We start from the raw sequence: 65932 nt of genomic DNA on the forward strand, positions 1-65932 counted from the left end.
GGGCAGGCATGTCAGTAATGGGGGGTCTGCCTCCACCGATAACAGCTGGGTTTGGGTACAAATGCCCGCTACCCGCAGATTTGCTGGTGATCATAAAAGATAATTTAGGAACAAGTCTGTTCGCGATACGTGTGTAACAACCCAGACATGATTCAGGACGCAGTTACACATCAGTTTCCCAACAAATCACCTGGGAGACAGATGGCGCCAAGCTCCTGCTCCTTTTCCTCCATGCCCGGCCTTGGTGTGTCTCGAAGCCGGCACCCACGGCGCACACTGTCGTAGAGAAAATCTCTGGCTTCAGTCCAAGCCTGGGAGGAGCAGAGAGGCTCACTGAGCCACAGTCCCCAGGCTTAGTGCGTGGCCCTGGAGCCTCCCTGAGCCACCCAGTGGCCCTTGTGTGGCCCCCAATACACACCCACCCATGCGGGAGCCTGGGGCTACGCGCACGTAGATTCGGGATAGCTGTCCCATTTTCTAGATAAGAAAACAGGCTCAGGAAGGTTGAGGGACTTGCCTAAGTTCACATGCTCAGGTGGCAGGGTGAGGCCTGTGTCTGCCCAATGCCAGTCCCACCCCCGTTCAGATGACCCTGCCTTCATGCAGGGCTCGAAGTGGGGGCAGGACGAGGCAGACACGAGGCCACAGGCCCGGAGGCCTGGCAGGGAGCTCAGGACACAGCCACCACTTTGGATACCTTCGGGAGTTAGGGACAACTGCTCTGAATGGAAGGTGGCAGCCAGCTATTGGCCTTATGGCCAGAGAGTGGTACCAGTGGCCTGGGCTCACTGGTGACCTTGGGCATGACCTCCCGAAGGGCTTCTCCAAATCCTTAGAAACAGAGAGGGCAACAGAGAGGTGGGCTGTGGGATCTACCCTCTCAAATGCAGCCTCAACTGACTACGCAGGAATCCACAGAGTTGGTGCCCTGGGGGGGGCAGCAGTGCCCATCCAAGCACCTCCCCTGTAGTACAGATCGGCCAGAGTCTGGCCCTAGCTCCACTGAGATCCAAGTGGCGTGAACAATTTAAAGTCTGCACAGACCCTGCAAAAACATTCACCATATATGCTTCTCCTGCAAGCTGAGGGATCTCCAAGAGCAGGGACCATGTCTACCTCATATCTGTGCCCCATCCCAGCCCCGAGTCCAGCATCAAGTAGCCCTAATTACTGATTACTGTTGGATGAGTGGGTAAGTGGATGGACAGATGGATGGCTGGATGAGTGGATGGGTGGCTGGGTTGGTGGATGGATGGATGGATGGATGGATGGATGAGTGGATGGACAGGTGGATGGATGGATGGATGGATGGATGAGTGGATGGACAGGTGGATGGATGGATGGATGGATGGATGAGTGGATGGACAGGTGGATGGATGGATGGATGGATGGATGAGTGGATGGACAGGTGGATGGATGGATGGATGGATGGGTGAGTGGATGGATGGATAAATATAGATAGATAGATAGATAGATAGATAGATAGATAGATAGATAGATAGATGATAGATGATAGATAGATAGATAGATAGATGATAGATGAGTGGATGAATGGCTGAGTGAATGGTCAGATGGATGGATGAGTGGATGGACAGGTGGATGGATGGATGGATGAGTGGATGGATGGATAAATATAGATAGATAGATAGATGATAGATGATAGATGAGTAGATGAATGGCTGAGTGAATGGTCAGATGGATGGATGAGTGGATGGACAGGTGGATGGATGGATGGATGGATGAGTGGATGGACAGGTGGATGGATGGATGGATGGGTGAGTGGATGGACAGGTGGATGGATGGATGGATGGATGAGTGAATGGGTAGATGGATGGACGAGCAGATGGACGAGTGGAGAGCTAAATAGATAGGTGGGGATATGACAAATAGACAGTAGATAGCTGGACACATAGCCAGGTGTTAAGGACCTAAGAGAAAGGGGTGCCTGGGTGGCTCAGATGGTTAAGCATCTGCCTTCGGCTCAGCTCATGATCCCGGGGTCCTGAGATCAAGTCCTGCATCAGGCTCCCTGCTCCTTGGGGAGCTTGCTTCTCCCTCTGCCTCTCTCTGTCTCTTTCTCTCTCTTTCTCTCTCTCTGTCTCTAATGAATAAATAAAGAGAATCTTAAAAAAAAAGGACCTAAGAGACAGTAGAGACAAATTGGGATAACAGTGGTGAAGAGAATGAGAGAAAGGCAGGACAGCTGGGCAGATGGGCAGGTGCGCATATGGGCAGCAGGTGGCCCCAGGAGGGTAAGGACCATACGTGGGCCAGTTCCTGGTATTCAGTAGATATTTTGAACGGATGAATGAGTGGACACGTGACAGTAGGTCATTGGAATAGCAATTTCACTCTCTCTCTCCATATTGAAAGGACACAAGGGGGCTGAGGCTCTGAGCTTGATGTTTCTCCCAGCATCATGGACAGCAAATCTGGAACAGACCTCAGGGCCAGCTCCCCAGGTCCCACTTCATCCAGTGGGACGATGGGTCCAAACACACACCTTGCACTTGCTTCACACTGAGGTCCTGCCTCTCTATCTGCCAGTGCTCCTGTGGCCCGGGTCTCCACAGGGGCAACAAAGCTCCTGGGGCCAGCTGGGGGCAGTGACTCCCGGTCCCTCTCCTCATCCCGTGGGTGCCCTGCTCCGGGCAAACAAGGCCCGTCCGATCCCCGGAGCCATCAGTGGGCTGCCCCATGGAGAGTGCCGCCGACTTCCCCCACCCTGACTGGCAAGCACACTGATGTTCCATCACGGCTGCACGCTCCCATCAGACGTCCCACTCACATCAGGGTGCTCCACGGGGGCACCTGTCAGCACGGGGACAGGCAAGGCGGGCTGAGGGAGGGCAGGCAGCCTGTCTGGGGGCGGGCGCTAATAAAGGGGGCACTGGCCACTGCCCCCTGTCACAAATCGGCTGGAACATGCCTTGGGAGTGAGCCGCCCTCCGCTCCACAAAGGAAATGCAAGCCGCTAGGTCAGAGCGCCACCACTGCTGACCCCTTCTAACCAGAGCTGGGGCGGGGAGGGGATGCGGCTGCCTCCTCACCCTCCCTTCCCCACCCAGCCATAACGAAGGCCACCTCTGCCCCTCCATGCCTTGGCCCCTCTACCTGACAACCACCGGCCATCCCGTCATCATCTCCTTCCCTACCTGGACGCCTCCAAATACGCTCTCTGGGGCGCTGAGAAGCACCGTGCTCCGGCCTGCCCCGTGGTGTGCCGCTCCATGGCCAACAAGGGGCCCCGAGAAACCATGACATATATGCAGGTGCCGCGTGTATTATAAATGCTACAGAGAACGTGTTCGCACAGTTCACAGAGAACAAGGAATTGCGCGGTACCCCACGGCGACTTCCAGCCAGCCTCGGTTCCCACGCGGCAGCGTCTTGGGAGCCAACAAAGGAAGCCTCGCGTCCCACACCACCGACGGCCTCTCCCTGGTCTCTGCCGCCCTCGTGCAAACGGTATTCATTCAACGGGAACCTCTCTGGGCTCGGGGCTAGGACTGCGCTGGGCGGGCCCCCGGCTAGTGTTTCACGCCGTCACAAGGGCTGGAGCATGATTTCGTTCTACGTTACTTACCGACAACTCTGCTGAACACCCGGCTCACGAGGTCCCCGCAAGCGTAGCCGTTTGCTCCAGCTCCCGGCACGGTCCCCACTTCCGGCCCGCTCTCCCACAGGAATGAAGGAAGAAGGAACCGGCCCCAGCCAAGGAACAGAGTCCGTGCGCTGCCAGTCCCGCAGTCCCGGGCCTCACCAGGCTCCTAAGCCGGAATGGCTGTGGGCGAGGCCGTGCCCCCGGGGTGCAGCAAACCGAACACGAGCTCTGTGCTGGCCCCTGGCCCCCGCGGACGGAGAGACCCGGAGCCACAGGGCAAGCCCGCCCCGATGAGGCAATGGGGTCCTGGTGCTTGCTAAGGGCATGCTCTCCATCCCCAGCCACGAAGGAGGGAGACGGGCAGCATGCCCCCCCTTGGCCCCCCTCGGCGGCACACCTGCCGGGCCAGCCCCGCTTGGGCCTCCCCCCTCCCCCCACAGCCAAGGCAGCAGAGCCGCTAAACGGCCCGCCTCACCCCGCAAATCCCCTGCAATGACCTCTGCATCCTTCAGTTCTGGGCTGTCCCTCCCGCCTGTCTGCGCCTCTCTGCCTTCCAGGGTCCCACTGAGGGCCCTCTCTTCCAGGAAGCCTTCCCTCCGCACCCCTGCCCCCGGGGGGAAGGCCCTCCCTTCCTCGGAGCCCCACACACACTTTCTTGCCATCTCTCCTGGCCTCCGTCACCGGCCAGACGGTAGGTCACCAGCTGGATCGTAGGTCCTGCTGCGGGGACCCAGCAGTGAGACGGCCGCGGGCCCCGGGACAGCACCGTCTCATTCCCAAGCTCATGGGGTTTGTGGGACAGAGGCTGGGTCTCTGACATCTGCCTCCGCTGCCCCACACCTCCACTTGTCCTTCAGTGCTCTGGGCCTGAGCTGAGCAACAGAGAATCCGACGCAATCCCATGTTTCTTTAAAAGAGCAGAGGTCACTCAGGTACATCCATGAGGAAGGCGAACGACAGGCCACGAAATGCACCCCAGGATCGTGCAGCTGGTCCTTGTCGGGAAGCAACTCGGCAAACAGACAGCAATGACCAAAAACAGACTAAAAGGAGCGGACCAGATTTCACAGGAAATAAATGTTCTTTGTCTTGCTTTTGTTTGTTTGTTTTTTAAGATTTTATTCATTTATTTGAGAGAGAAAGGGAACACAAGCAGGGGGAGCGACAGAGGGAGAGGGAGAAGCAGGCTCCCCGCTGAGCAGGGACCCTGACGTGGGACTGGATCCCAGGACCCCGGGATCATGACCTGAGCGGAAGGCAGACACTCCACCGACTGAGCCACCCCAGGCGCCCCTGTCCATTGTCTTGTTCAGTGAAATGCCGAGTCGTGAGCAGGGAGGACCTTCTGGCCTGAGTGCGGGTGAGACACCCCTTCCGTTCCTCCCTCTGCCGGGACAGGGCGCCTGAGTGTGGTGGTGGGGATGGGCTCGGAGGCCTCAGGAGCCCCGGTCACACCCAGTGGGGGAAGGGGGAGGAATCTGGGGGGCACATATTTGGGGGAGTGCAGACTTGAATGCTGCAGGTGTGAGGGAGTCAGAAGGGCACAGGGCAGATGCAGGGATGGGGGGGCAGCAGAATCACAGATCTGAGGTTTGGGGACCCCAGTGTCTAGAGGAGGAGAGAAGCCACACCTTACAGGGGTGAGGTGGTCCCAGGGAAGAGTGCAGCCCGCCAGAGGAGGCCCGCCAAAGGGACAGAGCAGGGACACCCCCTGGAGCTGGGGAGCATCCAGGGAGGAGGGAGGCGAGGGATGGGGGGTCCCAGATGGCAGGGGGAGCAGCCCCTTCCCCTGCAGCTGAGACCAGGCCTGTCAGTGACCTTGGTGGGGGGTGCTGGTGGGACTGTGCAAGGTGCCCCCACCCAGCCCTGGGGCCGCAGCCTGCACTGGGAGGCCAGCCCTGTGAGCAGGGCTCGGGTCTCACCCTGGGCCCCCGCTCCGGGGCGGTGGGTCCATCTGCAAGTCTAATCACCCTGCTCCAGCAGCCGCGTTCACAGCCCATATATTGGCGCCCACAGCTGTGACGCCGCCTGCCTGAGCGGCTGTCTCTAAGCTCGCGAGCCTGGGGGGCCCTCCTCGCCTGACTGAGAGCGCGGGGCCTGGATGGCGAGCCGCATCCCAGGCCCCGTCCCTGCCCTCGCCCCTGCCCCTGGCTCTGGATGAGACCCTTGGGGGCAGGACGAGGGCAGCCCCAAGGCTCAGGCAGGAAGGCAGGGGGAGAGGGCCTAGGCCAGGCCCAGAGGGCTTCCTGGAGGAGGGGGCTGGGGACATCCAGGGGCAGGGCTGTGTCCCCACCTCCACTTCCCTACGTCTCACCCATCACTGTGGGCCCGCCCTACACACTCCCATGGGGTGACCCCACCCCCCAAGTCCCAGCTCCTTCCCTCTCCCCCTCAGCCTCCCCGACCCACCACTGGTGGCCAGCCCCAGCTTGCCGCCCCGCTCCCCTACCCCTGCTTGCTGCCCCCCACCCACGCCCCTTCCTGCAGCCGCGTGCCCCCGGCCACGGTCCCCTGGCTGGCCCAGCTCCAGATGCCGAGCTGCTCTGGGGACACAGGGCCCCAAGGATCACGGAGGAGGCAGGAAACCAGCCTCCTGGGCTAATACCCTCGGACTGACAGGTGAGCAGGACAGAGCCCGAGCCAAGCGGGAGGGGGCAGCCCTGCCATCCCCCCAGGGGCCTGCATCTCTCCACCTTGTACACCCCAGGGGCAGAAGCCTGATTCCCGGGGCCTTACCATCACCCACAGTCACTCCAGAGGGGGTACCGCAGGGGGACCCCAGCCCAGATTCCGAGCTGCTTGCACACTGGGGCCAACACCCGCTGCCCATGTGTGCGCATGCAGACACACGGACGCACAGACCCACACCCTTCACCAGGTTAAGTTCTTTCCGGAGCCCTGTGGGGTGGTGAGACTGTGTGTCCCCGTTCTCCAGAGTAGCAAAGAGAGGCCCAGAGAAGTTCAGCAACATTCCTGAGGTCACACAGCCGGTAGGATTTTATACCCTGACAGTCTGGCTGGGCTAGGCACTGGGACCAGTCACTGACCGCGAATCCCCCGAACCCTGGACGAGTCTCAGAGCCCCCGTGCGTGGAGACAGGGCCCAGAGGGCCCTAGGCAGAGGGGTCAGGCAGGCAGTCCCCGGACAGAGGCCCCTCCTGCCGCTCCGGCTCGGTGACAGGCATGTCCGGCCCAGGTCAGCACTAACAGCCGTCTCACTCCGTGTCAGTGGCTAAGTTGGCAGCCATGCAGATTTGCGAGCAGCTCTTGGCCTTCCTTTGGTGGCCCCGCTGGGGACCAACCCTCGGAATCCCACAGGGACTCCGCCAGAAGGAGGTGTGGGGAAGCTCTGGCCCAGGGCCCCTCCTCCAGGGTCGAGAGTCTCACCTGCATCTCCCCATCTCGGCCCTTCACCTGCGGGGACTCTTCCACCCACAGCCCCCTCTTCTGCTCTCTCAATATGGGGTCCCCCACTGTCTAGGGGCCCCCAGGCCCCTGAGGGGGACACTGAGGCCTGGAGGGCTAAGGTCACAGATCTGAGCCAGCTCCAAAGCAGAAACATCAAGGGTCAGTGTTCTTATCTTACCGCAGAGAACAGTGATGACCAGAGACATCTAGGAGCTTGCTTAGGTCACACAGCAGGTTTTGATGACGCCACCGCAACCAGAGCCCGTCCCCTCACCCCCGCCAGAAGTCCCCAGCATCTGATCTGTGACCTCTGGATCTGGCTCAATGGTGGTGGACGGGGAGAAGAGGCAGAAGGGAGGGACTGGGGTTCACTGCCCAACTCCCAGGGCAGCCAGCTCCCGGAAGAGAGCAGGTGGGGCCCGGGGGCCCGACTCCCCCAGGGCCAGGAATCAAGAATTGCAAGGTGACCGCAGCTGAGCACGAACACAAGTGGGCACCCAGGATGGTGCCTGTCTCAGCCCTTCCCCCTCCCTTCCATCCTGCATCCCACCCCTAGAAGCTTCCCTGCCCCTCCCTCACCTCCCCCTTCCCTGAGGCTCACTCCTGCTGCCTCCACGGGGTGTCTGGCCCACCGCCTTTGGGGCGGCTGTCGAGGGTCTGGGCCAGGCTGCCCAGGTCTCTAGATGGGGCCACGGGCCACTCGAGGCCCACCTGCCCCTTTGCGTGGCCTGGCTGGTGCCAGCTCTTGGACAATCGTGGCCTGTGGAAGCTTCTAAAAGAAAATACTTGTACTGAACTCCAGGTTCCCAAGGCCCTGAGCTAGACCCTCAGAACCCCAGACTCTCAGCTCCCTAAACCCTCCTGCCTCGGATCACAGACCCTGAGACACGTACATCCTCCTCGTCTCAGGCCCCCAGACCTCCCCAGGCACAGACCCCCACACACAGAATGCAAGTCAGAGCCAGGCCCCCAGGGCCCCCGGGGGAATAGCTGAACAGGAGCTGAAGGCTTGAACAGAGCTTGGGGTGAAGGCCTAGAGCAGGTGAAAAGCTTCTAGAAGCTTCCACCACCACCCAAAGGAACAGCCCCCTCAGGCCTCACTTGGACCTCACCTACCGCCCTCTTCCTGCTGAGCAGCCGGTCCTGACCCCAGCACTCAGGTGGGGGACACAGGCGGACACCCCACCTCCTGCTAGTCTGAGGGCAGGAGACCCTGCCCTGCTGCCCGAGCCCCAGTTCAGGAGGGGCTCTGATGAGCGTCCAGAGGCAGACAGCTATGGCAGAAGGAGGCTGGTTCTGAGACAGGTGGGGAGACCGGCAACCGAGTCAGAGCTGCCCCCCGCTGCCCCCCGCTGCCCCACTCTGGGGAGAGGCCACCTTGTGATCGAAATGCCGGGACCAGGTCTGGAAACCAGACTCATGGGTGTCCCTAGTCCTCGCCCACGGCCAGGCACTGGGGCAGGTGACCAAGGCCGGTGAGGTGTTCCAAACGGCAGCGGACAGTGCCGGTCAGGGAGGGACAGAGGCACTGAGGAAGCAGACACAGATAAGGGGACCAGACAGGAAAAGATGGTGTTGGAGACCTGGGGACGCTGGGTCCAGTCCTGACCCCTCTGACTACCCAGGAGGCCTCAGGAGTGCCCCGTCATCCTGTGCCTCAGTTTCCCCCTCCTTGCCGAAGGAGGCTATACAGACGCTGTGGTTCGGAGCTGACCTTGGCACCCCACCCCTGCGGCCCCCACGAAAAGAGCAGGAATGGCAGGAAGGGGGGGGACAGACGCCACACAGCGTCACTTCAGGCCCCTGACCAGGAGGCTCCCGGGAAGGGCCTCCTCCCAGGCTGGCTGCTCCCAGAGCATCTCGGGCGCTCCTGGTTGGGCACCTGCACAGCTCCTGTCCGAGCAAAGCCATGTGTCCGCTCAGCTCCTGTCCTGCCCCCGCCCCGCCGTCGGCTACCCTGCTGTGGCTCCCAGGGCCCGGCACACAGTAGGCCTGCAGGATGAAGGAGGGAGCTGAGGGCCTCAGCCGAGAAGGGCTTTGGCTTCTCCAAAGCAAGCTCAGGCCTGAAAGAAGGCAGATACAGCATGGCCCAGCTGAGGCCTGACCCGGGGCGAGGGGCAGGGGTGCTGTCAGCCAGAGCGCTGGGACGGGCCGACCCCCCCAGACCAGCAACACCCGGCCCTCTCCAGAGCCAGGCACCTCTCTGCCTGGAGAGCCACGGGGGCTCTGGAGAGGATCATTTCTGGAGAAACAAACCAGGAGAAAGAATGTGGAAAGAATCGTGTTTTAAAAGGCAAGTGCCCCCAAACCAGCATCCACCCAGCCCGCCAGCCAACTGCTCTCACCCTGGCCGGTCCTGGCGCCCGCGTGCTGCCTCCCACGCCCACCTCCTGCCGCCGCCCTACCCCCGCTCGCACCCCCAGGCCCGGGACCCCGCCCCCGGCTCCTGGGGGCCTCTCGGAAAGGAGGGCTTACCTCACTCTGGCTGCCAGGAGCCTAGAACCCCCTCCTGCCAAGGGACTGTGCCCACCCCCACCATAGAGGGAAGGCAGGCTCTTCGGGCTGGTGGTAGGACCGGCTCGGATGCCATCAGCCTGAGCGGCCAATCGGCGGACTCTTCAGTGACACTTGAGGATCCCCCCCACACCCAGCAACACAGCAGGGAGGCTGGTGAAGGGGCCTCCCTAGCACAAAAGTGCTTCCCCTGAAGCATCAGCCAAGGGCACCGGGCCCTGCCCCCCACCTCCCTCCTGCTGCCTGCAGCTCAGCGGCCTCCTGCTGCCCGGTGGGTCAGGAATCTGGACTTTCCTTGCGGACGGCCCTGGGTGTCCAGAGGTGCCGAGTTTGGGACGCCCACCCACCCATCCTCTGCTCACCTGTGACCTGCTCCCTGCTCAGAAACTCACCGCGTCTGTCACCGGGCCCGGGGTTGGCTGTCCCACCAGGACCATAGGAGAGGTGGCAAAGGAGGCCAGGACCAGGGCTCTGGGCTCCACGTGCCCTCTGGGCAGCAGGGAGCCGTCCCACCAGGGTACCCCCACGGCTCCGGGAGCAGGTTTGTGCTGGGGGCCCAAATTTGTGGGAACCAACACCAGGGTCCTCCCCACAGACTTGCCAGAAAGAACTGGGGGTGGAGGGCTGGGGAAAGGGACCCCCCCGCCCCGTGCCAGGAGTCCAAGAACTTCGACATGACAAGCACGGAGCATGGGGGCCGCAAGTCCCGAACACGTGTGTGCACATGTCTCTGCTTGTGCGTGTGCATGAATGCACACCAATTCGTAAATCTGGCCTTCTGGGGGAGGCGTGCTTCCCGCCGAGATCTATTTTCCTCTTCGGCTTATTAACAAATTGCATGGCCTGACACACATTCCCCCACCCCACCCCGGGACTCAATCTCCCCACAGATCAGCAGGAAATGAGTAAACACAAGCCCCCCACTTAGCCAGCCAGCCCCCTCCTCGCCCTGACCCCATGCCCCTGCCTGGTCCCCTGGGTCCTGCCACCCTCTCTGCCACCCTCCCCCAACCCTGGAGGGCTCAAAGCATGCCAGGCTCCCAGCCCAAGCTGTCTGTCCCGGGACCATCCCCAGGAAGCCCTGTGTGTCCCCCACCCAGGCTCTCAGCCACTCCCCGGGGGTAGGGCTAACTGGGGGTCTTCAGGGGTGGCCCCCAGGGGGCCATTATTCCCTTAGAATAATGAACTCAGGCCGCCCAGCTCAGAACCTTCTGTACTGCTGCTCTGAGGCCCCCCCAGAGCCTGGGGACCAGATGTGCAGTTTGGGGGCCTCCCTCAGGCTGGGGGTTCCAGGCCCAAAGGGCCCAAGGAGGGGAGACCCTGGCTGGAGCCTCCCAGGCATCCTCAGCATCCCCCAGCACCCCCAGCACATCACAGAGCCCAGAACATTCATCCTTGGGAAATCCGGGGGCTTTGGCTGCCGGGTGTGCCCCTCTGAGTGGACTCGTGGGGTTGCCAGAGGGGCTTGAGGGCACTGGCTTAAGACATATGAAATGTGGGCACCATGTCTCTGAAAAAGCCAGTCCTGCTCAGCCTCCAGAAAGCCCTGGAAACCCCCAGAAGGCTCCAGAAACCTGAGGTCAGAAGCCATTGTGGGAGGCAAGGGCGCTAGCTCCCAGGGGACACGGGTGTGCACGGAGGCCAGAAGGCCGGGGCAGCTTAGGCAGCAGACGCCCCCCCCCGGCCCCCCGTCCTGGGTTCTCAGCCGAGGCTCATCCTGTCTCATAAAGATGCCGGCGCGCCCTGCACCAGCACAGACAGGCCCACAAATCAGGGTTGGGCGCTGGATTTAGAACATCACCACTCTGCCAGGCAGATGAGCGTCCCCGGACTGCCACCGAGGGCGGCAAGAAATACGGCCCGATGTCTCTGCTGCTGGAGAAACAGGAGAGATTTATTCCAAACCGTGGAGACCTGCATTCGATGTCTGGGGCTGACTCAGACACGGTCGGGCAGCACCTCCTTCTACAGGAGGGGAAATCAAGGCACGGGAGGGGAGGAGCTGCCCAAGACCCACAGTGCAGTGGCAGTTCTGGGCCCCGTCCCCAGGGGTCCAGCCTGTAACAAACTTACCCCAGAGACCCTGGCCCCCGCCGCCCAGCTAGGTAGGGCTCCCTTCTAAGGCCCCCAACTTGGGAGCTTTCTCTCTGTGGGGCCCATGTGTCTTCTTCAGGGGACAGGCGAAGCCATTTATTCATCTAAACCTTGGTGCCCAGAACAGCCGTGCCTGGAGACTGTGGGAGGGCAGAGGGCAGGCAGACCCGCTGATGAAACAGGAGGCCTGGCTGCCCTGGGGCAGGGGGCATGTCCCAGCTGACCTCATACTTCCCAAGTGATGACAGTGTGAAGGCAGGTATGGGGTGACCTCACCTGGAGCCTCCCTGCAGGTTCTCAGAGACGTCACTGCCTGCTCTCCAGCCCCAGGACCCACCTGAGCTGGCAGGTACGCTGGGCACTGTGGCTACAGCCCCGCACCTATGCAACCCTGCACCAACCAGCCAGCAGGCCGCCTCCCACACACCCCTTCGTCCCGGGCAGACCCTGGTTCGCTGTGAGGCCGGAGCCTGGCCACCCAGCCGTGACCATGGAAGGGCCCTACCTGGCCTCGGGCAGCCCCCCAGGGCCACATCGCCCCTCCGGACTCCCAGGTCTCCAGGGCTGCTCAGAGGCGAGGAGGGGCTTCCAGCTCACAGCCCCGGGGCTGCCTCCCTGCCAGCAGTCAGGGAGCCCCGGGGAAGGGCCCAGGCCGGCTGTGCTCCCCTCCACTTGGACGCACAGAGACCACAGCCCCCACCACCCAGGGCCGCACAGCGGTCACGTCAGAGGACCAGGGCCTACAGGCTCCGATGTCAGGTGGCAACCCAGTGAGGGGTCTGCAGGGAGCCCAGGCCGGGCAGGGACCCTGTGCGCCGCAGGCCAGGTGGTAGGACCCCCACTCCACACTGCGCCACACTGGAAGGCACAGGTCCTCCTTGCAAAATCCTCAAGGACCTTAAATACGGCGCCGGGCAGCGGCAAGGGCTCCCGGCAGCCCGAGCCGCCACAGCTCTGTAACAGCATTAAGTAGTATTGGATTTTAACCCAAAGTATGCAATCAGCATCCTCACTCGTGGACGGCAGCGAGGGGGGAATGAAGAGAGAAGAGTCGGCCTCTTGTGGGGGGTTCCAAATAACCTAGGGAGGTGTCCCCGCAGCGCGCTGTTCGGGGGACCTTGGACCGGAGGCGCAGGAGGCGAAACCTGCCTACACATTGGCTTTAGCTGCTGCACACTCTGCAAGGTGTCAGCGCCAGGGAGACTGAGTGTGGGTGCAGAGCTCGGAGCTGCCCTCCGAGTTCTTCTGTGAATCCAGGACCACATAGATTGTAAAAGGTGATTCCAAAACGAATACAAGCAAGAGGCTGAGGTTTGACGGGGCTGGCTGGTGGGTGCATATGCAGTTCTGTACTTGTCTCTGGAGGCCTATTTCACAAGGTGGAGAAGGAGAGAGCAGGGAGGGGAGAGGAGGGGGAGGAGAGAGGGGAGGGAGAGGGAAGCGGAGAGAAGGGGAAGGGAGTGGGAGAGGGGGAGGGGAGGGGGGCAGGGCACAGCCATGAAAGGCTCCCAGGACCCAGCTAGGAAGGTCATTCATTTACAAAGCTGAGGGGCATGTGTGGTTTTTAATCTGGGATGGGGTGACCGGGTCACAAGGGCATTGGTGCCCCAGACTACAGCTGGGCCCGGAGCTGGCGACCTCAGGACCGTGGGCCGGGAGGGAGGGCCCACAGAGCCTGCTCCAGGTGCAGACCCACGGTGGGGCCATACCCTCCACTCCCACCCCTCCCAGAAGGCCTTCCCCTGAGACCTCAAATGTCGCTGCGCTCCCACCAGCCCCCTGGCCATGCTAGACTCAGGAGGGGAAGGCGCCATACCCCTCGGCCCTGTCCTGGGTCTCATGGGGCCTCAGTGTCCCCAGCCCTGAGTTGTGGATGGGGAGGCTTCTCGCAGGGTTCTCGGCGGCCCCCCACGCACACACATGCATGCACGCTCACACACACACACACACACACACACACACACACATGTGCACGCACTGCAGATCTAGTCCACAGGAAGCCAGCTTCTTGGCTGGCCCAGGGAATTCCTTCCCGGCCCCCTCCCAGCCTCCCAGGCTTCCTGTGTGGAAATGGGGCCTGGATCCCGCCTCGGTAAACACACTATCAGGAGGGAGAAGTCACCCTCCGTGCTTCCTGTTTGCTGCAGACTCCAGGGCCAAGCCCCAGCCCCCCAGGACCCTCGGGCACCCTGTTGGGAGGGGCAGGGGCTGCTGGGTCCCCCCAGCTCCTGTCCCCAGAGTGGAGCAGGCAGGGGGTCTCCAGCCCTGAAACCAGGTCTTCCCCCACCCAGGGCCACAGGCATGCCCCATGTGGGGCAGGGGGGGGAAATGCTCAGACTCCCCTGGGACGGTGCACCCCCCAGACAGCCCCTGCAGCTGGGGGTGGGCAGGGGGTAGGGGGAGACCCGGGGTGGAGAGATGCCCCGCCATGAACACACTCTCCAAGTCTGAGGACACTGAGGCACCCCTGACCTCGGCGGCCTCTCTGCCCCAGACCTCAGCAAAGTGCCCAGTGCCCTGACGGGCAGCGGCACAGGCCAGTCACTGGGTGGTGACCCTATTGATTTAGGACCCCTCACCTCAGGCCACCCCCGCCGGGCTGCAGGGCTGGGGCCCTGTGGGAGCCCCTGGAGGCTGCTGGTGTGACCTCACCCCCATTTCCCCAGGGGTCATAGGTCAGGAGGGGATGGGGCACCACAGCCGGCCTCACAGGGGCCATGGGCCAGGAGACAGATGGCCCCACAGACAGAGAAGGGCCCAAGGCAGACAGAAAGCGTGCTACTCGGAGCTCCAAAAGGTACCAGGCTCACCCATCCCTACCACCCAGGATCCCTGCTGCCATGGTGATGGCCCCACCCTGCCACCATCCCTCCCGCTCTCCAGCCAACCTCACCCTCCCCACGGCCATTGTGTGCTGGGCATCAGGAGAGGAGGCGCCAAGCTGACACTCACTCTTGAAGGTCCAGGCTGGTCCCCTGGCTCCTGAAACCCTCGGGTGGGAGGTCATCGTGCCCCTTTGCCCAGAGTAAGGCCCAGGAAGAAGGGGGCAGGCTCTGGACCCTGGGAGAGGCACTGCCTGGGGGCTGCAGGCCAGGTGCACAACTCCTGCCCCAGCCGCCTGCCCCCCACTTAGCTCTGGCCTGCGCCCAGCCACCCCTGGTCCCTGAGCCCCCTGCCCCCGTCATCCAGCCCCGCCTTCCTAGGTGGCCTCCCGGTGCCCAGGGCTGGGGTGGGCAGGGCGGGCAGAGCAGGCCTGGACTCGCAGAGTGAGTCAGGCAGGCACCTCACCCAGGGGAGCAGGCTGGCCGGGCGCCAGGCCGGCCTTGGGAGGCCGTGAGAGATGCCTCCTGGGCCGCTCCTTGTCTGCAGACGGCCCCGGTGGGTGCCTTGGCCTCCCCTGGCCAGCATGCTCATCTCCAGGGTTGACTGACCCTGGCCCCACAGAAAACCGTCTCTCCCCGACCCTGAGAATTCTGCACCACCCCCAAGAAGAAAGAACACAGAGTGGGAGCTATAGAGGCCACGCTGGGGTCCCGCTGCTCCAGAAGCACAATGCCCACAGAGCCCTGACTGGGGCCCCGACACGGGGCTGACTCGGCTTTGGTCAAAGACCTGGGTCCCAGGCAACGGCGGCTTTCCCATCCATAAAACGGGCACTCCCCAGCGGGGTTCCCAGCCTGTAATGACAGGGCTGAGGGCTTTGAAGTCCCAGATGAAAGGCGCCCCCGGCTCCCAGACCGCCCCCAGGACAGAAGAGCAGGCAACGCCCTCCCAGAGCTTCCCCTGGACTGTGGGAAGTAGGCTGGACCCCAAGGTCAGCCATCCCCAGCCTGGGCCTGCTCCGCAGAGACCCCCAGCCAGAACAGGGGCTGGGGTGGGGAGTCAGAAAAGGTCAAGCGCAGAAAGGGCCCCTCCAGGGATTGAGGGGTGGGAGAAGGAGCAAGGGGTGTTCTCTGCAGGAGCAAGGGACCCAATCAGCATCCCCAAGGGCCACCCAGCCCCCACAACAGCTCTGGCAAGATGGTCCAGGCACCATGACCTTGACTCACAGGCAGGCCTCCCCCAGCTTCCTGGGTGACCTCCCCAGACCCCAGCACCACCCTGGTCCCTCAGGATGGAGGGGGTCCCCAGGCCGGGCCAGCACCTCTGCAAAGCAAGGTCAGACCATGGGTCGCAGCCCCCTGGACCAGGCCCGTGGGAGCCTCGGGCCAGGTGGGCTTCCCAGCCCCTGTCCTCGGATATCAGGTCCCAAAAGGCTCTATTCTCCCCATCCCATGCAGAGTCCTACCACACCCGCCTGGACCCCTCAGAGCCTCCCAAATTCAGTGGCGGAGAAGCAGGCTCCGTGACGGCGGTATAGGGCTGGGCTCCTTCTGGGGACCAAACCTGGCCTCAAAAGAGAAAGGGAGAGCCTGGGGTGGTCTGGGCCCCTGATGCCCCCGCTGACATGGGACCCCGATCCCAGGGGCAGGGCCCAGGTGTCAGGGGCAGCAGGGAGCAGGAAGGCAGTCTGGGGCAGGGGGCTTGGTACGGAGGATGACAGACCAGAGGATCCAAGGGGGCACTTGGCAAACTGTCAGAGGCTGTGGGGTCTCGGACCTGCCTCTGCCCCAAGCTAGACCTCCCCCTTGAAGAGAAACTTCACTTACTTGCTCATTCATTCATTCTTTCCTCCAGCAAATATCCCCCGAGGCCCCATGGAGGCCCAGCCCTGTGCCCGACGTGGGGGTGCAGCAATGACTCAGATCGCACCCTACCCTACCCTTTCGAGGCCCCATTGAGGCCGGGCGTATAAGCAGAGACCACACAAGGTGTGATATGCAGGATGGAGCAGCCCCCATGCTGGAGGGGGCATCCTGGACCTCACTAGGAAGGACCCCGCCGGCTGGGAGGGGCCATGCCTGCACCAGAGTGGCGGGGGGCACAGAGATGGGGTGGGGGCAGCAGCCGGGGTTGCTCAGGACCACAGTTTGAGCTTCGGGTGGAGCAGCCTGAGGCCCGCAGAAAGGTGTGGGGTGGGGAGGGTGCCCAGTGGGGGCTCCTGCCAACTCCAGGGGTCCTGAGCCTGAGGCGTCCAGTGTATCTACTCACCTGTCTCCTGGAAAGACCGGCGGGGCCGAAGGAAGGAGATGAGGCTCTCCCGGGGGCCACTCCAGCTCCTGCCTCAATTTCCCCAGCTAACACAACCCCTGGGAAGGGCGCTGGAGCCCATCAGAGAATGCTGTTTCCCCGCCAGCCTGGCCCGGGGCCCAGGATCCCTGCCTCAGCCCAGGGACCCCAAGAGCTCAGGAAGGGAGTCAGAGAGGGAATGGGGTTTGAATCCCGGCCCTGCAGGACTCACCTCCCACCATCTGTCCACCTCGCTCTGCCCCTGCTCGCCTGCAAGGCTGCCCCCCCACAGGGGCTGCTGGAGGACCAATGGGCAGAAGGCAAGTCCCCTGCTGTCCTGAAGACGTGTCCCTCCAATGCCCTGAGGCCCCCTCGCCCCAGGACCCTCGGAGGGCAGCGCGCCCAGTGAGCTCCGGAGCCATTTTAACAACTGATGTGTTTTTTATTCACAAATAAAAGCTGTAGCAAGATGTTACCTACACATTTGTACAAAGGTCTGCACACCCCTAGAAAATGCACAAGGGCCAGAAAGCAGAGCCCATTGTGACGGGAACACACATGCGTCGGCAGGCTCACCCCCGGTCTGCATTTGGCAAGAAGTGCCGCCCGAGGACCCCCGCCCTGCCCAGGGCGCCCCCCGGAAAGAACCCGGCCTGAGGGATACCTTCCATAGAAAACCATAAAAACATAGATCATTTGTCTCCAAATTCCCACTGCAAATACTGCATTTATAGGCAAAATGATATAAAAATATGAACCTAACAGAACCTTTACAAAACCCTTACCCCCGCCCCACTTTGTGTGTGTTGGTTTTGTTTTTTGCTTGTGGTTTTGGTAAGAATTCCTGCCGTAGAAGAAGGCGCCTTGTGGGCAACGCCCTCCCTGTGTCCTCAGGACAGAGCAGGTCCCGGGGGTGGGGGGGCGGGGAGGGAAGGCTGGCCCTCCCTGCCTGGAGGACCCCCTGCAACCCCGCCCCAGTGCGGTCTGCCGTGAGGATGACGCGCAGACCGGGGTCTGGGGACCACCGGACCGGCTCTGCCAAGAGGAAACAGCTGTAAAGGAAAAATAATCCTGCTTCCTGACCCACGGGCCGCCTGGGCCCAGAGCGGTCCTGCTACATGGAACTGCTTGGCTGGGAAGAGGCCCAGGCCTAGCACCTGGCACCTGGACAGCCCCTGCCGCCCCCCAGGCCACGGCCCGAGCACACCGTCTGCTGGTGTCTTGAGTCTTTAGCACCAAACGCGAAAAGTGAGAAGTCCGATTCAAGGTATAAAGGCACTTGCGTTGCTGTCTGTGTGGTGACCGTCTCCTCTCCGGCACACTCCCTCGCCCCCGCCGTCCACTCCGCCTGGTCGGCCCCTCCCTCACCCTCACCGCCTCGGAGCCCCCCCCACGCCGGTCCCGCACCGGACCCTCCGCAGCCTCATGCCCCCAGCCCCCGCCACATCCTCACTCCATCCCACGTCCCCTCCCCGTGCCCCGGTGCCCAGCCTCAAACGTCCACCTCCTGGGGCGCCGACGCAGCGGCAGGGACGGCGACACTGATGTCAAAGCAGGTGACCATCATGACGTGGGCCTTGCACAGGTTCACGCACTGCTCCAAGGCGGCCGTGGCACGCTCCAGAGCCGCTAAGTACTCAGGCGACTCGGGCTCCAGCTCCGGGTCCACCTCGACTGTGGAGGGACAGTGGGCGGCGGGTCAGGGGCCGAGGAGACACTTCTGCCCCCTCCCAGCGTCTGGGTCCCTGTCTGGCCAAGGTGCAGGAGGGCGGCCGGCGCTCTCGAGGGAAGTGGCCGGCTTGGGGGTGCAGAGCAGGCGAGGCGAGCCAGGGCAGAGGGCACAGGGCAGAGGCTAGGGTCCCGCAAGCCTTGCCTCCCCTGGACGGGGAGCCTCACTGCGCCTCCCAGCGGCTCCAGTCAGCGGGGCGGGGGACTCACACTGCTCCAGCCAGCGGCCAGGCTCCACCATCAGCCGGCCCTGGGTCTCCGCCAACTCCCCGCAGAGGTGCTTGTGCTTGGCCTGCACCTCCCGAAGCCGTTGCTGCCTGCGCTCGGTCAGCCGCAGCTTGGCACTGGCGCACACCAGGCCCTGGGGGGCAAGGGGCAGGCAGGGGTGCTCAGACATGGAGGACGACCTACCCCCGGGCTCTGCCAGCAACCCAGGTCTTGGCCGTGGCCCCAGCCTCCAGCCTCCAGGCCCGGGCAAATGTACAGTGGGGCCTCAAAGGTGGGCAGGGGTCAGACCCAGGCCCCCACATGGGAGAGGCTCACACCAGGTGCTCTCAAAGCAGCCTGCCGGTGCCTGCCTGGAACCCAGACCCAGGACGAAGGGGCACAGCGGTGGGAAACCCTCCATCAGGTGCAGCTCCACGGGACAACGGTGGTGACCTCAGGACCCCTCCGACTGCCCGCTCTGCCCAAAGTGGGCATTGGAGGCCACCCCGGGTTCAGGGCCGGGGAGGGCTGGTTCCTACCTTCTCCACATCCTGGGATGGCTGAGGGCAAGAGGGGAAGGGAAGCTCAGCTGGCTGCTGGGCCACACGCCCAGGGGCCCACCCTGCCTTCCCAGGACCTCTGACCCCCAGCCCCCCCCAGGCCCCCAGAACCCGCTGGCTCCGACCTCAGCTGGGTCCTCCCTCAGGGGGGGACGGTGCCGCTGCAGGCGCTCCACGTCATCAATCTCATACACCTTGATCTCGAAGGGCTCCTTCAAGGAGCCAGCCAGGGGCGGGGGCAGGTCCACCCACTGCCCAGGGAGGCTGGGCTTGCGGCCCAGGGCAGCAGTGTCGGGCATGGGGGCCGGGATCAGCCGTCTCCGCTGCAGACCTGGAGCAGAGCGGGGGCACTGGGTGAGCGGAGGCTGGGGCCCAGTCCCAGGCCCCGGCGCCTGGCCAGGAGCTGAGAGGGGAGAGAGCACAGGGGCCCCTCCAGAAACCCCCAGCCCCTAAGGGCCACCTCTGCCCTGAGAAGCTGCTCCCGCCACCCCACACAGCCCCAGCCTCTTGGCCGGCCTCTCCCCGAGGCAGTCCTCGACACCCAACACCTCAACACCCCAGGCACACTGAGCCCCTGCTCAAGGCTCCCACCCCCCGCTCCCCCCCCGCAGGGGCCGAGTCCCAAGCGCAAGCGGTGCCCCACCCTCATCTCCCAGGACACGCTTCCCCACTCCCCACCCCAGCTGCCGCCCACTCTGTCCGCCACACTCAGAGCAAGGAGCCGGCCCAGCCCACCGGCTCCTCTCCACACTGGCTGGGGGGCTCCCAGGCAGCTGGGCCCGAGCCCAGGGCAGCACTGGGCTGGAAGCCCCAGACCCAAGGCCTGCCCCGGCCCCCTGGGCCCCATCAGAGCGGCCTGCGCATGCCGGCCGCCACCAGCCTGCTGCGACGGGGACGGCCCCAGTCTCGGGACCCACCTGTGGCCCTCTTCTTGGGGGACCTGAGGCTGCGGGAGCGGGCACCCGGGGAGGCGGCCCCGCTGTCGCTCATGGAGTCGGGGGCTGAGGAGGCGCTGCCGGTGGCCTCGCTGTCGCGCAGAACGCTCTCGTAGCCGCTGCTGCCGCCGCTGTGGTAGAACAGGGCCGTGCGGCCCATGGCGGGCGGCAGCTCGCCGCTCAGCACGCTGCTGTTGTCGCTGCCGTGGCCGCTGCTGCAGCGCTGGGGCCGCCGCGGGGCCGTCACCTTGCTGTAGGGCGAGGGCAGCGGGGGCGCCGGCGGCCGTTCCTCCCCCACATTCACGCCACTGTCACTGCCACTGTCCGAGTCTGCAGAGACCCGGGAGGGGCCGCCCCTGCCGGGCGCGCCGCCCCCTGCCAGCTCATTGACACGGCTGTGGGCGGCCCGGAGCGCCTGCTTGGTGCCCATGATGGTGCCCCGGCTGGCCTTGGCCCCGACGCCGGGCACGGCCCGCAGGGCCGCCCTGGGAGCCGTCACGGGGCCGCTGGGGGTCCTGCCCACCGCTGCGGCCAGTGGCTTCCCCGGAGCACCCAGGGCCCTCGACCCACCAGCTGCTAGGCTGCGGCCCTTGCCCCCGCCAGCCGGGGGCTTCGGGGCCCCCACACCTTTGGCCGGGCTGCCCCTCCAGGCAGGAGCGGGCCCAGGGATGGGGCTGGTGGACGGCACACCCAACCTGGGCACGGCCCGGGCCGGCCTCCCAGTAGCCTCCCTGGCCTTGCCACTGCCATGCACCAGGGCTTCACATCGCTCCAGGGAGCCGTGGGCGCCGGGACGGTATGCGGCCTCTGCCCTGCCAGCACGGGCCTTCAGGCTGGACGTGGCCCTGGGGACGGGGTGGTCAGCCCGGCCACCGGGCCTGGCCTCCTCCTCCCCTCGGGGGAGGGCAGCAGCCGCAGCCCGGGTCAGGGCCCCGGCCTGGGGAGCGGCCAGGGCCGGGCTGCTCTTGTGTTCCAGGCTGGACTTGCGCACGGGAGGGGCCGGGGGGGGCGCACCACTGGACCTCGGGAAGAGGCCTCCCTTGGGAGCCACACTCTTCTTGTTGCTGGGGCCAGGCTTTGGGTTGCCCAGGCAGGAGGCCGCGGCGGCCAGGGCGTCCCTGCAGGATGCGGTGGGCGTGGTCACACCCAGAGTGGTGGCCCCCCTCCGCAGCGGCGGGATCTGCGCCACGGCCTCTGGCCTGTGGGCCGCCCTGGCTGCCCCCTCACAGCCGTCCACTACCCTCCGGGCACAAGCCAGCCCTGAGACTGGGCTGGCAGCCCTGCTGGCAGGGGCCACCGGGAGTGGGCCACATTCATCTGCCCGGAGCAGCCAGGGGTCCTCGAACAGGCCTCCAGGACCAGGCGGGCTCGCGGCCAGGCGACCACCGCCTGCACCACCGGCCGCTGAGGAAGTCCTCGGTTTCCGGGGGAGGCTGGAGTGGATGGTCTGCGCTGGGGCTGCCCGCCACGGGGATGCGGCCGGGGACTCCCTTCCAGGTCGGGTGGCGGGGGCTGCGGCAGCCACGTCCCCAAGACGAGGACTCCGGGCCAAGCCGGGACTGTCCGGTCCGCCGTGCTCCAGGGACCGATGGCCGCCCTCATCCGGGGAGCCTCCCAGGACCGGGGGGCCCAGGGGGTCGGGCCCTGCTGGCAAGTCAGGGCTGGCCCGGAAGGGAAGCTGTGGTGTGGGGCTGAGGCGGTCGTCCGTGCAGACGCTGACCTCACTGAGCCAGGAGCTGATGGAGGAGCCGTGGCTGCTACCAGCCCAGGTGGCTCCCTCTGAGGGCCCGCCAGGGGCCTGCGTGGTGTACGCATCGAACTCATCGTTGATGCTGCTGATGATGCTCACCGGCCTCGACCCCGAGGCTAGGGCCTGCAGAGAGCAGTTGCTGCCGAAGCTGGCCAGGCTGGTGGGGCGGCTGGAGCCGGCCAGCCCGCCCAGGGACAGCTCCTCCACCACCGTGAACACCAGCTCATCCTCACCGTTGAGCTCCACAGGCTGCTGCAGCATCACCGTGGTGGTCAGCAGGCCCCGCTCCAGACGCCGGCCTTGTGCAGAGGGGCGGGGGCCACCCGTTTGCCCACTCCTGCCCACGGGGGGCATCCGTACCACGCCATCAGCGCGCCCTCCCCCGGGGTCCTCCGGCGCTCTGCTGGCTTCCAGCTGCCGAGGAGGCGGGGGGGCCGGGCTGGGCAGCGGCCGCCTGCCTCCTCCCAGTGCAGGCTTGTCTGGCCCGAGCAGCTCAGGCCGCATGCTGCCACCCTCCCTCTGGTCGGCACCGGCCTTGGAGGGCTCCAGGGCACCCCGGCAGGTGTCTGGGGCGGGGCTGCCCCGAGGTGTGCTGGCAGCCAGTGGGGAGCCCACAGCCTTCCTGGGGGCGGCGGCCTCGGGCGGCGAGGGCTTCCTGCCCCCACAGGCCGGGCCAGCCTGGGCTCCGCTGGGGACGCCCAGGGCTCCTGAGGGGCCCTCGCTGCCATCGATGCCCTCCAGCCGCTCCTGCAGCTCGGCGAAGGTGCTGCAACGGAAGTGGTCGGCGTCTCTCGGGCCCGTGGAGGGCCGGCGGCGGCTGAGCGCGGGGATGATGGGCACGAAGTCGGGTGGGCCCTCGTTGTCGGTGAGCTCGCGGTCCGACAGCGCCGCCCCGCCAGGCCCCACGTAGATGACTGTGTCACAGGACTGCTCGCTGCTGGAGGAGTAGTCGGGGTCTCCGGGCGAGCTGGGGGCCAGGCGGCCAGGCTCTGGGGCCACAGAGCGGGGGTGGAAGGGTCGCAGGTGTGGGGGGCGGCGGGCGCGGCCTTCCTCACAGGAGCTGTCTCCGCCTGAGGAGCTGGACGCGTACTGCGGGGCGGAGCAGGCCCCCATGAGTGGCCGCCTCATCCACCGCCTCATCCCCCACGTCCCAGCAACACACGCCCATGCCACAGCCAGGGAGAAGGACACGATGGTGGCATCCACCCACCACACCCCACCAAGGCGGCAGCAGCACCAAAGGGCTCAGGCGCCAAGCATAACCGAATCTTCTCCGCAGAGTCCAAGGAAACAGCATTAAGCCGGATCACAGGGAGGCAAGAACACGCCCCCACAGCCACACCGCACATAACTGCAAATCCAGGATTCAGACCCAGGTCCGTCTGGCCCCAGGGCCCCCCCCAGTTCCACCCTCCTGCCCCCGCTGAGGGCTGCCCAGGAAGCGCCCTGCTGGCTGGCACCAGGGGGCCAGGCTCAGGAGGGGCACGGGCCATGGGGACCACAGGCCAACCCCCGACCAGGCACATGGCAACCACAAGCCCCATTGGGAGCAGTTCCAGTCCTGCCTGAGGTGCCAGGTGATCTTGGGGCGCAGCTCCCTGCCTTGTCCAGGCAGAGCCACAAGGGTGCAGCCCCGTGACCCCAGGGCACACGGTGAGTCCAGCCCGGGATGGGCAGCAGGCCCCTCACCATGCCAGGCAGGGGCGCTTGGAAGGTCCTCGGGGTGGGAAGGGCGGGCGGGAGACAGAGCCAACCTTGACCTTCTTCCTGCGCAGGCGGTGGACACGGGCAGCTAGCTGCACGGTGCTGAGCGTTTCGGCATGGCGAGCGGGTGCATCCGAGACGTGGGCAATCATGGTGGTCCGGCAGCTGGGGGCGGCCAGGGACTCACTCAGCAGCATGGTGAGCCTGTGCTCCCTGGGGGCGAGGGTTGCTCAGAGGCTGAGGGCCTGGGGAGGGGATGTCAGGGTGGGAGGGAGGGAAGAAGGCAGGTCTCTCCCCAGGACAGGGCCATCCCCAGGTTCAGCTCTGGCATCTGGCCCTCGGGGCCAGGACCCCCCACAAGCCCTCCAGCAGCGAGGCCCGGTGGATGAGAGGGACAGAGACCCAGTAGCTCAGGGCTCCAGGCCCAATGGACGTGCCCGCCATGCCCTTGGCTGGCTCCCCAGGGGCCAGCCCCGCCCCTGCCTGCCAAGGAGCCCACCACTCACCTGTAGGGCACGTGCTTGGCTCCGCTGACCAGGGCCAAGATGACACTGCCCAAGGCCGACAGAGGCAGACACGAGGGTCCCCCAGGGGCCTCCCCGCCCCGGCTGGGTGCCCCCTCACAGCCGCCCAGGTCGATGAGATGCAGGCGGCTGCGGCCTCCAGACACTGAAAGCACAGGGCAGGAAGGTGGCGGCGTGGCCCCCGGGACACCCGGACCCCCCGAGCCCCCGGGGCGCCGCGGGCAGGGTGGGCGGAGGCGCACGAGCCGACACCTACTTCCGCCCCGGCCGTACTTCTCCACGCGGTACTGGTAGACGTGCAGCGTGAAGAGCAGGTGTGAGCTGCAGCTGGGCCAGCGGGCGCTGCGGGCCGCCAGCGCCGCATCCAGGAACAAGGCTGCCTTCTCTGCCGTGGGCGCCCGAAGCTCACTGTGGTTCGGCAGCTGGGGACGGGCGGAGGGGAGGGCGGCGCACAAGCTGTGGTCCGGGCCTGCCTCCTGGAGGCCACCCTCGCCGTCCCCCCGAGCCCCGTGGCCGCGGGGCCGGTGGCGTACCTGCGCCCCACACACAGGGTCCTCGCGCAGGTACATGCCCGGGGACTGGGCGTCCTGGAGGCTGCCGGAGGCCACCTCGGCCAGCAGGTCCCTCAGGCTCTCGTCAGGGCCACACACCTCCAGAGCAGACACGCGCACCGAGAAGCGGGTGCCAGTCCTCTCTTTGCGCTCCTCAATGAGCCTGAAGAGCCAGGAAATGGCACAGGGCACAATGCCCAGGCTCTGAGGCGAGCTGTCCTTCCCAATCATGGTGTAGGACTTGCCTGGGGGGCACGTGGGCGTGTCAGGGTCCCACACTCAGCCTGACACGCCCTCAGAGCCCAGCCACACCCGGCTGCCCCCCCCCCCCGCCCCAGGGCCTGCCTGGGACCCTCAGGGCCAATGTGGGGCCGCTGAGATGGAGGGGCCCCGTGCCTCCCAGGACTGCAGGGGACTTCCTCTCCACGTGACCCCCTCCCCGGCCCTTGGGCCCACCCACTGCCCATATGGGATAACCCATATCCCCCTTCCCGCCTGCAAGATGAGGCCCAGAGCCTGTGGAGACGGGGTGATGAGGGATGCTTACCAAGGCTCATGTGGCCGAAGGAAAAAATGCAGCCATCAGCCCCACTGACCACCGACTGGAGCACATCAGCCACTGTCCCCGAGCAGACCTCAGCCTGGGAGAGGGGCACAGAGCACCAGGCAGGCGCGAGGGTCAAGGGGACGACACCCAGCCTCCCACCACACCTGCCTGTTCCCATCCCATGCAGCCTGGCAACTCACAAGGTGGGCAGCCTGGCACACGCAGGCCCCAGGACATGGAGCTCTCCACGTGCACACCCAACACAAGCGGCATGAGCCAGCCAGGCACACGGCTCACACTGCCCTCGTGGAGGCAACTTGGGACACAGACCAAACCGCACCCCAGATGCTTGCATACACCCAGCAAACAGCAAACCCTGCTCACAAAGCTTCCACGGAGCCCACTGAAAATCCAGAGCACTTCCCCGCAAGCGGCCTGACAGCTAGGTCGGGAGGAGGGTGGGAGACCCCCAGGGCCAGGCCGAGGAGGGTAATGCGCCACAGGCTGGGCCTGGGCCACAGGACCTCGCTCTTGCCTCCCTCCTTTCTCCCCCTGGGCACCAGAAACAAGCGCAGGCCTGGCCCCGGCCCCTGGGGGTGCCCGCCACCCTCACCTGCTCCGAGTCCTGGGGGAAGACCGCATCGAAGGCAAACATCTTGGGAGCCGTAGCAGAGGCTCGTCGGGGGCCTGAGCTGCCCGGGGGCCCGGTGGCCGGGTCGTACAGGGTCACCTGCTTCTTGCGTGGGTCCACCTTCAGGAAGGACGTGGACTCGGCTGAGGGCTGCACCCCCTGCGCCGGCCAGATCCGCAGCATGACCTTCACCTGGAGGAGGCGGGCAGGAGAGGGCATCTGAGCAGCCGCCCGCCCGCCCAGCGGCCGCTAATTACAGGGCAGGAGGAACTCGCGCGAGTTGAGACAGCGGGCCAGGCCTCGGCACGGGGATCCCCACCGCAGGAATGTGGATGCCGGCACCCCAGGTCCCGTGTGAGGTCAGCCAGGCAGGCAGAAAGCAAGGCTCACTGAGGGGACGCTAGCCTGGTGCGGGGCAAGGAGCAGAGGAGTGGGGGCCAGAAGAGGGGGGCATGAGGGTGCAGGAGGAGGGGGAGCGTGTAGGAGCACCAGCTGGGGGAGGGCAGGATGGTGGGGGCCCACAGAGCACGCGGTGGGGGAGGGCAGGACACTGGTGGGGATGGATGGCGGGGAACAGAAGGGGGAAAAGGCAAGAGAGGGGAGCAGGCTCCAGGCACCCCAGTGAACAGAGGGAGAGGATTGTGGGATGGCACCCAAAAGCACCCCACCCGCCCTTGATTTGGGGTTCCTCCACACCCTCCGCTGCCTCTGAGGCAGAGCTGGGAGCTAAGTGAGCTTGACCCAGAGGCACAGAACCCTTGGGACCCGAATCAACCCCACGCACGTGGTGCAGCTCTGCCGGCCACCCCCCTCCCAGACCCACTTCGGTTAAGGAGGGAGGAAACATGCAGACAGGTCGACTGTGGCACCAGGTCATACAGCCTGGGAGTGGGTCTCCTCCAATCCCAAATCCCAAGCTGAGGGCAGAGGGAGAAGGGAAGCCAGAGAGGCAAGCAGAAGAGGCCCCAAGACACAGTCCCCCAGGAAGGAAGGCGCGCAGCCCCCACACTCTGCCAACAGGGCCCCTCCTCAGAGTGCTCCCCTGGGGGTGCATTCTCCACCCCCAGTGGGAAGGGACGGGCTGCACCCCCATCTCCCGACCTCAGCCGGCCGGGCTCAGGAAGCTGCAAAGTGCAGCCCCAAGGAACGTGGGCTCGGGGTGGGGGCTGGGGCGACTGTGGCAAGGATTTGCCCCCAGCTGCCAAAGGGCAGCCCCAGCCCCCAGGTCAGTCTAGCCTCCGCCTCCTCTAAGAAGCCCCTCCCTACCAGCTCCCCAAGCCGGTCAGGAGCCCTGAGTGCATCTGGCCGCACTGGGACCGGAGGGACAAAGGCGCAACAGTGGTACGGCCTAGGGAAGAAGCTGAGGGACCGGGGCTCCGACCCCAGAGCCAGCTGGGAAGCCCAACTCCAACCCCAGGCACTGGCAGGATTCCGGGCCAGTGGAAGGACACACTGGCAGGAAGAAGACATGGTAATCCTCCCCGAGGGAAAGGTGCCGCCCCGAGGTGCAGGAGACACTGAGGCCTGGACAGGGGGCACAGGTGGGGGAACGCAGGAGACAGAACAGGGCCTTAGCCTGGGGGCCCTGGCCAGGGACCAAGCGGCCTCTGCTCCTATGTGACCCTAAAACACAAAGACCGACACAAAAGTGTGCCCCCCATCCTCCGCCCTCCACCCCCGTGCTGGGCTCCACAGAAGACAGGCATCCCTGCGGCCAGACCACCGGCCCCAACGCCCTCGAGGGAACAGAGGCTCAGTGGGGAGGGGGGCCGGGACCTAGACCCAAGAGCCCAGAGCAAGCTGCACTGCAGACACCCCAAAACCTGCGTGGAGAAGAAACACCCCAAACCCCATCTTCTGCATGGCCCCAGGGGCGCCTTCTGACCTGGAGGAGCCCTGGTGAACTAGGGTCCCTCCTGGGAGGGGCACCAGACTCCACTTTCTGCTGAAGGACACCACCTTCCGCTCCCCATTGAAATCTTCGATTTCTCCACTACAGCATAAATCAAATTACCAGACTCGTTTCAGAGCCAATATTTTTCACGGATTTAATTGTAAGTGACAGATACATAACGCCGGCAAAATTGGTTTACTGTGGGTAGCTCGCGCGGGAGGCTCATCTTCTCCCCTTCAGCATGCGGCAAATTGACATGCAAAATCGCTCCAGGAAGGAGGGTACATCCTCCGGGGAGAAGCCTATAGAAACACTTCTCCGCTGCACTCCCCGAACCTGGGCTCCGTCAGGCCAGAATCAATTCTTTTATTCCCCGACGACGCGAACAAAACTATTTCATTTCCAAGTGCCGCTGCCAAGCAGATGAAAATGTGCACTTCCCGGTAATTTCTGGCAATTTTTTTTTTCAGCGCGAACTCCCGGCCACTTCAGGAGCCAAATGGGTTGTGCAGATTGGAGGGGATTCCTGGGAGGTGCTGAGGCTCGGCTCTTGCAGGGCAGGAAATGCCCCAGGGGTGCCCCGGGGAGCCAGTCACAACAGTCCCCACGCGGGGATCCCCAGCCTGCTGGGAGGGGGCAGTGCGGGCCCGGCAGGCCATCATCCCATCCTAGCGGAACGCACAGGCCATTGTCTGCAAGGATCCTGCCCTTCCCGCCAGGAAATGACAGGGTCTTTGCAGGAGGCAAGAGTGGCTGAGTCTCTCCCCGAAATGTTCAGATATTACAAAGCCCCGCTGAATAGCTGCTAGGTAGGGAAAAAACACGTTTTGCATAAAAAAAGGGCTTCCACTCCTAAGAGGTGGCCCAGGCGGCGAGGGGGGAGGGGCACTGCTCAGCACCCACAGAAAGGATGTCTTTTTTAATACTGCCAGATGATGAATTATCTTAAGTAGCACATTAATGTCAGGAATTGAGCATAATCTAACTTCTTTTCTGTGACAATATGAAATGCCTTTCAGGAGGCATTTCTGACTGTGACATTCGTGCCAATAACGTCCAGGGAGCCAGGGAGGGGGCTCCGGGCAGCGAGTGGACTGGTGACCAGGGGCTCCCTGTGTTGAGGGACTGGGGTGGGGGGAGGGGAGGGGGCCCGTCTACCTCACAGAAAAGGGAGCCGCGGCCTGCCCCAGAATACTTGGGTGGAGACCAGGCCCCAGGAGGCGGTGGAGGCTTGCCGGCGCCCTGGTGCCCCGGTGCCCGGGGAACGCAGTGGTTACTGGGCCGGAGACACATGGCCCAGCCCCACCCCGCCCCTGCTTTCAGACAGAGAAGCCCAAGCGGTCCAGACAGTCCGAGTGAGCAGGCCAAGGTGAGAGCCAGGCCCAGAGCTGTTGGAGACCCTCCCCTGCTGCCACTCTGCCCCGTCCAGCTGAGCGTGCCCACCACAGCCCTGCATTTCCACAGCTAAGGCGGGAGGGGCTGAGACACCCCCCCCCCCACTCTAGCGAGCTCCCAGGGACTCCGATGCAATGAGGCTTGGCCGGGGCTGCAGGCTCTCGGCCTTGTGAGGGCATGGGGGTGACAGAGTGAGAGAAGGCTTCCAGAAGGAGCAGCCTGGCAGAGTCACCATGGGACTGGGGGTGCATGGCTCAGGCCTGGGGCAGGGTACCCTCAGCAGACCCCGGCACCAGGAGCTCAAGCCCCGTGAGGCATGTCCCAGGCGGGGTGGGGCGGGCTGAGCCCGGGAGAGCCTGGAACCCAGCCAACCCCCTCTGCAGGGGGTGAGCCTCTGGGTGCTGGAGTGTGGGGGGTCCACCCCAATCCCAGCCACCCTCAGGGAGGTACCTGGGAGTGGCCACCGGGAACAGTGTAGGCAGAAAATCAGGAAAATGCTCAGGGTACACCCTCAGGGTCAGGCCCAATCCTCACCCCAGAGCTGTGTGCCTGTGCCTCAGTCTCCCCGCCCTCAACGGGCACAAAGAGCCCACCTCACTAACGTGCTCACACAGATCCCACACAAGCAGGACCTCAAGTAAGGCCAGGGTGCAAATACGAGCCAACCAGATGGGGCCAGGACAGAAGCCCCGTCTCGGCAAAAGGCCACGAAAGCCAGGGATCAGAGCCAGGGGCCAGCCGCCTGTTCCACGGCAAGGCCCTTCCCCCTTTTGGCCTCAGTCTCCCCATCTGAACCGGTTGATCCCACGTGGGCCTAGAGGGGTCCCATCCCTGCCCTGGAGCCCCACCTCACGGCAGCATGCCAACAGACACAAGGTATGGGGGCGTTCCTGGGGGTCAGACCCCAACCCCTAGCCCCAGGAAGCCCTGGCTGTCCCACCCCACTGAGACCAGCATCCCTGGGACCCCCACCCATTTCCTGAAGCCCCACCACAGTCTCCAAGGCTCCTGTTGCCACCCTGAGCTGCCAAGGTGGGCCTGGGCCTCAGTCTCCCTGTCCGCACCCCACCCTGCCCCACCTGGGAGAAGGACGCTGGATCCTTCCATCTCCTGTGCCCCCTCCCCGCACCTCCTCAGACATCCCTGGCTCCATCCCACCCACCAGCCCCCGGGGTCACCCCCACATCAGGGGTGGGCCTACCTTTCCGACACTGCCAGGGTTGTCCTTAACCTTGGAGGCGGCCCTGAGCAGGCAGGGGGGCGTGGGGGGCGGCCACAGCTGCAGGACCCCGCTGAAGTCTGTGGGGTAGGGGGAGGCGCTGCGGGCAGCAGGGGCCGGCGGCGGATGAGGCTTCTTGCGCTTGGAGGCCAGGCTGAGCTTCTGGGCGGCCCTGGGGAGGGGAGGAGAGGGGGCAGGTGGGGCACTCGGTGGTGTCCTGGTCATCTGCCCCGCCCCAAGTCGGCCCCACAGCCCAGTAGGGGCCCCAGGGCTGGGGCTGTCCTGTCCTGTCCCGGCCAGGCGACAGACGCCCCTCCCCTCACCCTGCACTGAGCGCGCCCTCTTCCCACCAAGCTCCGTCTGCCCTGGGTCCGCAGCCCAGCAGCTGCTGCAGGGTGGGGGGCAGGCTGGAGCGTGTGGGGTCAGCCACTCATAAGCTGTGTGAGCCGGCCATGGTGGCTTAGTCTCTGTGCCTCAGTCTCCCCATCGCTAACGTGGGCTGACACGACCAGCACAGGCCCTCGTGTGCAGCCCCGAGGAGCTAAAGCGTCCAAGGCACCCAGGGCAGTGCCAGCGGACAGGAGAAGCTCAATGAAGCCTGGTGTTCCCGTGATCGCCGTGGCCCCCAGCCCCACCCCACCGCCCTAGCTGGGCCTCCGGATCCTACCGGAAATGCTGCCCCTGCTGCCTCAGCCTCCAAGGCCACTCAGCCCAGGGAGGCGCCTCCAGCAAGGCCCCAACAGTCCCTCCCCGCTTCGCCACCATCCTCAGCCCGGCACTGGAGCCCTGTGTGATGTGGCCCCGCCAGACCCCCACGGCGTCCCCAGGGAACCCACAGTCTGCCCCAGGCCCCGGGGTCTTCACCCACCCTGGAGAGGCTTCTGGCACACATGTGAGAGCCACTGTTCCAGACTCCCAGAGCACCCTCCTACACACGCACACACACGCGTGCTCATGCACACGCACACGCGTGCACGCACACATGCACGCGCGTGCACACGCACACACATGCACACCACAAGCCCGCCACGCTCCTGGGTCTTGGTTCCCACTGACCCTCCCGCCAGGGTCTCCCCACAGCGGCTCCAGCACATCTTCCCCACGGCACCAAGTGAGAGTTCGCCCAGCATCAGAGCCCCCACCCTCCAGCACAGGTGACACCAGGTGACACAGATGGGCCTGGGTCCATGTTCACACTCCACCCCCACTGCCCGGATGGCCTGGCCTCAGTCACCCCGTTCACGTGGACGGGGGCCCCCAGAGAGAGGGGGTATGCTGGGATGTGAGCTGAGCCCGGGGCTGAAGCACCAACACCCACCTGCATCTCTCTTCTGCACCCTACGGGACCCAACCCCTCCTCCCAGAGCCCCACCTCCGAAGGACACCCACAGAAGGACCTGCCCACACAGGGCAGCCCAGCCGTCAGCCAGCCTCCCACCCTGCGATCTACCGCCGGCATTTTGGTTAACCCCACTCATCTTTAATAGGAGTTGTCTTTTAAGAGACCCCAGGGACGGCTTTCCTCCTAGTGAGGTGTCATGGCGGGAAATAAAAGTAATCTACGATGCGTGGCGGATCCTTAATAGAGCGGTGGCCGGTGGCGCCCCGGCGGGGCGGGGGCAGAGCGGGGGCTGTGGAGAGTGGAGCCCACACGCTGCCCAGGAGGAGCCCAAGCACCTGGGGGCACAGGGAGCCCTGAGCCAGGGCACTTGGTTTCTCGGGCCACAACCCCACATGAGCCCGATTCCTGCCTGAGCCCCATATTTGTAAACCTCAAAACTCCCTGAGAATCACACTGCAGACCAGGGGCAGAATAGAGGCTGAGAGCATCGTCTGGGTGCAGGAGGAGGAGTGGGGGCGAGGGGGGGGGCACAAGCAACTCCAAGAAGGCACAGGGCACGGCCACTAACCCAAACTGCAATGTGACCGACCCTGGGGGCAGTCAGGGCTGGGCAGGGTGAGGACCAGGGAGACCCGGGCAGGGGGCCGTGGGAGTCTGGGGTTCCTCCACCCTGGCCACCCCCCAGCCTCGGACACGGTCCTGGACCCCAACTACCCTAGGGTACGCCACAGCTTCCTGCCAGCCGCCCCGTGGGAAGGAGCTACAACCTGACCCGGAGAACGAGCCCCCAGCAGGCAGCCCCAGGGGATGTAGAGGCTGAGAAGGACCCGTGGTGATGGGTAAGGCACTGGGGGAGCCCAGAGCAACTTCAGTAGGAACGTCCAGTCTGCAGAGACCATGACCGGAGGGCAGTGCTTTGCCTGGTAGATCACACAGGAGGCCATAGATGGCTCTGCACCCTTCGTGACCCTCTCAAGAGCCAGGGGTCCACAGCACAGCCCTCGGCGCACTCAGGTCACCCTCAGGGCCCTAGCAGAGCAGCATGGGAGGTGTCCTTCCCCACTGGACCCCTTCTGGTCACACTTGGACAGAGGTTGGGCCTGGCACTTTCTGAGGTCCTGCCAGCCTGGGAGTCTGGAATATCATTGGCCAGGCGTCTCCACCCTGTGGTCTGACATAACTCGGGGCACCCCCTCCTCCCTCCCCATGTCAGACCATAACTCAGGGCACCCCCTCCTCCCTCCCCAGCCCTGTGGTCAGCCCCCGAGGGACTGGGAGCCGAGGACCTGTGCCCTGGCCCGCCCAGCCCTCCAGGTTCTGCTCTTACAGGCTCACCCCACCAGGCATGACTCAAAGGCATGTCACTGCATTAACAAGGGCCCAGGACGGGCACTCTCTCCTTTGATGAAATCCAGGCCCCTGTTAACTACCAGTACAAACCCACAGCTGCACCTCAGTCCATAGGCCCGGGGGCAGTGGGGGGTGGGGGGGGTGGCTGGGCTGGCCCTCAAGCCTCAAGGGCTGCAGCCTTCTGGAGGCACAGACCTGGTTCCTGACCAGTGAAGGCACAGAGAGCAGGGGCAGGGGGTGCCGGGACTCACAGAGCACCCCACCCAGGACCAGGACGACCCACTGCACTGTTGGAGGTGGGGGCCCAGGGTGGGGCCTGCAGGGGTGAGGAGTAGCAGGAGGCGAGACATGCAGGGGATCGTACGCAAGTCTGAGTGGCCTGGCTCTGAAGAGAAGACTGGACAAAGAGCAACTTCACCCCTCAGAAGATACTCTTTCAGGAAGCCCACCGTGATGCCCTCAAGCTGGGCTTCGCAGAGCCTTCTGCTCCTATAGGAACCCGTCCCCGTCCTGAGACACAAGTCCACCAGGTGGGGTCTCCCAAGGGCAGGTGTTTGCCAAGCCCAAGGCAACACGGGAAGCTCAGGACGCCCTGACACGGCTGGGCGCGGGGGTGTGAGTGAGCGAGTGGGTGAGTCAGTGGGTCAGTGAATGAGTGAGTGAGTGCACAGGTGCCCGGGTCAGCAGGTGCCTGGGTCATCGGGTGCGCAGGTCGGTGGGTGTGTGGGTCGGTGGGTGCAGGGGTCAGCAGGTGGGCAGATCAGTGGGGGCAGGGATGCATCAAGGAGCAGATGCATGACTGAGTGGGTACGCAGGTGAGGGGGTGCATGGGTGCATGGAGGAGCGGGCGTGAGGGTGAGCAGGTGCTCAGGGGAGCAGGTGAGGGAGTGCAGGGGCAAAGGGTGCGTAGGTGAGAAAATGAATGAGTGGATGGATGAATGAGTGGGTGAGCAAATGAATAAGTGAGTGGATGAGCAGGTACGCGGGAGCAAGGAGTGGGTGCGTGGGTGAGCTGGTGCTCAGGGGAGCGGGTGCGTGGATGAGGGGGTGTGCGGTGAACAGATGAGCGGGTGTGCAGGATGAATGGATGCATGGCTGAATGAATGAGCGAGTGAGTGGCTGGGAAATGGGCACCTCCAACTCCCCTCAGGGAAGAGTTCGCCTTTTTACAAAGAAAAAGCACCTCTTCCAAATGAGAAGGTGGTTTCCCAGGCAGTTAGCCTTGATGGCGAGGCCCTTACCCATGTGAGGGTCTCGGGGCTTTTTGGACATGTGTGGGCATTGGGCATGGCCAACCCATGTTGGCCTAACTCGTTGGGCCAGGATGAGGCTGGTGGCCCCGGCCACGCCCCACCCACCCTGCATCCAGCCCACAGGGAACTGCCACCCACAGGCCCCGGGAGCCCCCAGATCTGCCCACGGGGGGCCCAGAGGTGCAGGGCTGCCAAGAGGGCCCTAGGCCGCTGACACAAGGGACCAAGGTCCCCACAGCCAGAGCTCTGACACCTACTACCATGGCGGGAGATTTTCGTGTCCCCTGGGACCCTCACCCGGAGACTGTGAGGCTTCCTCCGCCCCAGCTTGGAGGTAAGAGGCACTCCCCGCAGAGCGCCCCTGCTCTGGGTGCCCCCGGGCAGCAGCCCCTAGGGTTCGGGACCTCTGCTGGGTGCCGGGCCTGACATTCCGTGGGCTAGGCGTCCAGGCAGACACCAGGGAGGGGGCTCCACGGCGGCTGCAATGGGGGTGGGGGGGGCAGCTGAGTGTAGCGGGACGTCCTGGCTCCCGAAGGAAACGCACCCCTCGCCCTCCCAGCCCCTGTCCAGGAGACCCCAGCCATTCTTCCAAAGCATCCATCTACATTCAGGAATTTGGGAGGTGACCCCCAGAAAGGCCCGAGAGCCCACTAATGGAGACACCTTGGAGGAGGGGCGAGGGGAGGTGGGAGTGGGAGGCTCAGGAAAGGGGAGTCAAGGTCACAAAAGCCTCCAGAAAAAACGTAATTATGGTCGCCCGCGCCATGTAGCCCAGCCCTTTCAGAACTCAGGTCAGGTCGGCCTACTGAGCTCTCAGCCAAGGCCATGGCCGCCAAGCCTGAAGGGCCCAGCAGGGCCCAGCTGAGGGGCGCTCTATGGTCCATAAGCAGTAATGAGGCCCTGGGCACCTGGTCCCCATGCAACCACGTTCCACCTTGGTTTCCCCACATCGGGGTGAGTAGCTCAGAGGTAGTGGGACGGCCTGAGGCTAGGGCCAGCCCGCGGGCAGTGCTCCAGGAACAAAGGAGAACCCACACGCCCAACCTCTCCCCCATTCTGCCTCCATTCGGCAAAGGCCAGACTCAGCACTCCAGCTCCACCTCCAAGGCCCTCAACAGCATGGACAGCACTCTGCTCTGTCCCTTCCGATGGCGCACTGCCATCAAAGCTGTCTCCACAGAATCCCAGCCAGCGAGCCAAGGGGCAGGGCATGGGCTGGGCTCAGGTGGGAGCACAGAACACATACCCCACGCATGCCTGAGGCCCCCCAGGGCGGGACCTCTCAGGGACCCTAGACAAGCCCCTTCTCTCTCTGAGCCACAGCCTCCCCCACCGCACCCACACGAGCACTCCCGTCCCACCCAGGGGTTAGGGGTCCTACAGCCCCAGCGAGCAGACGGGCTCTGACCTGAGTCAAGCACAAGCTCTAGATGGCATTCCCCACCAGACGCCCCCCCCGCCCCAGCTTGGCCCATGACTCTTCTAGAAGCTGCTGCAATTCAGGGCCATCCAACAGGCTGGAAGTAATGGAAGCAGGCAGCGCTCCCCGCCTCCCGCCCCATCGGAAAACTTGCCTCCCGCTGTCCCCAGCACTTGTTTCTATGGTAACTTCCCAAGGTCAGCAGCAGCCTGGCTCCAATGGAGACAAAAGGCAGCCGGCACCTGCTCTGCGGGCCACAGGGTTACTAATGAGCCAGTGTGGCCCCCACAACCAGGGACCACTGGAGCCACTCTTCCTTTCCAGAGGCTGAAGTTCCTCCCGCAAGCATGGCCTGACCGAGCACCGCCACCACGGACAGCCCTAGAGACAGGGCGAACCCGGAAGGGACCTCCCCCACTGCCCCACATTGCCCCTCTCGTGCCCTGCACAGGGACTCCTGAGCCGCGGGGCAGGCCCCCCACCTGCCCCACAGCCAGAGTGCTCCCCAGCCCGTCACACGCACCACCACTCACTCCCCAGGCAAACCCGCAGCCCCTGCTGATAAGGCGCCCGGCTCCAGCCGCCAGCGCATGATTCATGGATGAGCTTATCAGTGCCCGCCAGGGCTGCTAATGGGACAGTGACCCGCGGCTGGGCCTGCCATTACCGTTCATTACCACCATTATAACCCGTAATCCACAGTCCTCCGCGCAGGATGAAGGCTCGGCCTCCTGTGTGCAGAACCTGAGCGCCCTGCCGGGAGGGGTGAAGCCAAAGCACAGCTCCCCAGGGGCAGCAGCAGGGGGCAAGGGGGAGGAACCCCTGCTCCCACACCACTTCCCACCCCCGCACCTGCCGGGCCTGGGCTACACCAGCCCACATCCCCAGGACCTGAGGACCTGGAGGGACCAAACCCAGGGCTCCAGTCCCATCCACGCACCGGAGCTCCGGCTGGGACAGGACCGCGCGAGCTCCAGGGCTCTAGCAACAGTAAATGTGCCCGCAGCCACCCCCTCCCCCGAGGGACTCTGCCCTCCAGGACACCCTCCCTAGCTCACCCCAACGTCCTCCTTCACCCCAGGACCCTCCCTCAAGCCCCATCCACCCCCGCTGCCCCCAAGCCTGTGGCAGCCTGCTATCCAGAACCCCAGCCCACACGGGCCCAGCCCACGCCCCAGGACGTGCAGGGCTGAGCCTCCTCAGGTGGGGCCGCCACGGAGATCACCTCGCTGCAACTCTGAGGAAAGCACCATCTGACAGGAGAGTAAACTGAGGCACAGACGGCTTGTGTGACTTGTCTGCAGTTACACAGCTCAGAAGGGGCAGAGACTCCGTTCAAACCCTGTCCGTGGCTGCGTCCACCCCCAGGCCGAGAGGCCTCCGATGCCCGTGGCTGCCAATGTGGTGCCCGGTGGCAGCACGCTCCCCCACCCCCGGTCCGCCCAGGCTGCCGTTCTGGCTGGGAAGGCCCGCGGGCCCCAGGGGCCAGCAGCCGAGGTCCCCCCCCAGCAGTGCTTGTCTGAGGGGGGTCCCGAGCCAGACCCAGGCCCCGCCGAGAGGCCACGGAGGACTTACCTAATGAAGAAGGAGGCTGCCGCTGACGGGCCCGTGGAGCCCACCGCCGGGGCGCCCGGGGCCGGGCTGACCAACGCTGTTGTGCAGGCCCCGCTGCGGCCCCACAACTTCGACACGCCGTCAGAGCCTAAGGTGGGGGTGCCATCCCGGACCGTGTCTGCCACCGCCACGGCAGCCACCGCGGCTTCAGCCTGGTGGGAAGGAGGGAGGCTGCGTGAGGGACACACACGTGCTGGGGAGGCCGAGCTGCGCGCCCCAGAGCCCCAGCATGCTCCCCGGGGCCCCGCACTCATGGGACCTGCCAGCCCAACAGAGCCCACGGAGCAGATGTGGACACATGTGCCCACCCAGGGACCAGACTTTCTAGCCTCTCCCACATCAAGTTCCAGAAATGTTGTGAGCACAGCAGTCAAGACAGAGGGACAGGGATCCCCACACCCCTCACCCCGGGTCATCCACCTGGGAGCACCCAGAGGCACGAGCCAAGAAAAAACCACAATAAATATTTGTCACAAGTACTAATTGCCCTGTGTATGATAATGTATGATGTTCCCGTCATCTGAAATACTACTCTGGCATTTCCAACTAATTAGCTAAAATAAATTCTAGAAAGGGAGACAGCCCCGTAATGAAGCACAAATGTAATTGAATGATCCCTAAGTCGGCGCCAGCAAACTTGAGATCCGGCCACCATATATTATGTTTATGTGCACTTGTCGGGCCCTGGACCCCCAGGCCAGACCTGGCCCCCGGCAGAGCGGGGGAAGGAAGCAGCCTGCCTCAGCCTGGCCACCCCCAGCCCCATCCGCTGCCCCAAGGGCCCCCTGTCCCCAGCCTCCAGGGCTCCCCGGAGCACTGCCTTAGGCATCCTCTGGCCTAGCCGGGGAGGACGGGCATCCCCATGCTGACAGGACGTGGGCCTGCCCAGTGACCCTGAGGGTGAGGAGCCCGGGCAGCAGTCACATTCTGGAGGGCCCAATGTCCTCGGGATCTCCCAAGTGACACAGCCAGAGGCCAGGGTGGCAGCAGGACAAGCCACCACACGCCCCAGAGGAACGTTCTGAAGCAGGTCCTGCCACCTTGGGGCAGCACCACCCCCCACCATGGCGGAGGGTCTCACTCTGCCCAGCCCATGGTCAGCACCAGCTTCCAAACCCCTCTTGGGACACAGTAAAACCATGTCTGCAAAGGAAGGTCACAGAGAGCCCCACTCTTTAAGCTAGATGGGAGCCACACACCACCCCTGCCCTGGCCCCCAGAGCCCCAGCCACTCCCCCAGGGCTTCGAGGACAGGTCAGTAGCAGAGAAGGGTGAACCTGAAACAGCTCAGGCCCTTACCCACCTCACCCTGCACCTGCCCTGCCTCTGCCCAGAGGGCAGGAACTCCTACGCATCCCTCAGAACGCAGCCCAGCCAGCCCTCTCCTTCTCCAGGCCACTCCCTGTCCCTGCCCAGGTGCCCGGTCCTGGCCTCCCTGGCCCGCTGACCCCTCCTCAGCTTCCCTCAGTCTGTCCAATGCTTCCTGCGCCCCACCCCCAGGAGTAATAGGGCCGTGCTCAGCATCATAGTTTCCGATTCCACCAGCTTTCATGAGCACCTTTCATGTCCTATCACGCATACCTGGTCTCCTCCACATCCTTGTGCTAACACCCTGCCTGGCACATTGCAGGTGCTCCATAAATTTGTCTTCCAGGGGCACAGAGCCTGGCAGGGACACAGACACAGGACAGACCCAGCCCACGGCTGGGAGGCCACCCCTAGGCCTGAGGGAAATGGGGCTGCTGGAACGGAGGGGGCACCAGCTCACAGGGAACATTCCAGAAGGAGGGTCAGCCAGGCCTAGACCTAGCCAACAAGAACCCAAAGCTGCTTCACCTCCAGGAGGCTGCGGAAGCTCAGGGCAAATGCGTGAGTAACACGGGGCAGCCAGCCCTAAGGACTCCCTGATGGGTGGACATCTGCCTGTCCTCCCATTCCTGCCTCACACGCACATGATACATAATCCTCCGTGGCCTCAAACATGAATTCTTTGGCATCCAGCCCCCGGGGCAGCTCTGCCGTGGGGCCCAGGCCCAGCAGCCCGGGCCAGGCCTGGTCACTCCGTTCAGTGAGGCATCCTGGACAGCAGGGGACCAAAGCAGGGGTGGGGTCACAGCGGGGGCAGAGCCACCGCACCACGGCCCTCCAGGGCCCCTCCGTCCACTCCCACAGAGCCCGGGCCAGCCCACCGTCACATGCAGCCTGTCCGCCTCCAGCCAGAACGTTCTGGCACCACCCGGCGAGGGTGCAGGCCGCCCGCACTGACCTGTCTCAGGAGTCCCGCACGCGCCTCGGCTCCACCATCCCACGAGCTGCCGAGACACGGCTCCGGCCATCGGGACGGCCACTGCCGATTCCTGCCAGAAGCAGAACCCGGGCATGCCACAAGAAGCCGGAGGGGGCGGGAGGGAGGGCGGCGGGAGAGACGACCACAACAGGAGGGCAGAAGAAAGGGGGTGGAGGGGCGGGGCGGGCGGGCGGCCAAACGCCAGCGCAGCAGCGAAGGAGAAGCATGAAGACAGGAGAGCGTGAGGCCGGCCACAGCGTCCCGGGCCCCGGCGGAGGTGCCCAACACCAGCCAGCGCCACCGGGCAGGGGGGCGGGGGGGGGGAGGGGGTTCCGTGGAGCACAGTTTGGGAAACGCCAGGCCAACCCTTCTCAGGCACGCTCCGGGCCTGAGCTCCAACACCCATCCAGGTCTGGCACGTGAAGGAGAGGGTGAGCAGCTCCCTGGGGGTCACTTCGAGCCACGGGGCGGGGGGGGGGGGACAGCCGAGGGGGCGGGAGGCTAGGGACAGCCAGGACCGAATCGTTTAGACAGTCTGGACCCAGCGCGGGGCACGGGCGGCTCACAGGGCATGTGCCCGGAACCAGAGGTTCAGGGGGCAGACCCACCTGCCCCTCGAAGCTCCGCCTGGTCACCCAGAGGGGGCCTCAGGCTAGGGACATCCTGACCCTTACAAGTGCCCTGTCCCACCCCCCAGCCCCCAGCCCTGGTCACAGAAGCAGCCTCACTGCAGCACCACATGGAGGAGGGGGCCGTCTGGTCCAACGTCCATTCCATGGGCGGGTAAACTGAGGCCCAGAGAGGGCGCCAGGAATGGGCCCGGTCAGAGAGACAGGCCAGAACCCTCTACCCCCTGCCAGCCCAGCCACATCCCTGAGGATGGGTGGTCACCCACCAGAGGCCCCACCGGGGATCCCAGGGCCAGGGGCAGGCAAGCAGGCTGGTACAGGGGGCAGCGATACTCCCAAGCTGGTACCACACAACCTGCTCCCAGGCCTCCACCAAAATGACCTCACCTCCTGTTCTGTACATCAAAGAAGTGTGCAGCACCTCCTCCAGGAAGCCCTCCATCCTCCCTATCCAGGCAGGGCCTCCACTGTCCCAGCCCCCATGACCCATCAGGAGCCCCTGGCTCTGGGTTCTCCCTGGACTCTGAGCCCTGGGCCCCAGGCAGAACGTGTCTGCAGGACACGGGAAGGTTTACACAGACTCTGCTGGCCTGGCAGCAGCACCATGGACAATTGAGCCCCCCCAGCTGCCCCAGCCGGTGCGCCTCCCAGCCGACCGTGCACTCTCATGGTCTCTGGCTGTGAGATGAGTGCAGGTGTCCTGTGAACATCTGTCAGCATTGGGGGGGGGGGGGGGCAGGCTGCAGTTCACAGCCTGACCCAGGGAAGCAGGCCAGGGCAGAGGAGCTGGGGGGCCCACGGCCATCACCACAGCCAGGGCAGCGACAGGCCAGAGCCTGGCTCCCGCACGCACCTCCGTCCTCTACAGTGGCAGAGCTGCCTCTACCCAACGTCAGACTGTCCACCACCAGGGGGGCCCCATAACCAGGAAGCATCACTGGACACTGGGGATGTGGAAGGAGCCAGAAAGGGCCGAGCTCGGTGCTCCCAGACGAGGGAGGTGGGCTTCAGTTTTGATTACAGCCGTGGCTAGCTCCCCAGATGGCCAGGCCCATGACTTGACCCCCTGCAGGACCATGGGGCAGGCTCACAGCCACAGCACCCAGAATGTTCCAGCCCTCAGAGCCCGGGGTCCTCCAAAGACCACCCCTGGCACAATCTGCCTCCTCTCCATGCACTAGAACAGAGGACAGCAGCCCGGCCCTCCCGGCCAGAGGGCTCCACAAAAGAGTCATGCCCCAGGGCCGTGGAGGGCCTGTTGTGCAGACTCACAGCCCGACCTCCAGAGGCACTTCCTCCTGATAGTTTAACATTCCAGAGCCACTTCTAGCAATCGATGCCCTGGTTCTGAGGAAATTACCTCATCTGAATCCTAAAGTTCTATTTATGCTTCTAATAATCTCCCCATTGATCTCCAAGACTGTTGTCTAATTATAAATCCATTCCCACCCACCCCGAACGCAATCAATGTGCACATAAAACAGAGAGAGAGCCTTAAATGCCCACGTTTTACAATGCGCTGGCTGCAGGTGGGGCTGCCCGGCAAGAGGCCAGCAATACCCCCCCGGGGCCCACAGAGGCATAAAGCCTCCCAACGCCGGCTGCACCGACCCCACTCGCTCCCACTGTCAGCTCCTGTCCATCTTCTACCTCCTGGGCACTCTCAGAGCAAAGGCCGACCGCCCTCTCTGCCCGGCCCTCCAGGCCCCAGCAAGACATGCATTCAGCTCCCTCCCCAGCTAAGGAGCCCCCTGCTATTGCCGGTGGCCCCCACACTTCCCACCACACCATGGTGCTGGGCCCACCATCTCTGACGCATCCCTCTGGGCCCAGCTCAATGCCACTTTCTCCAGGAAGCCACCCAGCTCTCCTGAGCTGCCTCCCCAACTCAGTGCTGCCCCCCAGCACATTCCTCCCGGGAAGCCCAGCTCTCAGGCCAGGAGGTCCCCTACATGCATGGTGGGAGCTGGCCTCCCTCTTCTTGGTTTCACCCCAGGATTTAATAATAGAGGAGTGAGAAGCAGCAAGACCACACCCAGAGGGCATCTTCACACCAACGGGAAGCTAGTACAAGACCCCAAGTTCTTCCCTGAGCCCCTGTGCACCCCATCCCCAAGCTGCCAAGGGCCAGGGAGGCCCTAAGGACAAAGTGCCCTCTGGAGGACCAGCCCCAGCAATGGGTCACAGGGTCCAGCTCAGGATCTCTTCAAAGACCATGCCAGAGGTAGGAATACCAATCAGCATGACCTCACTGAACTCAGAGGGGCCAACGAGCTGAGGGGTGGGGACAGGGCAGGGGTCTGTCCTGCTTTAGGATTGTATGCGACCTTGCCCCAGCAGCTAAGGACCCTCCCTGGGCCTCCATCCCCCATGGCCCCACGGAGCACAGAGCCCACAGGGAAGGTCTACCCACTGCCCTATTTCAGAGACACTCACTGGGGAAGATTGTGCAGCCAGCTCTGCAATGACTGGAGAACGGACCAAGCAAAACTAGCTTTCATAGTCATCCACTGACCTCTGCCCCAGCTCCATGGGGGTGGGTGACGCAGGCGGCAACGGGGACACTTCTCCACATATCCGCACACACCAACACAGCCTGGCCTGGGCCCCTGACCCCTCTTCCCCCTCCTCTGCTACCCCAACCCCAGCCCTATCTCCTGACAAGGTCTCACACCTCCAGGGAGACCTCAAGCTTCACACCTCCAGGGAGGCCTGGATGCTTCACACCTCCAAGGAAGCCTCATGCTTCACGCCTCCAAGGAGGCCTCATACTTCACACTTCCAGGGAGGCCTGGATGCTTCACACCTCCAGGGAGACCTCATGCTTCACACCTCCTGGAAGGCCTCTGTGCTTCACACCTCAAGGGAAGCCTCATGCTTCACACCTCCAGGGAGACCTCATGCTTCACACCTCCAGGGAGGCCTCATGCTTCACACCTCCAGGGAAGCCTCATGCTTCACACCTCCAGGGAGGCCTGGATGCCTCATATCTCCAGGGAGGCCTCATGCTTCATACCTCCAGGAAGGCCTCTGTGCTTCACACCTCCAGGGAAGCCTCATGCTTCACACCTCCAGGGAGGCCTCATGCTTCACACCTCCAGGGAGGCCTCATGCTTCACACCTCCAGGGAGGCCTGGATGCTCATATCTCCAGGGAGACCTCATGCTTCACACCTCCAGGAAGGCCTCATGCTTCACACCTCCAGAGAGGCCTCATGCTTCACACCTCCAGGGAGGCCTGGATGTTTCATATCTCCAGGGAGACCTCATGCTTCACACCTCCAACGAGGCCTCCGTACTTCACATCTCCAGGGAGACCTCATGCTTCACACCTCCAGGGAGGCCTGGATGCTTCACACCTCCAGGGAAGCCTTACGTTTCACACCTCCAGGGAAGCCTCACACTTCACACCTCCAGGCAGGCCTCAGGCTTCACACAGGGCCTCCACACAGAGGGTTCCTTCTGCTTAGAAGGTCCTTCCTACTTGTTTGCCTGATGAGCCCCTATGCTGGGCTGTCTGTCAGTCTCAGTCCTCAACTAAATAGGTGGGCACATCTGAGGGCACAGACCCCTGGGAGAAGGCATCCCCTGAGGCTCGGGCAGAGCAGCCAGGTGCTTTCTGGGGAAAGGACTTCCCAGGACAGTTAACCTCATGTACTGCCCAAACCCAAACCAACTCCCTCCAGTGTCCTATGAGACCCCTAATCCAACAACCCCCCCTCCCAACTCCTATCCTAGTATACTTTCCGCTCGATGGAGAACTGGGGGCACAGCAGACACTGGGAGAGACCACCAGCAGCCAAGCTCTGTGGCTAGCGGGAACGCGGCTGGCCTCAGCTCCGCCCTGCAAGGCTGGCTTCATCCCAACCTACAGGGGTGACACCGGCCCAGCGCTCTGCCAGAGGACACCTGGCCCAAGTCCACGGCACCCACAGTGCCCACTGGTGCCCAGAGCTGGTTCCACGGAGGCTGTGCCCCCTGGTGTGGGCGACAATCTGGTGCACCTGAGGAGGAGAGCCTTTGTGGGGGGCACTCTGCCGCCAACTGAAAAGAGGCATCTCCTAAGAGGCCACGGGAGTGGACAGAGACCGCCTCCAACCCCTGCAGGCCTCACCCTACACTCCAAGCTCTGTCAGCTGGGCCACAGCCTGGCGGGGGGGGGGGGGGGGCCTAGCATGGCAGGAGAGCCTGGAGGGGCGGGGCCGCTGGGGACCCCTCCTCACAAGGAGATGTGTCACTCACCCTGAGAAGGAGGGTCTGATCCTGCCCCGGGAGCCCTCCCGTCAGCCCGCAGCACCACACGTGCTCTCAGAAGCAGGAGTGGCCAACTCCCTCCCCGACCACACACGCGGGTGCCATGTGACAGATGCCCCCCAGGGACGCGGGAGGACCCTGCCCACCGTGACTCTGCTGGTGGACTTGACGGGGCCTCCTCCCGTGTGCACAGCCCCTTGATACGGGGGCGGGGGGGGGGGGCACTGAGCCTGCACAGCATGGGCCATGCTGAGATGTGGACAGGGACCCCCAGGAGGGAACCCAGGTCTGACCCAGCTGCCCACTGCCCTGCCTGGTGGTCCCAGGAGGCCAGCAGCCCACCCCGCCCAGCAGACTCACCAGGCAGGATGGCGGCAGGAAGCTGTTGACCCTCGAGACACTCCACATGCCCTCCAGGCACTGCTGGGCCTGGATGGTGACGGTGCTCAGGGCTCCGCCCAGGCCAGCTGGTGCCACCGACACCTGCACACTGGGCCCAGACGGCCAGGCCAGCCCCTTCCTCTTGTCCGGCCCCACCCGGCCCGGCTGCCTGCCCGGCGGGCCAGCAGGCACGGGTGCCTCCCGCGGGCTGCTCCCGGCGCCGGGGCTCGGGGGCACAAGGCCAGGGTCTCCGGGAGGGGCGTCGGGGTCCTCGCGGCTGGCGGGAGCCTGTAGCAGCCGCAGGGCCTCCCGCGTCAGCTGGTTCAGGTGTGTCGTGCAGACGTCACAGCGGGGCTCGGCCTCGGGGCGGCAGGCAGGTGGGGCCCCAGCGGCCGGCAGCTGGTCGAGAAGTAGAGCAGAGAGGCAAGGGTCCTGGGTGGGGGGGCAAGGGACAAAGGTGGTCAGTGCCAGGGCACCAGGACCCAGCCCCTCGTGCCTCACCCCCCGCAGCGCCAGCCCAGCTCATGTTGTGGCCGCCGCATCATCCATAACTGATTAATAAGCCCCAAACAGTTTTGTCAGCATGAGCCCGGCAGGAAAATAATTATCGGAGCTTAATAGTGAGGCCCAGGGCGCCCCCGACAACTACCTGCCTCCTCCCGTCCTCATTACCGAGCTCACTCGCGGCGAACGAGGCATCGGCACGCCCCGCCAACAACCGGCCGCAAGCAGCCCAGGCCAGGTGGTTGAGAAGCCGCCGGGAGGCTCGCAGAAGCAGGGCCAGACCCCCTCTCCCAGCCCGGCCCAGGGCCCTTCCACGGCCTGGCTGCATGCAGTCAGCACCCCCGGGGCCCCCGGCAAAAGCAACATCAGTCCAGAGCCATGAGGGGACCCCCAGCTCGACCCCACTGGAGGTGGGGCGGGAGGGCTGGACACCCTCACCCTGCTTTGGGAAGCCAGGATCTGCGGGACAGTGAACTGCGGCCCATGGGCGCCTGGGTGGCTCAGTTGGTTGGGCGACTGCCTTCGGCTCAGGTCATGATCCTGGAGTCCCGGGATCGAGTCCCGCATCGGGCTCCCTGCTCAGCCGGGAGTCTGCTTCTCCCTCTGACCCTCCCTCCTCTCATTCTCTCTCTCAAATAAATAAATAAAATCTTTAAAAAAAAAAAAAATGAACTGCGGCCCCGCGCTCACCCGTGCCCGCGGACATCAGGCCGCACAGTGACACTGGGAAGGGTGAGCCGGGCAGGCCCAGGTTCGCCTCAGGACGGACACACAAGTGCCAGATGCCCACCCCACTCGACCGCCCGCACGGGCTTAGTTCCCAGCGTCTGTGGGGCTTGGTGGCTGCCAAGCTGTGCGCTGCATGAGGGGGACACATGGATCTCCCTAACTGTGAGCCTGGTGCCCAGAAAGGGCTAAGGACAAAAGCCAGCTCAGCCCAGGGCCTGGAGGTCAGGGAGGGCTTCCTGGAAGAGGTGACACGTCTGGAAGAAGGAGGAGGAGAGAGGCAATCCTCAGAGGGAACCTTACTGCAAAGACGTTATCAAGACTCCTATTCCCTGGGCCCACACCCTGTCCCTCGACCGCCCCACCGGGCTCTGCCTTGGTGCCTCCCTGGGGCAGCCCTGTGGGGACCAGTCAGGGTCTAAGCCAGGGCTAGACCCTCCGCATCCTCCCCTCCCCTGAGAGGCAAGGCCCAGCCACAGGTGCCTGGCCAGGGCAACCCCTCAACCAAGCACTGGCCCAGCCCAGCTGTGGCCATGACCGCCCAGGACTTTCCCAGGGCTCTCCACAGAACCAACCCCATATGCAGGCCCATGTCTTCACCGGGGCCAGCTGGGCAGCTCGGCTGGGCCTCCAGCTGCCCCCCCCCCCCACGCCAGCAGAGACCTGCTCCAACTCCCCGAGCTGGAGCCTTTTCCCTTCCTGGCCCCAGGCCATTCCCTACTGTCCACACAGCAAGACCTGACTCCAGTCCAGCTGCCCTGCTGGCCCCAAAAGGACTATGGCCTCCCCTGATACACCCATCACTCAGAAGAGGAAGCTGAGGCCACCATCCCACCAGGTGCATCTCATTCACTCCAGCCAGGCTCCCCGAGCCTGACCTTGGCCAGCCCGAGCCTGCACACAGATGCTCGGGACCAGCTGTGGCAGGGTGGCCTCGCTGGGAGGGGATGCCGGCTCTGCTCCCCCATCCGTGCTCCACGGAAGCCCCGCTCGGCCTCAGCCACAGACCACTGCCGTCCCCACATACCCCAGGTAGGTCAGCGCCCATGAAAGGGTGGCCTCTGGCCAGGCCAGGCACACCAGCTGCCCGACTTGCAGGCCCCTCCGGAGGGCCTGGGTTTTCTCGGGCGAGGGCTGGTGGGCTCCAGAGCGTCTGAAGCGCCAGAATGTCTGGTCCCGATTAGTGGACACCCCAGCAGGAGGCTGGGCGCAGGGTAGGGGGAGACCCATGGAAACTCTACAGGAGCGCCCACCAGGGCTGGCAGGCAGGGCCACAGATGGAACCCCGACGCCGGTCCCCCAGCCACAGGCCAGGCTCACACAGGGCCCAGCCCGGTCACTTGTCACTCCTGACCTGTTTTCCAGGGCCCGGCTCGGATTACTCCGTTTTTTCCACTCAGCAGGAGGCTGCTAATGGTGGACCTTGCGAGAGGAAGGAAGTGCGGCCTGCTGATGCCATTAGCCGACTTGAAAGGGCGCCCGGCCCCACCCAGCCCCCCCGGCCCCCCCAGGCCCAGCTACCCATTGTTCCAGTGCCTCGGCCTGGCCTGGGGAGCTCGGGCCTCTGGGGGAGCCCCGGGGCACCCCCTGCATGGCTGGCACAGAGGAGGCAGGAAGGAAAGGCAGAGCAGGGGGTGGGGGTGCTCACTGACCTGAGCCTGCACCAGACCCCACCACCACACTGGCCGGGCGCAGGGGGGCTGCAGGCAAGGCGACAGGAAGCCAGAGCAAACCCCCCTCCCAGCTGTGTCATCAGGAATCCAGATGGCAGCTGTCAGGGAGGCCCCAGCCCCACCAAGGCCTCAGGCTCTGGGCATCAAAGCCCCAGGAGGGAACCACGGAGGTCTGCTCCGGTGAAGGGCTTGGGGCGGGGCGGGGCGGGGGGGGGGAGCACACCAAACCCAATTCCTGCGTTATGAGCTCCCAGGAGGCCCAGCCCAGACACACCTGGGCCCATCCCAGGGCCAAAGCCCACCCCAGTGCCCCCCACCCCTTCCCAGCACTGGCAGCCAAGGGGGCCTCCCCATCACTGCAGGGGGCTCAGAGGGCTTTTGGCACGGCAGGGACACGGGGCATCTCTGCAACCTCTGCCTCGTGTCACACACACGAGACAGAAGGACCTGCCCTGGGTGACCACACGGAGACCCCGTGGGGCTGAGCCCCTCTGTCAGGCCAGGCAAGCACTAGGCTGGGCCAGCACGGAGCAGGGCAGGGCGGGGCACGCTTGCTGCTCAGGCCAAAGCAAGCCCACTGAGCAGCACGGGACACTCACTGCACGCTCCTCACCTGGAACCACACGCCCCACACTGGAGGGACCCCAGGCCTCCCCAGTCTGCTGGACCAGCTTGGCAAACAGCAAGCTCCACCGCCCCCAGCACCCTGGCCCAGTGTTCAGGACTCCAAGGAGGGGGGCTGGCACCTTCCACCACACCTGTGACCCCTGGGAGGCTTTCACAGAGACAAAAGCTGGGCAGCCCCTGCAGCCCCACCCCCCTCTCCCCTCCAGGAGCACGGTGGCCTTCAGCCTTCACATCACAAGCCAACAGCCCCAAGACTGCTGTACATGGAGGCTGGGAAGGCTGCGAGGGGCAGCCGGCCCTTCTCCTCTCCCAGCCACGGGAGCCTCCGGGCAGCTCCCAGGGTCCACAGACCCAAGCCCCAGAGGGGTCGTTGACCCAATTTCTGGAATGTTGACCCCCAAAAGCCCCCAGCCGCCAGGCTACTTATCACCCACCCCCTCTCTGGAGCCCAGCACCTTCAGAAAGACAGTGATTACCCCACTGCAAAATATTACTTTTCATTTCCTCTCTACAGTCTAATTAAACAGATATTTTACTTGCATTTGGAAAACATTTTTCTTAATTTGATTCAATTTAGCACTGCATACCACCTACCCATCATGCCACTGGGGTTTTAGGGAGCCTCTCCCCACTTAAAAATAATGACTTGCCATTTTTCATCTCCTTTCTGGGGTCTCCAAGTTGCTTTAAGTAATCCTTCCATTTTCTCCTGCATCGGAGGCCCAGATTGACTTCTCAGGGCCGAACTGCCCCATCGTCCTGCCGGGAGAGGCTTCTCCCAGCCCAGGGCCAGCCGAGCCCACCCACAGGGCGGGACGGGAGCTGACCAGATCCTCAAGCTGAGGCCAACACGGGAGGAAGGAAGGGGCTCTGCTCCCCAGTTGGGAGAAACTCCCAGACCCCAGAGCTGCGAGATGACCCTCCCTGAGCCCGTCACCCTGTCTTTAGAAAGAGGTTCACTGGCAGGGCCTCTAGGAGGACAAACAGACCCAGAAGCCATGCCTGGAAGAGCGCCCTGAGGCCTGGGGGTGCCCCTCCCCGGCCCGCCACACTGTCCACATGGAGCGCGGGGTCCTCCCTGGCCATAACCCCTCTACCTCCTCCTCCCTTCCCTCCACAAACAAAGCGCCCAGGACCGTGACCCTGTGCGGCCACCGCTTCCGGAGCTGACAGCAGGTCCAGGAAGGGACCCCAGCTGCTGGGCCAGGCGCTGCTCTCTCGCGGCTCTGTTGGCGAGGACATTCCAATGTCGCGTGCAGCCTGGTGAACCCGGAGGGGGGGTGGCGGGGGTTCAGTCGGCCAGCCAGCCACACCTGGGCCACCCCAGCCCCTCCCACCAGCCAGGCACCTCACCTCAGGCCCAACTGTCAGCCAGAGGCCCTGCCCACCCAGGTCCCCTAGGGACCTCCGAACCAGACCCTCCCCCATCTGCCAGCCAGAACCCTGGAGGCCACTCCGGGCCCACCGGTCTGCAGTTCTGAAGGCCCCAGAGCCAACACTGACTCCCCTCTTCTCTCAGAGGCCGGGGTGGGGAGAGCGGGGGCTGCAGCCCGGCCCACCCAGCACAGACTGGCTCCTGTCCCCAAGGCCCCGTGCCAGGCACCAGCCAGCTGGGCAGCTCAGGGCACACACTAGTTCATTGAGACCCCCTCCCTTCAATGGCCTCCCCTGTCCTCCACCCGACGCCACGCTGCCACGCAGGGCGGTGGGGATCCTGGCGGCTGGAGACCAGTCCAGCGGGATGGCCTCGGCGGGGGCAGGGGGCAGAGAGGCTGGCATCCCGGGCGGAGGCACTCCACACACTTCAGGGGAGCCCGGAGCTCGCCCAGACGGGGCTTTCGGGCTGACTCCGTGGGTGTGGCTGCAGCCCCCAGGGACCACCTCTCCCTCATCTGAGCAAGGGGCACGGCAGATTCTCACCACCAGGGTGAGGCCCACGCAGTACCCTGCATGGCCAGGGCTCCCCGGTGCCCCTCAGGAGGGCTCGGAACCCCAGGGAGGCCGGACACCGACCTGGGTGGGTGGCCCCGCGAGCCCAGGGCCGGTACAGACGTGGAATGGAGCCCCCGCCCCTCAGCTGGGCCCAGTAACCCACCTTCTCCTGCTGGCCTCAGCCCAGATGTACACCCAACCAACAGGTGCCTCCAGTGAGGTGCCTGGAGAGGCCCTGGCTGCAGCTGTTGAATCACAGGACCTCCCAGGACACACCAGGCCCCAACCTCTGCTCCAGGGCTGGAGTGTGACTCCCCTCCACCACACCTCCTGACCCTTGACCCCATCCTGGTTCCCCCTCCGTGCTCTACCTGGCGCCCCCCAGGACAGGCTCCAGGCTCCAGCCACCCCCATCTTGGAGCTCTCAATGTTCCCTCCCCCCGGGGACCCTCACCTCATCTCTGTGGGTCTAATTCTAACCGAGAGCAAATGCCGCCTCCTCTAGGAGGCCCTCCTAGACGCCCCTCTGCAGAGCCCTCCCTCCCAGGCCCACAGCACTTCAGTTATGCGCACAAACACTGGAGGGAAAGCAGCCATGGTGAGTGGCCTTAGGCAGGTCACTCACAGCCCTGCGCCCGCTCTTCCCTCCCTCACCACGTAGGGTGGTAGCTTCGGCATGTTTTGCTCGGAGGCCTGCTGACGGGTTGCTGGTATCAGCCCTCCCGTCTGCCCAGCTCCCTGCTCCCCTGTCCAAAGCACAGCCCCACAGGCCAGGTACCCCGGGTGTCCACCCTGAGGCTCCTCTCCTCACCAGGCCTCAGGGGCGTCCCAAGAGAGGAGGGGTCCCACTCCCCACAGGGGCAGCCCGTCCCACAGCACAAACCAGCCGGCCCTCCTTGCCACTTACCCAGCAGAGAAGACAGACATGAGGCAGGACGGGTCCCAACATCATCCCGGATCCGGTACCCAGACACACCACTGCCAGGCACCCCTAGGCCTCCCACTGGCCCACTGCACGGGCTGGAGAAGAGCCAGAGCACGGGGGGCCACAGACCCATCTCCACACACGCCCACCCCACTAGGAACCACATTACTCCTCCCGCTACCCTGAGCCTGAGCCTAAGACACTTGGATCAGCAAGCTTGGGCAGCAAGGCTGGGGCTCAAAGTGCGGAGGGTTCGAGAAGGGACAGGGCCAAGGCGAGGGGACCCCGGGACGAGATCAGGAGGGCCTGCAGCCACATTACTGGCAACGACCAAGCAAGCCATATGCCGAAATGACTTCCAGACAATCCCTTGGGTTTTAGACAGGCCAAGTCTGTGGGGCTGGGCTGTGGCCTTGCGCCGTGACTATGAAGGGGGTATGGGGATTTTAGGGACGGGCCGACCCTGCAGCCCTGCCCCAAGCAGGGCACGGGGCAGGGCCAGCGACTGGCAGCTTCCACCCGGAAACAGGCAGCGGCACGGGCCAGCATCCATCACACGGGGTCAGAGGTGAACGCAGAGCCACTGGCCCTGGGCCACACAGTACCATAAATCTGTCGGCCCCAGGCGCCTGGCTGAGCCCACCCACCCCCAGCCCAGCCCAGCACTCAGAGCCGAAGCCTGGGATGCCGCCAGGGGGACGGAGACCAGATGAGGCCAGGGAGCCCCTACCATGGAGTGCCAGGAACCCTGCACACAGCCCCGTGGGAGTCCCCCAGCCATAAAATGTGACACCAAAAGGGAAAATGCCCCCCTTTTAACCCAGGAGGAGCAAGGGGACTCAGCCCTCCCTGACCCTGCTCCTCTCCGCAAAGAGGCAGCGAGTTCCATCACCACCACGCACATGCCTGACTCAGCCCCGCCCCAGAGTGCAGCCAGACCCCCTCAAGCAAACTCCCTCCCATGAGGCATGAGGGCTGGGACTGCGGGGCCCACACCCCAGCCAGCTCCCGAAGCTTCATCTCTGCTTGCGGCTGGTGCTCAGAGGGCCGTGGCTCGCAAGCCGCACCCCCTACTGCCCACCCTCACTCCCTGAGGCCCTGGACCAGCAGGGGTTAAGATGGACGCAAGGAGCCCATCATTCCGTTACTGGACCAAAGGACACCAGGGGACACTGGCTAGACCACTGTCTATCTAGGGAGGAGGGAGCCAGCCCAGGTGGGGAGGGGCCAGCTGAGGTCTCACAGAGGCCAGATGGCAAGGCTCGGCCTAACCCGGCCTCCTCCCTCACCCTGCCCAGGCTCGGTTCCCCCGAGTGGCCTGGGAGCCTCTGAGCCCCACAGACTGAACCCTTCGCAGCTGAGTCATCCGGGCCTCTGCCAGCTGGGACACTGCCCAGCCACCAGCCCCAGGGAGCTCCCGCCCCTCTCACACCTCCCTGGCTGCCTCCAGAGCCCGCCAGCACCTGGCTCAGCTGGGGAACACTGCTGATGCTGAGTTCCCCAGCCTGTGGAGCCCCAAGGCAGACACTGTGGCCCTGGCACGGGGCGGGGCGGGGGGGTGGCCAGAACCCGGAAGAGTTCAGACCAGGCTCCAAACAGTGCAGGGAACGGGGGTCTGGGGACTCTGACTGCAGGCAGCAAATGTCCCACACCAGCCGGGCTCAGCCCCTGCCCTTCCAAGACCACAGGCCAGTTGGGACAGCAGACCCGGGACCCCACTACCGCATGTCAGTGCAGTCAGAGTGGGGGCCATGGACACATGGAGCATGCAGGGGGCCTGGATGGCTTCCCGGCAGGGGGAGTGGGACAAGTGAATGCTGAGCTGGCAGAACCGCCACCCCCTTCCTCCAGAACCAGACCCCAGAGAGAAGCAGGAGGGTCTCAGGACGCCAGCCTTAGGAGCCTAGTTAGGTGACCCCAAGGCGTGCACTGGACGGGAGCCCGCGCCCCTCCCCGGAAGCCTTCAGACTCGCTGTCCAGAGTGGTGCAGTGTGTGAGCGAATGCCTGGGGACTACATCAGCGGTCAGGGACCATCAGCAGTGGTCCTGGAGCTCGCAGGGGGCTAAGACGATGAGACCCCCTGCCAGGGTGAGCAAGAGATCTGCAAGAGCTAAATGAGAATTGATCTCTTTCCCTCATCAGAGGTGCTAATCAGTTCAGCACCAGTAATGACACGGCGCATGCCACGAGGTCTCTGGAGGAGGCACCACCTCTGCATGACGCATCTGACTAGCGGCTGGAGTGGGTTCCCCAAGCAGGATCCGGGCCCCCACTGCCTCAAGGAGGGTAAAGATCGCCATCCTGCACGGGGGCTGTCCCCCAGGGTGGGGGACAGGAGAGCAGGAATCCAGCCCAGCAGTCGTGGGGGCGAACACGGAGGGGTGTGGGAGGAAAAGCCTGGTCATTTAGTCACTCAACAAACTTCTCTGGGCTACCTGGACCCCACGCCTGCCCTGACAGAGCTCCTGGCCTCGGGGCAGCACAGAGGGCACGGAAACCACACAGTGGCCAAGGGGTGTGGAAGGGGCTGAGAAAGAACTGGGTCAGGTGTCATTGTCCGCAGCCGCGGTGGCCTCCCAGAGACGGGGGGAGGGGAAGCTTACAGGACGGGAGGGAGGCTCAATGACCGTGGAGGATAAGCCAGAGCCGTGAACTCGGAGTGAAGCCAGTCAGCGTGTCTGAGTGTTCCCGCCACGGTCAACCGTGCAAGCACTGGTGCCGGGGACGCTGGCGACCGGGGCTGGGGGGTCTGCCAACGAGCACTAAGCACGGGCAGGACAAGGGCTGGGGGTCTGCAAAAGGAGCACTTGTGACGGCGGGGGGGGATGGCGACTTCAGGCAGAGGTGACCCCATGTGCAGGGGCGCGCCTTCCAGTCGGACAGGGCCAGGACAGAACAAGAGAACCGGACTCCGGCCAAAGAGCCCTCCGAACGGGTCCAAGGTTCAGCAAGTCCCCTCTGGGTGCCCTGAGGGTGGGAGCTGGGGGTGGGCGGGCACCGGGGACCAGATTGGAGAGGACGCTGAAAGGGGTCTGCAGGAACCTGGTGACCAGCTCCCCGTGGCGGGTGAGGACACAGAGCGGGTAAGGCCAGGGCCTCGGGTTCTGGCTTGGGGAATGAGGATAGAGGGGCCAGTGCTAAGCTGGGGGGCACTCAGTGTGGCGGAAGAGGAGGCCTGGCTTTGCTCCCTTCGAGGGAGGTGTTGTGAGACCCCAGCAGACTTCTCAGAGGCAGGGCCCCCTGGGAGGGGCACAGGGAGCTCCGAGCAGGGAATTGGCAGGGTGGCCCAGGGACACTGGGGGGTCCAGGGAGGAGACAGGTGCCTGTAGCAGGGCCCACAGGGGGCAAGGCCACAGGAGGTTGCAGGACAGTCCAGAGGTCATGGCTGCACGCCATGGAAGGGTCCTGAAGGGGTCACCGGACACAAGGCCTGGGGGACCTGGTGAGAGCCGAAGGGGGCACACTGAGGGGGGCCGGGAGCAGTGAGGTGTCTTGCCCACACCCAGGCCCACTGCCCTTCTTGGTTCAGGTAGGACAGCCTCCCAGGCTACCACCTGGGCAGGCAGAGCACGTTCCCTCCCGTGCCCCCGGGGGCATCAGGGCACGGTCCTATCCACTCCACATAGATGACCTCCCTCAGTAGGGACCACGGTCACCCTCACTTCCCCAGTGGAGAAACTGAGCCAGGCACAGATTGAAGAGAGGACACAGCAGCAAGGGACAGGCAGGCCATCTGATGACTGGGGCAGGGCTCCAACTGCCCCCACTCAACCCCCATGGGCACCAAGACCCAGGCACAGAATGACCCTCGAGCCCACATCCCACCAAAGCAGCAAGGGCTGAGCAAGTGCTGGCCCTGCTCTACCTGCCTGTGAAACGGGTACAAACATGGTCCCAGATCTCAACAAACCTGCCCGAGGTCCCAGAGCAGAGAGCTGTCTGCCAATAAGGAGGGTGGGCAAGGAGCCAGCTGGGCGGACGCCAGGGCCACAGGATGGGGTGACCTTGGGCTGGCTAACATCCACTGCCCCTCCACCCTCGCAAGCCTCCCTCTCCACCTGAGATCAAACACGGGCCCCTAAGGTGAGGGCCTCCAGTAGCCAGGCTGGGGTCCAGCTCCAACCCCCTACCCCAGCCACGGGAGCCCAGCAAGCCCCCCACCCCTGATCTGAAGTGCTGTCCTTATGAAGTTCATTTCTGCATGACGAAAAACAAGAAAGGGCCCTCTACGGAAAATCCTAGAACACCAGCTCCATGCTCCAGTGCCTTGCTGGCCTCAAAACAGAGCCCAGGGTTCCTGGGCATGGGCCGGGCTCAGAGGAGCACTGGGCTCACCCAAAGCAAGCCACACAAAGGTCTCCCCAACCACCTCCCTAACCAAAAGCAGAAGTGGGTCCATGCACACATCCTAGACGCCACCTCCACAGCCCTCCCTGAAGAAAGTTCTGGGGCAGGCGGGAGAGGCTGCTGAGATTCAGCCAGGATGCCGGGGCGATCCTGGGTTGCCCAAGACAATGACACCTACCAAGGTCCCAGGGTCTCAGGCCCAAACCCCCATGTCCCCTGGCTTGGGTGGCTCAGCCCGAGGGCCGGAAGCCCCACAGGACCTGCTTCCATCCTCACTGGAAAAACAATGGGTAATGGGGCCTTCCCTCCCTTGGGCACATCACCCAACAGGTTGGATCCCACTCCCAGAAGGGCCCCAAGAGGCTACACCCATCTGACAAAGGAGGAAACACATCGGGGGAGGGGCCGCAGACCAAGAACAAAGCACGGGACCCTGGTCTGCGGGGTGAGCATGCTGTTGGGTACCAGGGACGGCCAGGAAAGGGGGTGAGCCCCCACCTGGCACTGAGGGGTACTACCAAACTCAGAATAGGCTAGGGCAGGTGGGAGGTGAACACTTGGGGTGGTCAGGAGGCTTCCCTGGTCAGCATGGGCAGGAGGAGACCACTGGGCCACACCCTCGCCCCCATGAGGGGCTTCTCTCCACCAGGATCCCACGCCCACCGGCAACCAGCTGGCCACATGCCCAGCAGCGCCAGGCAAAACCCAGCTCAGTCACTGAAGCCCCTCCTCTCTCGGTCCCGGTTCCCCTAACGGGGTAATAAGATGGCCCGGTAGCTCTGACAGGCCCCCGAGAAGTCTGTCCCAAACCACTCTCTCATGAGGCCCTGAAGATCCTCTGCTGTCTTTTCAACCAGATTCAGGCCATCCGGGGGCACAGAGCCTGGAAAGGCTGCACCCCACTCTAAGCAGCAGATCAGGAGGGTCCAGACCCACCCCAGGGCAGGCCACAGGTCCCCTCTCCTGGCCACAGAAACCAGACTCACCTCCCTTCCCCGCCCTGCCCCAGACAGGAACACCATGGGACCCCCTGGAACCCAGGCTCTTGCCCCCATCCCGGCCTGCTAAGCCTCCTTAGAGAACTATATTTAGATTCAATGGGCATTATGCGGACTTCCCAAGAAAGCTTTCAAAAAGACTGAAGGTCTGGCGGGAAGGGCTTCCTCTGGAGACCCCCACCTTCCCAGGCTTTGCAAACTTCCAGGGCTCATTGTTCCTTGAACAATGGTCCCAGCTCCTTCCAAGACCAGGGCAAGCCCATTGGCTGAAGAATCTGGCAGAGCCCCCTCGGCGGGCAAACACCTAGGCTGCTGGGGCCCAGCCGCTCCATTCCCAAATGGGTGGCCACTGCCTAAGGTGGCAAAGCCCCAGGCTGTGTCCCACACACAATTCTTATTCATGACCCAGGGAAAGGGGGAAGGCAGGCCCCCCCTCGCAGCGGCAGGCCCACCCTCTGGTCCTCCAAGCCCTCCTGCCCCAGGTGTGCAATTTCCAGACACCTGGCTGGGGGCCCAGGTGCCCCAAGGGCAACAACGCACCAAGTAACCTCTTGCTGCTGGCAGGGCGGGAGCTGTCCCGCCCTGGGTGGAGTCCGTGCCATCTCCCTCTCTCCCTTCCCCCTCCCAAACACAGACTGTGGTTCCAGCTGTGGGACATCTGTGGCTCCGTGGAGAAACGCCTGCCCAACCCCCCTCTGATCCCACCGCGGAGCCTCTTAGGACGAGCTGCTCCAACTCACACACACCAGGTTACAGAAGGGGTAACCCAAGCCCAGAGAGGAGAAGGAACTAGCCAAAAAACGCTCGGTAGAACCTCGCCTCCCTCCGGGACCCAAGGTCTCCCAGACGGCAGCACGGAAGAAGCCGGCCCGAGGGAGGTTCACTTACCCGGAGGGGTGTCCCGGGCCCGCTGACCAGCTTCCACGCCTGTCGCTTGAGCTCGGCGAGCTTCGTGTGGCAGTGGCGGCACCAGCCGCCTCCGCCCGCCGAGTGGCCCTGCTCCGCGCCCGCACCGGCGCCCTCGGGCGCTGGGCGGCTGCCGCATGGGTCCTGCTCGGGCCCGTTGGGCAGCCTCTTGCGAGGGGACACCTCCAGCAGCTGCAGCGGCTCGCGGGCTGGGCCGCCCTCGGCCACCTGCGGGGGGGGGGGGGCAGAAGGGGACGTGAGCCTGGGCCCCTGAGCAGTGCCACCCGGGGACCTAGCACCAGTGACTCCAGAACTCAGCGCGTCCCGGCCGCAGAGTGAGGCACTCGGCAAAGTTAGGAGCGCGGGGCGCGAACCTGCCGCCCACCCTCTCCTTCCAGCCGGCGAGGTCGGGATCGGGGTCCCTCCCAGCAGGAGGCCCGGCGCCCCCCGCGCTCCGCTCCAGGCGCGGCCCCCAGGGGGCGCAGCGCACCCCGCGAGCATCCTCGGTGTCCGGGACTCTGTCTCGGGGCGCCCGTCCGCGCCCCGCCGCCGCCTCCCTCTCGGGGCCCGGCCGCGCGTACCGCGGGTGGTGCCGTGCAGAGCGGAGACCCGCGGCCGCCCATGGCCTGGGAGCGGTAAGGGCCGGGCGGGCGCTTCGGGCCGCGAGGGCTCTCCGGGGTCGCCGCAGCTACGTGATCTGGCCCAGGGGAGCCCCCATGGTCCGGCCGGCCGCTCCGAAGTTGGCTGCGCGGGCGAGTGGAGGAGAGCGAGCGGCGGCGGCGGCGGCGGCGGGCGTGCGAGAGAGGCGAGGGCGGGGCGGGGCGGGGCGGGGGCGGGACTCCGGGGGCGGGGCCGGGGGAGTCGGGCTCCAGGAAGGCCGTCCCACCCCGCCCAGGCCCTCCGCTCGGCTGCGCGTGGGGGAGGGGGCCCTCCTCGACGCGCGGCCCCTCCCACTGCAAGGACCCCAACCTGTTAGGCGAGTCCCAGCCCGAGGGAGGGGCGCTAGGGGCCTCCTTGAGATACCCGGGACACTTGCGCGCATGCGCCTTCCTGCTCCTCTCCCGGGACAGTGGGGTCCGCGCGTCTCCTGGGAGGCACCGACCCACTCCTCACTTTACAGGCGAGGAAACTGAGGCGGCAAAGGGGAAGGTCTTGCCCAAGGTCACACAGCTAGGCGGGACGAGGAAGGGGCTGAACGCCGACCCAGACTCCCCCTCGCTTTTTCCTGCAAATCCGGCGCACTCCGTGGGTCGCTGGCCACCCTTTGGGTCTAACAATCGCACGTAGGTGAGTGTCGCCGCGGTGCGCGCCTCGGAACGTGCAGTGCCTGCGCCAGAGTATGTGTTTCTTGGCGAGTCTGCAAGCGGCACGGGTGTGTTTGCAGCCTCGCGTGTGCAGGAAAGTGGGTGTGCGCGCTGTGCGCCCGGGAAGCGGGAGGAGGTGGCGCGGCTGGCCCCGGGGACGTGCACGGGACCTGTTGTCAGCCGGTCTGGCAGATGGGAACTTGGCTCCGGAATTAATTGCCTGTTTGTCTCCGGCTGAGAGGTCGCCCCCCATCTCGGCGACCGGTTGCTCCCGCTCCAGCCCGGCCCTAAGAGTCGCCGCTACCTGAGGAGCGGGTCGCTCCGGGTCCAGGCTCCCCGTCAGCCCGAAATCCCGGGTCGGGTTCGGAGGGCGAGGCCGCGGGCTTCCCGTGGCGCGAGCGCCCCCTGCTGGCTGCCGCGCGCTCTCCGCCGCGAGACGGGAGAGACCTGGCGCCACGAGCCCCGGGCAAGAAGACGCGTCCCGGGTGCCAGGAAAAGCCTCGCCAGAGAAGGGGCCGGCTGGCGGGCCGTGGTCCAGTCAGAGACCCCGGCCCGCGACTCCCCTCTCACACAAACCCTCACACAGATTTGGACTGCTCCTCGCCTCGCCTGCGCCCCCTCAAAGCGACACGTTCTTCATTACGTTTTGCCCACCACCCTTTTACGTGGAAGGTCCTCCCTGCCCACGCACGCACTCCCCCAAAATGAACAGTGGATCGTAACACCTCCCCGCCCGGCTTTGCGAGTCCTTTCTAATTTGCCACGTGGTGGAGGTCGTGGGGAATAAAGTGGGCAGGGGCTCCCCACTCTCTCTCCGCAATCCCACAGCCTCCGGCCCCTTTCCACCCGAGCGGGGGGCCGGTAGCTCTTGCCCCCTCCTATCTCATCTCAGCCGCCCGAAGGAAAACAGGCGTCAGGCCCCATCCGGATCTGGGTATTGCGGGGCAGTCCCCGCGCCGCATCGCCTGCAAATCGCACCGTTCCCCGACTCTCAACTAGTCTGGGACACGCACACACACACCCGGGCCCGAGAAGTGCGGCTCTGTGCCACGCACACACTCCCCACAGTCTCCCGCAGAAACCCACCGTTGCCGAGCGCCCGGGTCCGACGCCCGGGTCCGGCCACGCCCGCAACTTCAATGCGGTCGGCACCGCACACACACGCACACCCCACACCCGGGTTCCCGGAGAAGGGCCGCACACAGCCCGGCAGAACCTGCAGGTGCACGCAGGACCTGGAGTCACCTCGGGGACTCCGGATCTGCCGCGAGACGCCCGACCCCCAGCAAGGCGCACCGTGGGACCCAGAGTCCCCGCGCTGCCCTCTCCGCGCCCGCTGACTGCCTCGGCTCCGGACACGGCCTCGGGGGGAGAGCGACATGGAGACAGCACTAATGCGGGAAGTGCGGCAGCAGGTCCCTGGCCCGGGCTGCGCTGCTCGGGACCTGCTGCCTCCTTCCCTCCGCCGCGGGAGCCGCGCCGCAAAGTCTCGGGACAGCGCCTCTGCCGCCCGCGGGTCCCGCCGCCCGGCCCTCACCTTGGCTCGCCGCCGCAGGAGGTGGCTGGTGAAGCCCAGAATGATCTCCGAGTCCAGACAGAGCGCCCCCATCTCCAGCAGGCTGGGCGCCTTGCGGGGCGCGCCGCGGGGCGGCTCTGGAGGCCCCGGCAGCGCCATGGAGGAGCCGAGCGCTGAGAGCCGAGCGCGGGGAGCGGCCAGGAGCTCCTCCCGCCGCCGCCGCCGCCGCCGCCGCCGCCGCCGCCGCCGCTCGCGCGCTCACTGCCCGCGCACCCGCCGCCGCCGCCGCCGCCGCCGCGCCCCGCACCGCGCAGGGCTGCTCGCCAGGCCCCCAGTCCTCCGCGGTCCGCGCCCGCGGCCCCTGCGCTCGCGCCGCGCCGCGCGCCCCCGCGCTCCGGCCCCGCCCGCCCGCGCCGACAGCGCCCCCTCCGCCTGGCCGACGGGCCAGACACCCGGCCGTGCGGACCCGAGGAGAAGGGGCGCAGGGAACCGAAGGCCCGCTTGCTGTGGGGAGGCTGATGGGGGCGACCAGGACCCGACCTGGGTCCTCGCTCCCTGCCTCGTGGGTCCCTGCCAGATGCCCTGGCCCGGGAGCTCAGGGCGGGGGGGGGGGGGGGGGGGGGCGGGGGCGGCACTGTGCAGGACTTCCAGAAACCTCTGTGGACAGAGGACATACCTCAGCCCTTCCCCTCTCGAATCCATCCCGGGGAGTCCCAGTCCCTGCAGACGCGTAGGGAGCCCACTGGCTTTGTGCTCCGCACTCTGCCCATGCTCCGGAACGCCCCTGTCTAGGGGAGCTGCATCGAAGCCCCCATTCCAAGCCCCAGCCTCGGCCTGTGGGCAGGACCCCAGTTCCACCGCCACCAGCCCCTTCTCTGCCTCAGGCCCCCCTGGTAACTCCCCACGGGCTGGAGGATTCCTGGTAGTCGCCTGGCCAGGCCAAATTATGGTCGGAGTTCGGGGTGGATCAGGGGTAGATCTGCCCAGATAACAACTCCAAGCCAGATATGTGGCTCCTACTGTGTTCGGCCCCTGGGTGGGGGGGGGGGGGGGCAGAAGGTGTCCGCGGGACACCTGCCTGGGGAAGACTGAGCAGAGAAACAAGGTTGTCCACATAACCTGGGCCCCTGGGGAAGATCTGAGAGTTAAGGGGAAGAGGTGTCAGGGAACAGTGCTAGGAAGATGGGCCTTGAACAGGACCTGGAAGGTAAGCGCCAAGGGGGAGAAGATTGCAGAGCATTCGGGGGCCTGGAGGTCAGAGCGCTGGCCCTTCCAGAAGCCCTGCTGTCCAGATGGCAGGACACAACAGCTTGGCTGGTGTGCTACCCTTGGGCCAGCCAGGCCATCCCCTCGGCCCCATGGAAGGACCATGGAATCTTCCCACCCCCCAATGCCCCTGTGGGCCAGGAGACCCTCCTGTTCCCCAGGTACCTCCCCTGACTCCCACAGATGGCCGCTGAAGGACATTGTTTCCACCTGACTGCACCCAACGGATACATGGTCAACACCTTATCTGTGGGCCACAGGGCCAGCTACTGCCAGCACCCTGCCCCCACCCAGGCTTCCAGTGAGGAGAGACACCCCGACAGGAGCTGCCCCCTCTCTGCCCCCATGGCCCCCACTGGCCTGGGGCAGAGATCAGGACAAGCTGTAAGAGGGGCCCGAGTCCCCCCCCAACTCTAGTCTCCAGCCCCCTCCTCTGGGCTCCTACAGTCTGGATTTACGGGGAGCTGGGCTCCAGCAGGCCACCCTGGGGACTTCCCACCTTCTCCTCTCCCCCACAGGCAGGCATTGGGGAGAACTGTCCTGCCCCCCTTCAAGACCCCGAGACTGGGGCAGGATGGGGGGGTCCCTCCAGTGGACCCAGCTCTTCTGGGAGGAGGCTGCCCGCCATCTCAGTGAATTGATTAGAGTCATCGTGGAGATTTTTTTTTTTTTTAACGTTTAATTTACCAAGCACGCGGCGCCGGTCAGAGCTGTCCCTGGGGAAATCTAGGCCAAGGGAGCAAAACAGAAAACCCCCTGCAATTGAGTGGAGTTCTGACGGGATTAATTGCTGGACTCAGCTTCCAATCAGAACCCACGTGGCAATATTTCAAGGAGGCAGGAGGATACTGGGCTGGAGTGGTCAGATTCCGGCATCAGGTGTGGGGAGCCCTGAGCCCAGCATACCACCATCTCCCCAGGATTGCCAGAGACAGTGGGAGCCCTCCTGCCCCCACTTTACTCACAGACTAGTGCCTCCTGGGCCCAATGCCCTGTGGTGGCCTCCAGCCCAATCCCACAGCAGCCTTTAAAAGAAGGGGCCAGTCTGTTCAGCCAGCAATGGGAGGGCTGGGCAGGTCCCCTGGCACCCTGACACACCCCACGGTGCACTCGGGAGAACGAGCAGTCTCTGCAGTGGAGGAAACCTGGATCCAAATTCTAACATTTGACCTTCTGTGCCAGTGCACACAGGTCAAAACCCGGAGCTCTTGGAAAGAAGCCCCAGACACACTGTAGGGCATGGTCAGGTTTGTCTTTTCTAGAGAGTTCTGCCCATAAAGGCCTGGACCCTCCGTGGGAGACACAGGAGATAGGGAAGAGTCATTGCCTCTGGGAAGAGGAGAGGGTGGAGTCAGGGGGAGGCTTACACTTCCACTTTATATCCCTCTGCGTGGTTTTAACTCCTGCGGGATTGTAACCTTGGCCGTTAGGATCTAATGAAGAGATAAGGAAGTGACAGAGGGCCTGAGGTCGAATGATCTGAGGCGCAAGCACTAGAGATGCACCCATCTCCTTCAAGAGTGGGAAGAGAAGGAACCTTCGCCCTCGGCTCAAAGGGGCCTTGGGACCCTCCCACAGTTCCGCAGGCCTGGTCGGCTCACCAGGCTCCCCTAGGCACCCCTGCTGGGGGTGGAAGGGTGGGGGGAGGGAGGGGGAGGATGCCTCGGGAGAGCAGCCAGGGATGACCACCCGGCCGTGTCCACGAGGGAAGCCCCCCAGCTCTGAGGGCAGCCTTCGGGGGCGCCTGCGTGCCGGTGGGAAGGCAGTCGCTCTGCTGGGCGAGTAAACACTAGCATCAGCCGTGGACCACACTCTGTGTTGCCCCCTTGACCATACTCCTGTGATTCCCGTTTTGAAGCGAGGAGATAAGCACGGAGTGGCAAAGAAACCTACCAGAATTCGTCCCAGGCAGTGCCCCCATGATCAAGAACCCCTATGTCCTGCTGCCTCTTGCCCCCCTCGCCCCCAGGGCCTGGCCTCAGTGGCCTCAGCAGTGCCGCTATGGAGGCGCGGGACGGACGGGGACCCTCACCTGGGAGCTCCCAGCCTGGGGGCAGAAGCAGAAGCCCAAGGCAATCAGCCCCACAATGCACTGTGGGACCAGGGTCTGCCAGGTAGAGAGGGAGACCGGCAGTCGGGCCAGCTCCCTGTAGAACGGGGACCCTCACTGTGCCAGCCCCACTGCCCCTCCTGCTGTGTGCCCGCCCCTGCCGGGCACCCCAAGGCCAGGAGGGGCCCCAGGCCCAGAGCTCTCAGACCGGGGCAGGCGCGGTAGCTTCAGCACCTCGGCCAGCGCCAGCAGGGGGGCGGAGCTGCTCCAGGGCCCGCCCCGGCCTTTCCTCCACTCGGTGGGGAGGGGCTCCAGGAAAGGGGTGGGCGAGGGAGTGGCGGGGAGGTGGGTTCTCCACGATTCATCAGCTCGTTCACTCAGTCCAGTCAACCTAGAGTCAGCCTTGACTCCTGCTTGCTCTCACCGCCCCCACGTCCTATCCACCAGGACCTCCTGGCCCCGCTACCTTGGCAGCAGGTCCAGAGTCAAAACCCACTTTTCCACGGCCTGCGCCGCCCAGGCCCCATCTCTGCCGACATCATATTTACTGCAGCAGCCCCCACCCGGCGCTCTGCGGCCACTGCCCGCCCCTTCAGTCGGCTCTCCACACAGCAGCGGGGGGAGCCTTTAAGAAGGTGGGTGAGACCACACGGCCTCTCTGCTCAAACCCCTGCTTCCCATCTCTTGAGCTCGGGTGCCCCGCAAGGCCTCACCGACCTCCTCGCTCTGCTCCAGCCCCACAGGCTTCCTCACCCTTCCTAAACTCGGGGCCCCCCGACGTTGGGATGACTGCAGGGGGTGCTGCTCCCCAGACACCCACAAGGCTCTCTCTCTCCCTCTTCAGGAGTCTTCTGGTAGCTCCCTCAGCAGAGCCTTCCTTCCCTGCCCACCATACCTGCAACTCCAGCCCCTCCCAACATCTCCCAGACCTGGGGTGCTTTCATTTTCCTCCTTAGGTCCCATTGTGAACCACTGTAAGTGTTTCCTATTTGTCTTGTTCATTGTCCATCATCCCCATTAGAGTGTCAGCTGTCTCCCACGTCCGTGGCACAGAGTAGATGCCCCCTGATATTTGTTGAAGAAATAAAGGCATGAGTGAATCCTGGGCATGGTGTTGCCAATTCCTGTGTGAATTCCCACTGCGGAGAGGCTCCTGTCTCTCCCTCCCTCACCTTGACCCAGCCCCCCCGGCCCTCAGCCCAGATCTCTGCTCTGGCCTCCTCGCTGCCCCAAACTGACTCCCCCTCCCCACCCCACCCAGAGCAAGGCTGCAGCGCCAGCCCCCGCCCCTGGGATGACTTGACCAGGCCCACCCAGCAACCCCCTCTAGGTCAGCCTTGACGACCTTGACAACACTTTCGGGCCCAGATGGAAGCCTTGCTGATCCGAGCCTTCCCATAGCAGCACCAAGTGGCCCCCAAACTCCTCAGCCAGTGCCCAGTGCCCTCACTGTGGCCACGGAGCACGCCGGCCCTCCTGCCCAGCTTGCCAGGGCTCCTGGCCCCTGGTAGAAATCCGAGCCAGAAGGGGCAGTCCCTCAGCCAGCCTGGCCCTCCTCTTCTCGGCTCAGCCCCCCTCTCCCGCCCACTCTCATGCCCCAGGCCAAGTCCTGCAGCTCTGTCCTCTCACCTGGACTTCTCCCGCAGAGCTGGCCAACTCCACCTTCAGGTCAAACTCAGATGCCCCCTCTTCCAGGAAAGCTCCCAGCCGCAGACAAGACCAGTCCCCCAGCCCTGGTACTTCCACGCCTGTGCCCCTCCAGAGCAGGAATTAGACTCATGTCTGGGTGCCCGGAGCTCTGCTCGGGCCAAGCATTGACAGGTAGCAGAAGCAGACCCCCTCCTCCCCGGCTCCACGGGGTCACAGAAGAGGCAGGACTCTGGGGGACCAGTCACACAGCCGCCTCTAGAACGGGGCACTGCCACCTACGGCCAGCAGATGGCGCACCTTGGCCCCAGTCTCTGGTGGAAGGAAAAGTACAAGATCATCACAGGTTTTGAAATTTCGAAACAACACCAGGAACCAACAGAAGACACTTGTGCAGATAGGGAAACTGAGGCCTGAGAGAGGCAGGTGCACCAAGAGGCCCTGTGGCCTCACCAGCACCCCCTCCAGGGGCCTCCTGTGTCCCTCCCGCCCCACTCCGCAGGCCTCAGCCCACCTGCCCCACACACCGCTGACTTCCTTCTCCCCTCGTGTTCTCGACCCCTCTCCCTCCAGGGCCGGGCAGTGGCCGGGCGGAGGGGCCCGCGGG

General features: G+C 64.6%; 1 protein-coding gene across 3 annotated transcripts; it reads right to left on the reverse strand.

The window, feature by feature from the left end:
- Positions 1 to 18221: 18221 nt before the first annotated feature.
- Positions 18222 to 60521, reverse strand: KIF26A (kinesin family member 26A). Of its 3 annotated transcripts, none has more exons than XM_088024990.1 (16): positions 60384 to 60521; positions 57525 to 57770; positions 44883 to 45335; positions 37315 to 37505; positions 30357 to 30546; positions 25849 to 26058; positions 25236 to 25329; positions 24671 to 24933; positions 24394 to 24559; positions 24120 to 24282; positions 23664 to 23826; positions 20142 to 22998; positions 19350 to 19555; positions 19204 to 19224; positions 18668 to 18818; positions 18222 to 18403 (listed from the first exon to the last, which is right to left on the reverse strand). In XM_088024990.1, exons 1-16 carry the CDS (start codon positions 60519 to 60521, stop codon positions 18222 to 18224), a joined length of 5694 nt encoding a protein of 1897 aa, XP_087881116.1. The 3 variants fall into 3 exon arrangements, with proteins under 3 accessions (XP_087881116.1, XP_087881117.1, XP_027969180.1); XM_088024991.1 differs by lacking the exon at positions 60384 to 60521 and adding an exon at positions 58124 to 58165; XM_028113379.2 differs by lacking the exons at positions 19204 to 19224; positions 60384 to 60521 and adding an exon at positions 58124 to 58165.
- Positions 60522 to 65932: the final 5411 nt, after the last annotated feature.

Source organism: Eumetopias jubatus, unplaced genomic scaffold, assembly GCF_037043125.1.
Source record: "Eumetopias jubatus isolate StellerSeaLion01/CBP00866 unplaced genomic scaffold, mEumJub1_p1.0 scaffold_7, whole genome shotgun sequence".
In the NCBI taxonomy this organism is placed as follows: domain Eukaryota; kingdom Metazoa; phylum Chordata; class Mammalia; order Carnivora; family Otariidae; genus Eumetopias; species Eumetopias jubatus.

Bases quoted from the DNA above. Each gene is read 5' to 3' on its own strand.
- KIF26A (XM_088024990.1), bottom strand. From the start codon at position 60,521: ATGGCGCTGCCGGGGCCTCCAGAGCCGCCCCGCGGCGCGCCCCGCAAG. The intron at 24,934-25,235 runs GTAAGCATCCCT...CGTGCCCCCCAG, and splicing joins CTTCGGCCACATGAGCCTTG to GCAAGTCCTACACCATGATT. The intron at 24,283-24,393 runs GTAGGTGTCGGC...CTGTGCTTTCAG, and splicing joins GAAGTACGGCCGGGGCGGAA to TGTCTGGAGGCCGCAGCCGC.